This window comes from Lolium perenne, chromosome 3 (assembly GCF_019359855.2).
Source record: "Lolium perenne isolate Kyuss_39 chromosome 3, Kyuss_2.0, whole genome shotgun sequence".
In the NCBI taxonomy this organism is placed as follows: Eukaryota; Viridiplantae; Streptophyta; class Magnoliopsida; order Poales; family Poaceae; genus Lolium; species Lolium perenne.
This window is the reverse complement of record NC_067246.2, coordinates 239,168,746-239,240,834: the sequence shown is the minus strand read 5'-3', so window position 1 is coordinate 239,240,834 and position 72,089 is coordinate 239,168,746. Positions and strand designations below refer to the sequence as shown.

The window sequence follows — 72,089 nt, the reverse complement described above, 5'->3', positions numbered from 1 at the left end:
GGCGCGAGCTGCGTCGGCGTCTCCCCCGGCACCGTCCCCGTTCATGTCTACCCCGGCACCGTCCCCGTTCATGTCTCCCGCGGCACCGTCCCCGTTCATGTCTGCCCCGGCACCGTCGACGTTCATGCCCCCCCGGCGACCGTGGATCCTGTTGCAGCGACGGAGCTGCCGCCGGGCGCCGATGAGGAAATCGTCGAGGTTGCGCCGCCCGTGACCTCCTTCATTTGATCATGTGATCATGTGGCTTGGAAGCCCTTTTTTTGCGCCGGAAACGGCGATCTGGTGGCCGTGTGTTGGCCCAAACTTCTTATTGCAAAACCTATTCGTATTTGGTGGCCGTGTGTTGGCCCAAACTTCATATTCGTAGACTTATTCGAATTTATATGGTTATGTTTGGGATTTCAAATTCAAATTATCTATCGGGGCCGCCTGTTTGGGGGCGCCGGTGTGGGAGCAGCTCCCCCAAATGGCGGATGTTGTGCCGGCGCCCCCCAAACGGAGGTGCCTGCACCCTTGCCGGCGCCTATTTGGGGCGCGCCGGTGGAGATGCTCTTATACCCCTAAAACCCATAAACAAACACACATGAGAGAGAGAGAGACATAGTCAAAACTTCCTATATAAGTTTTCTCACCACTCCCTCATCTTTTGACTTCCAATTATTTCAAGAAGTAGACTTGACAAGCCACTACTAGATATGTCATTTTAACCGAGGGCCAAATCACCGTCGGCTATTAAAGTTTTGTTATCACCAGAATTTGACCGAATCAGAGGTGGGCCGCGATCAAGATGGACTTGAAGAATATACATGGAAGAAATACGTGAATCGGCCTGTTATGCAAAGTTTGGGCTAGTTTGCCCGTGTATCTGTAATTTAGTAGGATACGTGTCGGTTAGAGCTTGACTCGTGCACGGTTGGGATTATTCCCACGTTAGAAAGTCTACGGACTATAAATATGTATCTAGGGTTTATGAAATAAACAACAATCACGTTCACCACAAATCAATCTAGGCGCATCGCCAACTCCCTTGTCTCGAGGGTTCCTTCCGGGTAAGCATCATGCTGCTATCTTGCGATCTAGGCAGTACAAGTTTATTCGCTGTTCATGTGTTGCTCGTACTGAAGCCTTTTTGATGGCGAGCAACGTAGTTATCTTAGATGTGTTAGGGTTAGCATTGTTCTTCGTATCATATGCTGTCGTAGTGCAACCCTTAGACATCTAGCCGCCCTTACACCTATCTTAGGTGTAGGGGCGGCACCCCGCTTGATTATTATCTAGTAGATCCGATCCGTTATGGTTGCTCCTTGTTCTTCAAGGATTAGTTTAATATCTGCATAGTTAGGCCTTACAAAGGGTTGGAGGATCCAGCGACGCGTAGGGTGTAGTTTGCTAGCCCTAGACAGGATGTTCCGGGGATCAACCTCGTGTTGGTTTTTAGGCCTTGTCTAGGATCGGCTTACGATCACCGTGCGTGACCGCGAGGCCCAATCACGAGTAGGATGATCCGATTATGCGGTGAAAACCCCAAATCGTCGTAGATCGTTTTAGCTTTATCTTGATCAAGCAGGACCACCATATATTCGTACACCTCGTGCGAATCATGGGTGGATCGGCTCCTTGAGCCGATTCACAGGACAACCTGAGAGCCGATCGAGGCTCGTATTTAATGTTTACGTGTATGCCATGCAGGAAACTAAGCGAGGCATCTCCATCACCTTCCTGACCAGGTATAGGTCAGGTGGCACGCCCTTGCACCAGCATCGGACGTGCGTGCCGGAGTCTTTGCGGGCCGTCGCTCGGAGGGACCAGGGCCAGCCGTAGCCCTAAGTTGCTCCCGGCTCTCCTGTGTTGCCCGTCGCTGCTCGCCGGTGGGTTTCTGACCGCAACACATTCTGGCACGTCCGGTGGGACCATCTTCGACATCAACCACATCGCCATCTACATCTGAGATGGCGGACGGCACTCCAGTCACATACGAGGATCTGACCGAGGAGCTCAAGAAGAAGTATGACGAGGTCAAAGCGATCCTCGAAGCCGACCTCATCGGCTCCTTTCACAGAACCTGCTCACATGGCATCAGGTGGAAAGGGTTCTCGCCTGAAGGTGTGCTCGATGGAATAGACCTGTCCGCTCCGTCAGAAGAACGCACCAGGTCCCTGCGTCAGGAGATTAACTACATGGTGGCTCACTCGCTGCACCGCCACTCTGAGAACCTGGTGAACACTTTGGAGCGTGTTGCTCTTCGGGTGATCCAGGAGATCATGAGGCACCAGTACTCTCCGTCAGGACCAGCTCTCGGGACATACCAAGGAGAGATGCCACTCCAGTCCCGTCCACCGCTGCCATTCGCGTTGGCAGCACCAGAAGTGCCGAATTCACCGGCATTCGTCGTCTACAAGATCGGTGGTGACCCTAGTGACTACCAGTTCTTGCACGAGGCGCCTAAGGAGATCCCTCACGGGTACACGTGCACATACGTGCCGATCATGCGTAATCGGGCGCTCACAAACCAGGCCGCAACAGCAGGGACTTCTGGAAAAGCAGGAGGAACTTCAGCGACAGATTTTGAGAAGCAGACGTGGCTAGCTAAGTACGCCACTCCAACAAACCTCCAGAGCTCAGCTCCTGCAGTTGGCTCAGAGATGGAAAAGCAAGCATGGCTGGCTAAGTATGCCACTCCGGCGAATCTTCAGAGTTCGACTCCTGCAGCCAGCACCGCGGATCAAATCAGTACCATACTGAGAGACCAGTTCGGCATGGTGCCGAAAAGGAGGACAATCGGCTATTCCAAGCCGTACCCCAACGAGTACGAGTTGATCCCGCTACCACCCAAATATCGGCTCCCTGATTTCTCCAAGTTCAATGGATCAGATGGTTCCAGCTCCATCGAGCATGTGAGCCGATACTTGGCACAGCTGGGCACGATCTCAGCAGCAGATGAGCTACGTGTGAGGTTCTTCGCACAGTCCCTCACAGGATCGGCTTTCGGGTGGTACACTTCGTTGCCACCAGACTCGATCCGGACTTGGAAGCAGTTGGAGGAACAGTTCCACATGCAGTATCACTCAGAGGCTTCCGAGTCTGGCATTGCCGATCTAGCACAAGTACGTCAGAAGCGCGGAGAAACAGTGTCAGAATACATCCAACGCTTCAGGACCATGAGGAACCGATGTTATTCGGCCCGTTTGACCGAAAATGAAGCAGTCGAGTTGGCGGTGGTGGGTCTCGCATCACCGATCAAGGATATGGCTTCCCAAGCAGACTACCCTTCACTGGCACACATGGTTCAGAAACTGTCATTATATGAACAGCGCCACCCAGACTTGTACCAGGACAAATTCAAGCGTGCGGTAGTCCTGGTTGAAACAGAGGAAGATGAAGGATCTGCGGGAGATCAAGAGGTAGCAGTGGCTGAATGGACTCGGGGGACAACCCCCATATCCTGCAAATGGGTTAAGCCACCAGGTCCGCCCAGAGGGTTTGATTTCGACGTAACTAAAACTGAGCAAATTTTTGACCTCTTACTGAAGGAGAAGCAGTTGAAGTTACCCGAAGGCCTCAAAATCCCCACGGTACAGGAGCTGAACGGAAAGCCATACTGCAAATGGCATAACTCGTACTCCCATACCACCAACGACTGCAGGGTGTGGCGTCAGCAGATCCAAATGGCGATAGAACAAAGCCGTCTAATTTTCAACCAGTACGCCATGAAAGTCGGCACTCACCCCTTCCCCGCCGTTAACATGGTGGAGTGCACTTACCCTGGAGGGTGCCAGCCAGGATTCTCGTTCAACATCAACATGGTAGGACCTGGACACCACTCTGGTAAGGATGGAGACGAGGGCAGCTGCTCTCATAGCAAGGACACAGAGGAAGCCGCTCCACGCGATCGGCTCCGTCACGATGGCAAGCGCTACATCACAGAGGGAGAAGTAAGGAACGTAAGATATCAGCGACATCTCTCTGATCACCTCCTCAACAAGTATGTGAGTCAGTATGACCAACGCCGACGACCCAATGATGATGATGAAAGAGATCGTCTGGCTAGGGACGCCAGGAGACATCATCGGCATGATCGCGATGAGGAGGAGTACGAGCGCCGTGCCAAGGAAAAGTCAAGGGAGCAAGACGACGAGGATAGGCACTGGGACTGTCCCTTCTTCAGACACTGCTGGGATTCAGGAATGAGCCGATTGCCTACAATCGGCAATTGCCCAGAATGTAAACAGAAGAAGAAGGAGGCAGCTAACGTGTCCGTGTTCCAACGCTTAGGGCCTCTCCCGCCTCGGAACAAGCACGCTGAGTCCCCTCGAGTGGAAGATCTCGAGGATTTGGAAGACGATGAAGAAGAAGAAGACAGGTACCACCGTCCAAGGTGGTGCCCTGATGGACTCAGCCGTTCCCAAAAGCGTAGGGTTCAGCGACTGCGTGGCTTGGAGGAAGCCGAAAGACTATACCTGCACACGCTAAGGAAGGCGCGGCCTGATCTGGCCGCGAAAATTCAACGAACCCTAGATGAAGAGGGTCGACCACAAAAAATGGAGTGGCGCCCCAAGCAAAGGAAAGCCGATGATGAAACATCGGCTGGCACAAATATGGTGTTCATCCTTCCGACGGAGTTTAGTGCTCCAGGATTAGACGAAGCACCTGTGGCACAACTCGACTGCGGCCCACGGCCAGTTATCTTTGAGAAGCCACGAGAAAGAAGCTGCAGACATCTGAAGGCCCTGTACTTGCGAGGTTATATCGATGGGAGGCCTGTCAACAAGATGCTGGTGGACACCGGAGCGGCAGTCAACATTATGCCATACTCCATGCTATGTCGGTTGGGACGCTCTAGCTCGGATCTGATCAAGACCAACGTGACATTGAGCGATTTCAACGGCCAAGCGTCTGACGCACAAGGTGTTCTAAACGTGGATCTGACCGTAGGAAGGAAAACCATCCCTACGACGTTCTTTGTTGTCGATAGCAAGAGCACTTATGCTGTCCTGCTGGGAAGAGATTGGATCCAAGCCAACTGTTGCATTCCCTCCACGATGCACCAACGCGTAATACAGTGGGATGGAGATGAGGTAGAGGTTGTCCAGGCAGATGACTCAGCCGAGATTTCAACGGCTGGCATGAACGCTTGGGAAACAGCAGGCCAGAAGCCACTCTCAGGCATCAATTTGGACGACTGCGAGCGCATCGACGTGACAAAGGATGGGGTTAGGCTGGTCTTATCCACCGGCCTGACCGTGTAGCAAGAACAAACCTATGGACAAACGTGGCGAGGCCGATCCTTGGGATCGGCCCCAGAGATCTATGGAGGGACATTGCGAAACCTTCATTGAGCGATTCGATCAACATGGAGGCCGATTCCAGCAATCGGCCAAAATTATCCTCACCATACGTTCTGCCTGTGTTCAACGTCGATTTGATGGGCAGCGGTTTTGCGTCGGCTGATGAGAGTCAACATTAGTCCTAACGGAGCCGACGTGCAAATACAGTGTTTTGGCTAACTACAGAGCCGATATCTGCAGTTACCTGACAGATTCGGCTCGGGGGGCACCTAATCAGATGAACATGTGCGATACATGTGCAGTGAAATGCTGGGGGCCGATAGAAAATCGGCCAGTAAATTTTTTTTTATCATACAGCCGATGCACGGACATCGACTTTGGAGCTAAGAAACAAAGCCGATGCACAGTCATCGACTCTAGTACAAGTTGCACAAGATCTACCAGCTGCGTGTTCAAGACGCGGATTTTCGCCAAGACGGTCTTCAGTTCAGCTTCAAGGCCTTCTGCTTCCATGAGGGGGTGAACAATGAGAGCTTCCTCAGCCGCAAGGAGCCGATTTTGGTGCCCGAACCTTCTCTTCGAGGACTTCCAACCCTTTGCCCCAGTTCAGCAGTACTGTCAGAAGTCAGTTTTGGCGTGCAAGGCACCTTTTGCTCATTAAGCCGTTAGTGTTTTGTCTACAACATCGGCTTGCAGCGGAAGAAAAGGCGATCGATGGGGGCAAGTTTGGCTGACTCAGAATTACCTGAGTTCAAAGCTCTTGGTCTGATCTGTGCATCCTCACCGCTATTCTCGCCTTGACCGAGGCTCGGGGGCAGCTGGCTTGGTAGATGCTCTGTTTTTAGAAGCCGATTGGAGTGTCGTCGGCTGACCCTGCATCATAACCTTTTCCGAAAGCGGTGAGTTGTTGCGGTAGAAGACTACTAGAGCTACTGAAAGGGAAGCTGTCATCATCTACAGGGTCAGAACCGTGTTTGTTGCTGCGAAAAGGTAGAGCAAGGCGCTATGTTCAGGTAGCAAGGGGCAGTTAAGGATCACCTTCAGGCTGGAAACCGTAGCGTGGGCATTGGATGGTGCTGCCCATGGATTCATTGCAGTTGCGAACCTGCGCGATTGACATTTGAGGTTCGTATGGCCGTGGGTTGGATCTGTTCAAGTGGCGCTTTGGGGAATTGGGTTTTGCCCTTGCGGACAGGCCACAGATTACCATTTGGATAAACAATAGAGTTGGCTCTGTTCGCGTTTTCATGGCAAGAACCGGTGCGCTGCCATCGGCTCGTAATTTGTTGACTTATTCTAGCAATCAGTAAATTTGGTGAAAGGACAGAATCAGCTGAGAAGTTCTTCTTCATAATAAGAGGGGTGTTTTACAAAAGAAGAGCCGATTGCTCAAGAAAGGGAAAACAAAAGAGGAGCCGATTGCTCAGGGGCTACTAGTCCTACTTTACTAGTCCTCGCTGGCCTCGTCGTCGGCATCGCTGCCGTTGGCGCTGCTTCCGGAGAGTTCTTCGTCGCTGCTACCCCAGCCCTCGGCCGGAGCCTCTTCTTCCTCGTCATCATCATCATCCTCGCTGTCCGCCCAGGCGCGGAAGCGCTTTGCCGGCGGATACCCAGCGGAGGAGGAGGAATCATCCTCCTCCTTCTCCTCTTCTTCCTCGTCATCATCATCGTCCTCGCTGTCCGCCCAAGCGCGGAATCGCTTTGCCGGCGGGTGTCCAGCGGAGGAGGAGGAATCATCCTCCTCCTTTTCCTCTTCTTCCTCTACTTCTTCTTCTTCCTCCTCCCCGTCGGAGGAAGTGGGTTTCGCCCAGGGGTGGAGGTCGTCTTCGCTTTCGCTCTTCAGCTCCCCTTCGATGAGGAACTTGAGGTCGTCTTCCCCATCGGTCAGAGGTAAGTCACCATCTGACCCGATGGGTGCTTCGGGTGGGCCGAAGTTCCACTCCTGCTCGCTCGAGGAGGAAGACTGGAGGGAGAGGCCCGAGGAGATGGAGGAAGAGGACGACATTGCTGCAAGGGAAGAGGGTTTTCTTGGTGCCGATGGCCAGAACAGAGCAAGGGGATGAAGTGGCGGACGATTCAGAGCGGTTAAATAAAGGGGATATGGTGGAGATTCAATGCCACAGCAGTTTCCGAGGAGATGGTGCCCAACAGGAATAAATTTGCCAGATCACGCGAGAAGTGGAGAAGGCAAGTCATCATGATGAAGAATACTGCGGCGGTTCTGCTCTGCCACGACATGACCCGATGAAGAAAAGCACAGTGATTTTGGAATTATAAATTCCAAAACCAGGGGGGCATGTGTTATCACCAGAATTTGACCGAATCAGAGGTGGGCCGCGATCAAGATGGACTTGAAGAATATACATGGAAGAAATACGTGAATCGGCCTGTTATGCAAAGTTTGGGCTAGTTTGCCCGTGTATCTGTAATTTAGTAGGATACGTGTCGGTTAGAGCTTGACTCGTGCACGGTTGGGATTATTCCCACGTTAGAAAGTCTACGGACTATAAATATGTATCTAGGGTTTATGAAATAAACAACAATCACGTTCACCACAAATCAATCTAGGCGCATCGCCAACTCCCTTGTCTCGAGGGTTCCTTCCGGGTAAGCATCATGCTGCCTAGATCGCATCTTGCGATCTAGGCAGTACAAGTTTATTCGATGTTCATGCGTTGCTCGTACTGAAGCCTTTTTGATGGCGAGCAACGTAGTTATCTTAGATGTGTTAGGGTTAGCATTGTTCTTCGTATCATATGCTGTCGTAGTGCAACCCTTAGACATCTAGCCGCCCTTACACCTATCTTAGGTGTAGGGGCGGCACCCCGCTTGATTATTATTTAGTAGATCCGATCCGTTATGGTTGCTCCTTGTTCTTCAAGGATTAGTTTAATATCTGCATAGTTAGGCCTTACAAAGGGTTGGAGGATCCAGCGACGCGTAGGGTGTAGTTTGCTAGCCCTAGACAGGATGTTCCGGGGATCAACCTCGTGTTGGTTTTTAGGCCTTGTCTAGGATCGGCTTACGATCACCGTGCGTGACCGCGAGGCCCAATCACGAGTAGGATGACCCGATTATGCGGTGAAAACCCCAAATCGTCGTAGATCGTTTTAGCTTTATCTTGATCAAGCAGGACCACCATATATTCGTACACCTCGTGCGAATCATGGGTGGATCGGCTCCTTGAGCCGATTCACAGGACAACCTGAGAGCCGATCGAGGCTCGTATTTAATGTTTACGTGTATGTCATGCAGGAAACTAAGCGAGGCATCTCCATCACCTTCCTGGCCAGGTATAGGTCAGGTGGCACGCCCTTGCACCATGATACGTCCAATTTGCATCACTATTTTATATCATAATTTGCTGTTATTCATTGATATATTTCATATTGGGACACATTACTTATGTTATTTCATCTATTTTGCATGTTTCATCGTTGTTGGAGGATCGAACACCGGAGCCGTGGATTCGCTGGAAAAAGCACCGTCAGAACGCAATATTTCGGAAGATCAACTCTGGAAGGAAATTATACCAAAAATCCTATTTTTCAAGATGACGAAGGAAGCCAGAAGGAGGAGCCAGGAGCAGCCAGGGTGGGCCCACACCCTAGGGCGGCGCGGCCCAGGCCCTGGCCGCGCCGGCCTGTGGTGTGGAGGGCCCACGACCCTTTTCGCCTCCTTTTCTTCGCCAAACCCTTCGTCCCGAAGACCTAAGCCACAGAGGGTACCTCGCAAAGAGTTACAGCCGCCTCTGCGGGGCGGAGAACACCAGAGAGAAAAGAGCTCTCCGGCGGGCAGGAATCCGCCGGGGAAATTCCCTCCGGGAGGGGGAAATCGACGCCATCGTCACCGTCATCAAGACTATTTTCTGGCGCCGTTGCCGGGGAGTGAAGCGCTATTGGTAAGTGGAATTGGTAAGGAAAACCTTTACTGTTGTGCTGATTTTATTTCTGCCTGCTGCTATAAGTCATTATGGAGAGATCTTCTCTTCAATTTCTATTTGGGAAATCTACTACTACTGCAACGGTAGTGGATGAGGCGCCAGGTGAGGAAGTGATACCATATAAAATACCTATGAAAATTATTGAACGTGTTATGGATAACCGCTATGAAGGGGATGGAACTGTCCGTCCTGGTGATCATTTACTATTTTTGCATGAATTATGCGGGTTATTCAAATGTGCAGGTATTGCTATGGATGAAGTGAAGAAGAAACTATTCTCTTTGTCGCTGTCCGGTAAGGCGGCGCATTGGTATAAATTACTGGATAATGGGGATTCTCTTGAATGGAATGATATTGTGCCCCGGTTTTATTCTAAGTTCTATCCTCCAAGTGAAATTCATAAGGATCGGAATCGCATATATAATTTTTGGCCTCATGATGGAGAGAGTATTGCCCAAGCTTGGGGGAGATTGAAGTCTTTAATGCTCAAATGCCCCATTCATGAGCTTCCTGGTAATGTTATTATTGATAATTTCTATGCAAGACTTTCTTTTGAAGACAAGACCTTGCTGGATACTTCTTGTTCTGGATCATTCACGAGTAATAAGGAAGAGTTTAAAAGGGACCTTCTTGATCGAATCCAAGAAAATACTGAAGGATGGGAGAACGACAAGGATAGAGAATCAGGTATAATTTATGATTATAAATGCATTGAAGCTTTTATGGATACTGATAAATTTCGTAATATGAGTGCTACATATGGTCTTGATTCTCAAGTTGCTGTAAATCTTTTTAAAGCTTTTGCCTCTCATTATGAATTGCCAAAGAAGAACTTTGATAAGTATCATGAACCGTATAAAGATAAAATTGATTCATCTATTAATAAATGCGTTGTAGTTGAAACTGCTGATCATGTTATTCCTGAGGTTTATATTGAAAAAACTCCTTTCCCTGCTAAAATGAAGGAGTACTCTGTTATAAATAGTGTGGTTCATAAAAGTGAAAAGAAACCTGTAGAACCTGAAGAACAAATAAAAGTTGAACTCTTTGTTGCAATAGTTAAAGATCTTGTGACTGAAAATGTGGAGGATGGTCATATTATTTTCTGTGAAGATGCTTCTAATATTGTTTCACATCCTAATAAACCCAAACAAGCTAGTGTTCCTATGCTATCTGTTAGAATTGGTGATCATTGCTATTATGGATTATGTGATATTGGTGCAAGTGTTAGTGCTATTCCGTATGAGCTTTACACGGAGATTATGCACGAAATTGATTCTTGTGAACTTGAAGATATTGATGTGGTTATTCAGCTGGCTAATAGAGAAACTATTTCTCCAATTGGTATTGTTCGAGATGTGGAAGTTTTATGCGGTAAGATTAAATATCCTGCTGACTTTTTGGTACTTGGTTCTGCTGCTAGTGATTATTGTCCTATTATATTTGGTAGACCTTTTCTAAATACTTGTGGTGCTATTATAGATTGCAAGAAAGAGAAAATTTTGACTAAATTTGCTGGTGAATCTTATGAGTTTAACTTCTCTAAATTTACTAAAACTCCTTATAAAGCTGATTTGCCTAGTAATGATATTAAAATGGAGCAATGTGCATCTATTGTTCTTGTTCCTAATAATCCTTTGCAGCAACATTTGGAGGATAGCGAGAGCGAAATTTTTAGGAAAGAAAGAGATGAGCTTGAGGAAATTTTTCTTCGCCAACCTATTCTCAAGCATGATTTACCGGTGGAAGATTTGGGTACAACACCGCCACCAAAGGAAGATCCTGTTTTTGATTTAAAGCCTTTACCTGATAATCTTAAATATGCTCATATTGATGATAAGAAAATATATCCTGTTATTATTAGTTCTAAGCTTTCAGAGATTGAGGAAGAAAGGTTATTGGAAATATTGAAGAAGCATCGAGGCGCTATTGGCTACACTCTTGATGATTTGAAGGGGATTTCTCCGTCTATATGCCAACATGCTATTAATATGGAAGATGATGCAAAGCCTGTTGTTGAACCTCAGCGTCGTCTAATTCCAAAGATGAAGGAAGTGGTAAGGAATGAGGTATTACGACTTCTTGAAGCTGGTATTATATATCCTATTGCTGATAGCAGATGGGTTAGTCCTGTGCATTGCGTTCCCAAGAAAGGAGGTATGACTGTTGTGCCTAATGATAATGATGAGCTCATTCCTCAAAGAGTAGTTGTAGGGTATAGAATGTGCATTGATTTTCGAAAAGTTAATAAAGTTACTAAAAAAAGATCATTATCCTTTACCCTTTATTGATCAAATGCTAGAAAGATTATCTAAAAATACTCATTTTTGCTTTCTTGATGGTTATTCTGGGTTTTCACAAATTGCTGTTAAAGCTAAAGATCAAGAGAAAACCACTTTTACCTGTCCCTATGGAACTTATGCTTATAGACGCATGCCTTTTGGTTTATGTAATGCCCCTGCTACTTTTCAAAGATGCATGTCTGCTATTTTTCATGGTTTTTGTGAATGTATTGTAGAGGTATTCATGGATGATTTTTCCGTCTATGGGAATTCTTTTGATAGCTGCTTGCGAAACCTTGATAAAGTTTTGCAGAGATGTGAAGAAACTAACCTTGTTCTTAATTGGGAGAAGTGCCACTTTATGGTTAATGAAGGAATTGTATTGGGACATAAAATTTCTGAGAGAGGTATTGAAGTTGATAGAGCTAAAGTTGAAGCAATTGAGAAGATGCCTTATCCGAGGGATGTTAAAGGTATTCGTAGTGTTCTTGGTCATGCTGGGTTTTATAGGAGATTTATTAAAGATTTCTCTAAGATTTCAAAGCCTCTTACTAATCTTCTTCAAAAAGATGTACCATTTGTTTTTGATGATGATTGTAAGGAAGCGTTTGAAACTCTTAAGAAAGCCTTAACAACTGCTCCTATAGTTGAACCCCCTGATTGGAATTTACCCTTTGAAATTATGTGTGATGCTAGTGATTTTGCTGTAGGTATTGTCCTTGGACAAATGAGTAGATAAAAAACTGAATGTTATTCATTATGCTAGTAAAACTCTTGATGCTGCTCAAAGAAATTATGCTACAACTGAAAAGGAATTATTAGCTGTAGTTTTTGCTTGTGATAAATTTAGATCTTATATTGTTGATTCAAAAGTTACTATTCATACTGATCATGTTTGCAATTAGATACCTAATGACGAAGAAAGATGCTAAGCCAAGGCTTATTAGATGGGTGCTTCTTTTGCAAGAATTTGATTTACATATTGTAGACAGGAAAGGTGCTGATAATCCTGTTGCCGATAATTTGTCTAGATTGGAAAATATTGCTTATGATCCTGTTCCTGTTAATGATAGTTTTCCAAATGAACAATTGGCTGTAATAAAGGTGAGCTCGCGAGACAGTCCTTGGTATGCTGATTATGCTAACTTTATTGTTTCCAAGTACTTGCCTCCAACCTTTTCAGTTCAGCAAAGGAGGAAATTCTTTTATGATTTGAGGCATTATTTCTGGGATGACCCACACTTATATAAAGAAGGAGTGGATGGTATTATGCGAAGATGTGTTCCCGAATATGAACAACAGGAGATATTGAGTAAATGTCATGGTAGTGCTTATGGAGGACATCACGCCGGAGAAAGAACCGCGCAAAAGGTTCTACAATCAGGTTTTTATTGGCCAACTCTCTTCAAGGATGCGAGAAAGTTTATTTTATCTTGTGATGAATGCCAAAGGGTTGGTAATATCTCCAGACGCAATGAAATGCCTATGAATTATACTCTTGTTATTGAACCGTTTGATTGTTGGGGATTTGACTTCATGGGACCTTTTCCGTCTTCGTAAGGTAACACTCATATACTTGTTGCTGTTGATTATGTTACTAAATGGGTGGAGGCTATACCTACAAAAAGTGCTGATGGTGAGACCTCATTAAGAATGCTCTTAGATATTATTTTTCCTAGATTTGGAGTACCTAGATATATTATGACTGATGGAGGTTCTCATTTTATTCATGGAGGTTTTAGAAAAACTCTTGCTAGGTATGGTATTAATCATAGAATTGCTTCTGCTTATCATCCTCAAACTAGTGGTCAAGTAGAGTTATCAAATAGAGAGATTAAATCTATTTTGGGAAAGACCGTTAATAAAACTAGAAAGAATTGGGCTAGTAAATTGAAGGATGCACTTTGGGCTTATAGAACTGCTTATAAAAATCCCATGGGAATGTCACCTTATAAAATGGTTTATGGGAAAGCTTGTCATTTACCTTTAGAACTAGAGCACAAAGCTTATTGGGCTGTTAGAGAATTAAATAAAGATCCTAAACTTGCCGGTGATAAGAGGTTGTTGCAATTGAGTTCTCTAGATGAATGGAGAAGTGAAGCATATGAAAATGCTAAACTCTTTAAAGAGAAAGTTAAAAAATGGCATGATAGGAGGATTATCAAAAGAGAATTTAATATTGGGGATAAAGTCCTATTGTATCGGTCTCGTCTCAGATTCTTTGCAGGGAAATTACTCTCGAAATGGGAAGGACCATATGTTGTCGAGGAGGTGTATCGTTCAGGAGCAATCAAAATTAGCTCTCTCCAGGGCAATGCTACGCAAGTGGTGAATGGACAAAGACTCAAGCATTATATCTCAGGTGATTCCTATAATGTTGACGTCGATATTATTCAAGTGGAGACACCGGAAGATTTCATCAAAGGGCAAATTGACAGTCCGCCAGAACTCGACTTTGAATAGGTAACAGTACTGGTAATGAAAAGTACGCAATTTACCTTCCGAACTATATTTTTGCTGTTTTTGGAAAATATGAGAAATTACGAGTTCGAAACGGAGTGGAAAGGACGCACGAGGGTGCCACCATAGGCGGCGCGGCCTGACTCAGGCCCGCGCCGGCCTATGGTTTGGCCACCCCGTCGCTCCTTTCCGACTCTGGTTCGATCTGGTATTTTCCTTATTTCGCGAAAATATTTGCTATATAATCTCCCGGACCCCTGGAGGTCCGTATATCGTGTTTTCGACGTGTTTTGTTTCGAGCTGTTTCTGCCAGGATCTGTTTTCGGTTTAGAAGCACCATGGTTTCCAAGAACATGGGCAAGGAGTTTCCGGACGAAGATGATCGAGATCTTGGGTGGAAAGAGGAAGTCAAGGACGTCAAGGAAGAAGATGAAGAAGAGGTGGAGGAAGACTCGCGCGCAAGCCCGCGTGCTACCATCGCAAGCATCAAGGTGATGGACAACCCTTTTAGTGCAAACAAGGGCGCAAGAATTCGCACTGGAGGAGCGGTTCCACGTCATTACCTAGCTCCGAGAACATCTCCATCAGGCACTCATCACCCCTTCCACAATCTAATTTTCAATAATCAAATTGAAGGGACTCCCAAGGCAGCATTGCCTAGCCAGTGGGATATAGATCGCTCTAACACTGCAGGAGAGAAGGAGCCTGAAGCTGAAGAGTGGGGAAATAACTCCAAGAGCTGGGACTCGCCATCAGACAGACTCTTTAACCGCGTCGAGCACAACTCAGAGATGATTCGCAATCTCATACACAGGATTGACGAGCTTCAGGAGCTTATTGAGAAGCTTGTCAGGAATTCATCACCACCATCGCCGAAGGAGTAATTCATCATCGGTATTGGCATCCCCTTGGTTTGTTCCAAGCTTGGGGGAGTGCCGCGGTATCACATTATCACTACCTTTTACTTTTATTGTCAAGTAGTGTCATATCATGAGTAGGGAAGTTATCATATAAGATGGGTTGCGTTTGGAAGTATCTCTCCTTTAGTTGGTTATCTATGTATCCCTTGGTGTGAGTTATCGTTATGGAATATTAATGAGAAGTCTTATCATTTACATATTGCACATCTTATTTTAGTTTGCAATCTCTATTATATGATTCACCTTGTTGTTAGTATTGGTATCACTTTGGGAGCATTGAATAAATCTATTTGGTTTTGGCAAACTTAGCATTGGTCAATAGCAACAACACTTTGAGGTTTAAATAGAAAAGAGAAATACATGTAGATTTTTCATTGTCTTTCTTGTTAGCTCATAGCTTATTATTCTGAAGTTAAAATTGTTTGTACTTACAAGGAAGATGCATGATTGTTTCTATCACATGTATATTTGTTTGTTTCCCTCGACTCTTATGCTTGCTAATTAACCTTGCTAGCCAAAGACCTGTACTGAGAGGGAATACTTCTCGTGCATCCAAACCTTAACCCAAACCTATGCCATTTGTGTCCACCATACCTACCTACTACATGGTATTTTCTGCCATTCCAAGTAAATACTTCATGTGCTACCTTTAAACAATTCAAAACTTAGTATCTCTTATTTGTGTCAATGTTTCATAGCTCATGAGGAAGTATGTGGTGTTTTATCTTTCAATCTTGTTGGGCAACTTTCACCAATGGACTAGTGGCTACATCCGCTTATCCAATAATTTTGCAAAAAGAGCTGGCAATGGGATTCCCAGTCCCAAATTAATTAAACTAAATAGACACTCCTCCATGGTATGTGATTGATGGACGGCACCCGAAGGATTCGGTCAGCCATGGCTTGTGTAAGCGAAGGTTGGGGGGAGTGTCATCATCATAATAAAACTAAAATAAAAAGGCACTCCTTCATGGTATGAGATTGTTGGCAGGCACCCGAGGATTCGGTTAGCCATGGTTTGTGAAAGAAAGGTTGGGAGGAGTGCCACACAAAATGAAAATAATATGGGAGCCGCTCTTAGGAGGTTGTCTGGCAAGGGGGTTAGAGTACCCGCTACCAGTCGTTGACAACAACAAACACTTCTCAAAATGTTACTTTTACTCTCTTTATATGATTTCAAAACTGAAAAAGCTCTAGCACATGATTTAATCCCTGCTTCCCTCTACGAAGGGCCTGTCTTTTACTTTATGTTGAGTCAGTAAACCTATTTCCATCCATCTCAAGCAAGCATTTGAGTAGTTGTGATCAAACCATTATATTGTGATTTGCTACATCATGTCTTTTATTCTTCTTTGTTTAGTACAAGTTTTATCTGAATGAATATAGCTTTGCAAGTTATCAATGATCATGAGAAAACCATTATGATTGAGTATGCAAGTTGTGCCTTATAAACTTTAACATGGGAGCGCTGCTCAATGAGATATAATCTGTTAATTGTTCTCTGACCAAGAACGAAGTTTGCCATCACCAATTATGATTTCTTATGCACCTTTACTTGTGATTACCTCATACTTGTTTCAATATGAGTTATAAGAGATTGTTTACTATAATGTCCTGTGTGAATGAATATGATGCTTCTTGTCCGTATTTTATTCATCGACTCTTCACTCCATAAACATGTGGTCATGTCTATCGAGCTCAGTTTCGCTTGGGGACAAGCGAAGTCTAAGCTTGGGGGGAGTTGATACGTCCAATTTGCATCACTATTTTATATCATAATTTGCTGTTATTCATTGATATATTTCATATTGGGACACATTACTTATGTTATTTCATCTATTTTGCATGTTTCATCATTGTTGGAGGATCGAACACCGGAGCCAGGATTCTGCTGGAAAAAGCACCGTGAGAAAGCAATATTTCGGAAGATCAACTCTGGAAGGAAATTATACCAAAAATCCTATTTTTCAAGATGACGAAGGAAGCCAGAAGGAGGAGCCAGGAGCAGCCAGGGTGGGCCCACACCCTAGGGCGGCGCGGCCCAGGCCCTGGCCGCGCCGGCCTGTGGTGTGGAGGGCCCACGACCCTTTTCGCCTCCTTTTCTTCGCCAAACCCTTCGTCCCGAAGACCTAAGCCACAGAGGGTACCTCGCAAAGAGTTACAGCCGCCTCTGCGGGGCGGAGAACACCAGAGAGAAAAGAGCTCTCCGGCGGGCAGGAATCCGCCGGGGAAATTCCCTCCGGGAGGGGGAAATCGACGCCATCGTCACCGTCATCACACCAGCATCGGACGTGCGTGCCGGAGTCTTTGCGGGCCGTCGCTCGGAGGGACCAGGGCCAGCCGCAGCCCTAAGTTGCTCCCGGCTCTCCTGTGTTGCCCGTCGCTGCTCGCCGGTGGGTTTCTGACCGCAACAAGTTTACCATCGGATACTCATATAACTGACGGTTCACCGTCGGCTATCTCCCGTCGGTTATGCTCGGTCGGCCATTACAATAGTAGCCGACGGTACGGTCGGATAACATATTTACCTATGGTAAAAAGCCGACGGTGAAGCCCGTCGATTAGGTTCTCCTACGACGGTCATTACATCCCGTCGATTTTTCTTATAGTCGACGGTATATTTGACCCGTCATTCATAGTTATAACCGAGAATAGAACCAAACCATCGATTAGTATTATTACCGATGGTATATACATCCCTTCGGTGTTCTTATAACTGAGAGCTAGGCCAGCCTACACCGTTGGTTTATGAATTTAATGACAGTCATAAGTCAACATCTTCATATGGTATACCATTGGACTTTCACATATTTTCTTACACCGAAGGGTGTTGTACAAGAGAGAAATGTCATCCAGGCAAGAATATTTAAAAAAATATTAGCATTTCAAAAACATCTCATAATTACACAACCACACATGAATGAGGAACATATATTATACTAGGAAGCATTGGCACGGCGACACGCCGTGCCCGTAGGGTTATCATGAGGAGATTAAGAAAAATAGTAACATTTAGAAGAGGCGATAGATAATGTAATTTTTTTTGTGTCAAAATAGTTGCGAAAGAAGATAGTGTTATTCTCGTAAGGTGTTTGTGAGAACAAAATGTATTAATATCATTTTCGAATAGAAGATACGATAAATAGTGGAGTATTTTATTTCCCGCAGTTACCATAGTAGAACCATGAAGGTAATATAGAAGAAGGCAACTACAGATGCAGAGTTACCATCGGCAAATTATTGTTAAATATTGTTGCCCGTGCATATTTAAAAATTACCGATGAAGATTGCTCCTTGTGCAACTTTGAAAATTAATGGTAAGAAAATACCACCGCTGAAGAATTACATGTCGTCAAAAAACCGGTGTTAAATAATTACTGTAGGGAAAATTATTATTTGGGACTGATGATGCGCGTCGAATAACCCAACACGCCGCTGAAAGATTAATGTCGAATAATCACAACTAAGGTGAACGACAAAATACCTTCGAAGTTACAATGGTGAAACTACAATGGGAAAATGTATCAAAGAATAGAAAAAGGAAAAAAAATTGTTGTCAGAGAATTACTCACTATAGAGGAGGTACCTTGGGGTAACAACCGGTGGAACATGACAACCAGCCGGGAAGTTACTGATGGCGTGTAACTCACACGTTCGTTGGGAACCCCAAGAGGAAGGTATGATGCGCACAGCAGCAAGTTTTCCCTCAGAAAGAAACCAAGGTTTATCGAACCAGGAGGAGCCAAGAAGCACGTTGAAGGTTGATGGCGGCGGGATGTAGTGCGGCGCAACACCAGGGATTCCGACGCCAACGTGGAACCTGCACAACACAACCAAAGTACTTTGCCCCAACGAAACAGTGAGGTTGTCAATCTCACCGGCTTGCTGTAACAAAGGATTAACCGTATTGTGTGGAAGATGATTGTTTGCAGAAAACAGTAGAACAAGTATTGCAGTAGATTGTATTTCAGTAAAGAGAATTGGACCGGGGTCCACAGTTCACTAGAGGTGTCTCTCCCATAAGATAAACAGCATGTTGGGTGAACAAATTACAGTTGGGCAATTGACAAATAAAGAGGGCATGACCATGCACATACATATCATGATGAGTATAGTGAGATTTAATTGGGCATTACGACAAAGTACATAGACCGCCATCCAACTGCATCTATGCCTAAAAAGTCCACCTTCAGGTTATCATCCGAACCCCCTCCAGTATTAAGTTGCAAAGCAACAGACAATTGCATTAAGTATGGTGCGTAATGTAATCAACAACTACATCCTTAGACATAGCATCAATGTTTTATCCCTAGTGGCAACAGCACAACACAACCTTAGAACTTTCTGTCACTGTCCCAGGTGTCAATGCAGGCATGAACCCACTATCGAGCATAAATACTCCCTCTTGGAGTTACAAGCATCTACTTGGCCAGAGCATCTACTAGTAACGGAGAGCATGCAAGATCATAAACAACACATAGATATAACTTTGATAATCAACATAACAAGTATTCTCTATTCATCGGATCCCAACAAACGCAACATATAGGATTACAGATAGATGATCTTGATCATGTTAGGCAGCTCACAAGATCCGACAATAAAGCACAATGGGGAGAAGACAACCATCTAGCTACTGCTATGGACCCATAGTCCAGGGGTAGACTACTCACACATCACTCCGGAGGCGACCATGGCGGCGTAGAGTCCTCCGGGAGATGAATCCCCTCTCCGGCAGGGTGCCGGAGGCGATCTCCTGGATCCCCCGAGATGGGATCGGCGGCGGCGGCGTCTCTGGAAGGTTTTCCGTATCGTGGCTCTCGGTACTGGGGGTTTCGTCACGGAGGCTATTTGTAGGCGGAAGGGCAGGTCAAGAGGCGGCACGAGGGCCCCACACCACAGGGCCGCGCGGCCAAGGGGGGGCCGCGCCGCCCTAGGGTGTGGCCCCCTCGTGGCCCCTCTTCGTCTCTCCTTCGGACTTTTGGAAGCTTCGTGGCAAAATAGGACCCTGGGCGTTGATTTCGTCCAATTCCGAGAATATTTCGTTACTAGGATTTCTGAAACCAAAAACAGCAGAAAACAAGAATCGCACTTCGGCATCTTGTTAATAGGTTAGTTCCAGAAAATGCACGAATATGACATAAAGTGTGCATAAAACATGTAGATAACATCAATAATGTGGCATGGAACATAAGAAATTATCGATACATTGGAGACGTATCAGCATCCCCAAGCTTAGTTCTGCTCGTCCCGAGCAGGTAAAACGATAACACAGATAATTTCTGGAGTGACATGCCATCATAATCTTGATCATACTATTTGTAAAGCATATGTAGTGAATGCAGCGATCAAAACAATGTATATGACATGAGTAAACAAGTGAATCATATAGCAAAGACTTTTCATGAATAGCACTTCAAGACAAGCATCAATAAGTCTTGCATAAGAGTTAACTCATAAAGCAATAATTCAAAGTAAGGTCATTGAAGCAACACAAAAGAAGATTAAGTTTCAGCGGTTGCTTTCAACTTGTAACATGTATATCTCATGGATATTGTCAACATAGAGTAATATAACAAGTGCAATAAGCAAGTATGTAGGAATCAATGCACAGTTCACGCAAGTGTTTGCTTCTTGAGGTGGAGAGAAATAGGTGAACTGACTCAACATTGAAAGTAAAAGAATGGTCCTCATAGAGGAAAAACATCGATTGCTATATTTGTGCTAGAGCTTTGATTTTGAAAACATGAAACAATTTTGTCAACGGTAGTAATAAAGCATATGTATCATGTAAATTATATCTTACAAGTTGCAAGCCTTATGCATAGTATACTAATAGTGCCCGCACCTTGTCCTAATTAGCTTGGACTACCGGATCATCACAATGCACATGTTTTAACCAAGTTTCACAAAGGGGTACCTCTATGCCGCCTGTACAAAGGTCTAAGGAGAAAAGCTCGCATTGGATTTCTCGCTATTGATTATTCTCAACTTAGACATCCATACCGGGACAACATAGACAACAGATAATGGACTCCTCTTTTATGCATAAGCATGTAACAACAATTAATAATTTTCTCATTTGAGATTGAGGATATATGTCCAAAACTGAAACTTCCACCATGGATCATGGCTTTAGTTAGCGGCCCAATGTTCTTCTCTAACAATATGCATGCTTAACCATAAGGTGGTAGATCTCTCTTACTTCAGACAAGACGAACATGCATAGCAACTCACATGAAATTCAACAAAGAATAGTTGATGGCATCCCCAGAAACATGGTTATCGCACAACAAGCAACTCAATAAGAGATAAAGTGCATAAGTACATATTCAATACCACAATAGTTTTTAAGCTATTTGTCCCATGAGCTATATATTGCAAAGGTGAATGATGGAATTTTAAAGGTAGCACTCAAGCAATTTACTTTGGAATGGCGGAAAATACCATGTAGTAGGTAGGTATGGTGGACACAAATGGCATAGTGGTTGGCTCAAGTATTTTGGATGCATGAGAAATATTCCCTCTCGATACAAGGTTTAGGCTAGCAAGGCTTATTTGAAACAAACACAAGGATGAACCGGTGCAGCAAAACTCACATAAAAGACATATTGAAAACATTATAAGACTCTACACCGTCTTCCTTGTTGTTCAAACTCAATACTAGAAATTATCTAGACCTTAGAGAAACCAAATATGCAAACCAAATTATAGCATGCTCTATGTATTTCTTCATTAATGGGTGCAAAGCATATGATGCAAGAGCTTAATCATGAGCACAACAATTGCCAAGTATCACATTACCCAAGACATTTATAGCAATTACTACATGTATCATTTTCCAATTCCAACCATATAACAATTTAACGAAGGAGAAACTTCGCCATGAATACTATGAGTAGAAACTAAGGACATACTTGTCCATATGCTACAGCGGAGCGTGCCTCTCTCCCATAAAGTGAATGCTAGGATCCATTTTATTCAAACAAAAAAAACAAAAACAAACCGACGCTCCAAGCAAAGCACATAAGATGTGATGGAATAAAAATATAGTTTCAGGGGAGGAACCTGATAATGTTGTCGATGAAGAAGGGGATGCCTTGGGCATCCCCAAGCTTAGACGCTTGAGTCTTCTTGATATATGCAGGGGTGAACCACCGGAGCATCCCCAAGCTTAGAGCTTTCACTCTCCTTGATCATGTTGCATCATACTCCTCTCTTGATCCTTGAAAACTTCCTCCACACCAAACTCGAAACAACTCATTAGAGGGTTAGTGCACAATAAAAATTAACATATTCAGAGGTGACACAATCATTCTTAACACTTCTGGACATTGCATAATGCTACTGGACATTAATGGATCAAAGAAATTCATCCAACATAGCAAAAGAGGCAATGCGAAATAAAAGACAGAATCTGTCAAAATAGAACAGTTCGTATTGACGAATTTTAAAATGGCACCAGACTTGCTCAAATGAAAATGCCCAAATTGAATGAAAGTTGCGTACATATCTGAGGATCACTCACGTAAATTGGCATAATTTTCTGAGTTATCTACAGGGGGATTTTGCCCAGATTCGTGACTGCAAAGAAATCTGTTTCTGCGCAGTAATCCAAGTCTAGTATGAACTTTTCTATCAGCGACTTTACTTGGCACAACAAAACACAAAACTAAGATAAGGAGAGGTTGCTACAGTAGTAAAAAACTTCCAAGACACAAAATAAAAACAAAGTACTGTAGGTAAAAACATGGGTTGTCTCCCATAAGCGCTTTTCTTTAACGCCTTTCAGCTAGGCGCAGAAAGTGTGTATCAAGTATTATCGAAGGGTGGTGCATTCTCATTGGGGTGCAGAGTTTTCTCAACTATGCACACTATCTTTTCTATGTGGGTTTCAGAGGCTCCCTTTTCATTAGTCTTGGGCTTGCTACTCTCATCAAACAAATCTTCAGGAACAATCCAATCAAAATTCTTTTCTAGTGCCTCACACATTCCCAAGAGCTTGCAAGGTATTGATGTTTTAATATCCCCCTCATAATTAACTTCATTAGTGTACTTTTGTCTATCCTTTTCCATCTTCTCAAGGGTACTGGCAAAGTTGGTATAAGAGCCTAGCATATTATATTTAGTGAAGACTTTTCTAGCTTCTCTCGCTATTCCCCCAAATTCTTTAAGAAGGGTTTCTAATACAAAATCTTTCTTTTCTCCTTCTTCCATATCACTGAGTGTAAGAAACATATGTTGAATCACAGGATTAAGATTAACAAATCTAGCTTCTAACGCGTGTACTAAAGAAGCAACAGCAATTTCATAAGTGGGGGCAAGTTCTACCAAGTGTCTATCTTCAAAATCTTCGACCGTGCTAATATGAGTGAATTTTTTTTCTATATTGTCTTTCCCAAGGATAGACCCTCGGCCTACCGGTACATCTTTAAGAACAAACTTAGGAGGAAACATGATGAAATAAGTAAAGTAAATGCAAGTAACTAATTTTTTGTGTGTTTTTGATATAGCAAACAAGATAGCAAATAAAGTAAAACTAGCAACTAATTTTTTTTTGTATTTTGATTTAGTGCAGAAAACAAAGTAGTAAATAAAACTAAGCAAGACAAAAACAAAGTAAATAGATTGAGAAGTGGAGACTCCCCTTGCAGCGTGTCTTGATCTCCCCGGCAACGGCGCCAGAAAAAGAGCTTGATGGCGTGTAACTCACACGTTCGTTGGGAACCCCAAGAGGAAGGTATGATGCGCACATCAGCAAGTTTTCCCTCAGAAAGAAACCAAGGTTTATCGAACCAGGAGGAGCCAAGAAGCACGTTGAAGGTTGATGGCGGCGGGATGTAGTGCGGCGCAACACCAGGGATTCCGGCGCCAACGTGGAACCTGCACAACACAACCAAAGTACTTTGCCCCAACGAAACAGTGAGGTTGTCAATCTCACCGGCTTGCTGTAACAAAGGATTAACCGTATTGTGTGGAAGATGATTGTTTGCAGAAAACAGTAGAACAAGTATTGCAGTAGATTGTATTCCAGTAAAGAGAATTGGACCGGGGTCCACAGTTCACTAGAGGTGTCTCTCCCATAAGATAAACAGCATGTTGGGTGAACAAATTACAGTTGGGCAATTGACAAATAAAGAGGGCATGACCATGCACATACATATCATGATGAGTATAGTGAGATTTAATTGGGCATTACGACAAAGTACATAGACCGCCATCCAACTGCATCTATGCCTAAAAAGTCCACCTTCAGGTTATCATCCGAACCCCCTCCAGTATTAAGTTGCAAAGCAACAGACAATTGCATTAAGTATGGTGCGTAATGTAATCAACAACTACATCCTTAGACATAGCATCAATGTTTGATCCCTCGTGGCAACAACACCACACAACCTTACAACTTCCTCTCACTGGCCCAGGTGTCAATGCAGGCATGAACCCACTATCGAGCATAAATACTCCCTCTTGGAGTTACAAGCATCTACCTGGCCAGAGCATCTACTAGTAACGGAGAGCATGCAAGATCATAAACAACACATAGATATAACTTTGATAATCAACATAACAAGTATTCTCTATTCATCGGATCCCAACAAACGAAACATATAGGATTACAGATAGATGATCTTGATCATGTTAGGCAGCTCACAAGATCCGACAATGAAGCACAATGGGGAGAAGACAACCATCTAGCTACTGCTATGGACCCATAGTCCAGGGGTAGACTACTCACACATCACTCCGGAGGCGACCATGGCGGCGTAGAGTCCTCCGGGAGATGAATCCCCTCTCCGGCAGGGTGCCGGAGGCGATCTCCTGGATCCCCCGAGATGGGATCGGCGGCGGCGACGTCTCTGGAAGGTTTTCCGTATCTTGGCTCTCGGTACTGGGGGTTTCGTCACGGAGGCTATTTGTAGGCGGAAGGGCAGGTCAAGAGGCGGCACGAGGGCCCCACACCACAGGGCCGCGCGGCCAAGGGGGGCCGCGCCGCCCTAGGGTGTGGCCCCCTCGTGGCCCCTCTTCATCTCTCCTTCGGACTTCTGGAAGCTTCGTGGCAAAATAGGACCCTGGGCGTTGATTTCGTCCAATTCCGAGAATATTTCGTTACTAGGATTTCTGAAACCAAAAACAGCAGAAAACAGCAACTGGCACTTCGGCATCTTGTTAATAGGTTAGTTCCAGAAAATGCACGAATATGACATAAAGTGTGCATAAAACATGTAGATAACATCAATAATGTGGCATGGAACATAAAAAATTATCGATACGTTGGAGACGTATCAGTTACCTCGAAAATTTACTATCAAAGAGCAAAATGAGAGAAACGAAAAAAAATGGTCGAAGAAGTATTGTTGGAGAATTTCTCATCATCGAGGAGGTAACGTGGGGTAACAACGGGTAGAAATTTATACACGGAAAGTTACCTTTGGAAGTTATCGCTAGAGAATAAAAGGAGAGAAATGTAAAAAAACATATATTATTTTTCAGCAAAAGCTGACGGGCGGCAGTTGATTGGTAGAAAATGATGGCTCTCTAGGGCCCATACGGTGGAGCATTGTAAGCAATATATATTCACATAATGGTTGCACGATATATTTTTTCTGATGTGTATTTTCTAATGCATGTAGTAAGATGTGAAATTTATAGGTTAACAAAAAGTTATGCATCGTTGAAGATTGAGAGTATGGAATCCACCTAGGAAAACTATAGTTGGAAAATTGTGTTAGAGAATTACTATCTAAAGGTAAGTTTATGTTGATAGCCGACGATAAATTACGGCCATAAAGTGACGTAGGTTCGAAGAATTAACGTTGGGTAACTACCGCTTGAAATTTACGGCTAGAAAGCTGTGTCGGAAATGACCATCGAGTAATTAAAAGAGCTGAAAAATATCACCGTAGAAGTAGGTAACTACCTGTGGTGACCCGGCATACCACTGCATGGTGTAGTATGCAAGTCTGATATAACACCAATGAAACACAGTTCCACGGGTGTTATATCGCTCAGAGTGGTACAACAGAAACATATGCGGGTCCAAGGCATGTCTATAGAATTACAACATTGACTCTTTACAAAAGATCCACACAGCCTCCTACTTTACAATGAGGTAAAACTGCGAATAAACTCCAGAAGAACGACTCGTAGTCTAGTCTTATCACGAACTCTATTTGTAGAGTATTTCACTAACTACAGAGGCTAAGAATAGACTCTAGCTAAATAGGAGCTAGGTTTAGGAAGCTAGTTCCCTTCTATGGCTAAACTAGGTTTTCTCCTTGTTGGATGTGGTATTTGACTCCTCTGACAGGTTCCTGTATCTTGAAGTAGTTGTTGACTCCTCGTTCTTCGAGTTGCACTGTAGATCCTCCTTCGATGCCTCCATATCTAAGCAGGGGATTTAAGAGTGGGATGAGTACGAGCGTACTCAACAAGTTCATTATAGGAAAGAGGTGTTTAATGCACTAGCTACGATATTAGACCAGAAAGTCTAATACCAATGCAAGTTTTCATAACCATTTCTTCAAAAGGTTGCTTTTATTCAGAAGAACTATGTCCGTCAGCCTTCACCGGTTTACTAGAACTTCATGGAGCTCCTTTCCGGCCGCGTTCGCAGTTCCATATCCCGGAACAGGGAGTGACAGGTCACGGTTCTTTACACTCTGCAGAGGTGTGTTGCTTTACCCATAAGAGATCTTAACCTTGGTGCCAACCGGGCAATTTCCCCGTCCACACTTCCTATGGTGTGAGGCCCGGTATAAGGTCTAGCCAATCATGTTCCTCCGCTACCTCGAACACCCACCCTTTGTTGCATGCCCCGACCCTGGGTCCTCGCCGGTCCCATTATTCCCACTCACGGGTGGACCCCGACCACGACGACAGTTTGGGATCGAACCAAACTCCTTCGCCGGTAGCTGCAACCCATCATAGACCGCAATACCGTGGGGACTTTAGGCTTCCCCAGCCCACCGCTTGCACTTCGAGCGACAAGTGTCTACGGACTATGCCGTGGGTACTTAAGGCTTCCCCAGCCCACCGCTTGCCCTGACAGATACAAGTGTCTACGGTAAAGCGCATCCGTTGATGAACGAGAGGTGGAAACACTTTTGACTACTCCGTCCCACTCCGGATCTTATGGTTAACACGGGTATTACGGCACAAGAATCACTGGCGACATTTGTTGTTTAATCCTAGATGGATATAAGCCCGTGCAATGGAACCTCCACCATATCAACACAATCCATGGTTCCATTGCCCACCACATAGTCATATTCATAGTTATGAAAGTAGTGGTTTTGATTTTTGTGCAATAGTGATAATCATAATACTTTGCAAGTAATTTGATAAAAATACTCAAATGATATGAGCAAGTGATGAACTTGCCTTTCTTGACTGCAAGATTATGCAGACAAGGTCTTCGATACGCAATAACTCCAAATTCTGAAATAGCATCATCGTCCGGTAAGGACGATGTTTAAAAGATTGGCAAGGATGCAATAATGCATAAGAATGAGATGCAATCGTTCTAAGCGTGATCTAACCCCGATGATTTATGCTCAGTGAGTTGTATTGATTGGTTCAGGGTGCGTTGCACTTTTAGAATGATTCACAAACAAGGTTCTTATTCAGGTGTGGTTACATAGTATCATAAACAGGTGCTGCAATATATCATCACAATAATAATAATAGCACACAACTATAACTTTTGGTATAATCCTAACATTTAATGAATATTGGTTGGTTTTAGCCCTATATGGCATGGTTAATGATTAATTATCATATACTTCAAAAGAATAACTTTTGAAGAACATGTTCTTTGATAAAGAACAAGTATGATAATTAGGGTTGTGGAGTTCTATGGTTTTCTATGGTTTTAATTGGTTTCTGGTGTAAGTAGTAGATGGATCACAACCTAGTTGGATTCAACAACACCTAGGGCTTGTAAGGTTGAGCTAAGCCTAGGCATCTTGAGCAATTTATTATAAATAGTGGCTATCAAGGTTGGTATATCTTGCTGGTGATAACTGGTTGTTGGCTATGGGTCCTATTAGGCAGGATTGATGATGATTCCTTATTTTCTTCAAAAGAATAACTTTTGAAGAACATACTTCTTAAATAATAAGAAGTATTACAATTAAGGTTGTGGTTATCTTGTATTAGCCATTGGATCTCTAAGTAGAGAATGGTTGGTTCCTAAATAGGATGATTCATAAGTATCTCACACTAGTAGGGTTTAGTGTGTATGGGATATGATGTCAATATTAGCATGGTTGCTAATGGAGTTCATCACAATGGTGTGATGCTATATAGGTATGAGTAAGGTTGATACTGCTGATCATAGGAATTTAGGGTTTAGACTTAGGTGTTCCTATTTGATCATCTAGGTTTGAGGGGATGAACACATGGAATGCTAAAATCTTAGTGATAGGCTCCTATATTTTATGTGGACCTGGATGTGCACTTAGTGGCTAATTATGGACCTAGATATGAATACAATGTCTCTTGATCACATGTCTTAACCTAGGGTTTAGGTTTAGAAGCAAATTAAGGTTCACATGGGATAGTGGTTCTAGGGTTCCTGAATGGATTAGGGTTTTAGGAATCACATGAAATGATAGGGTTGTAATATCATTCCATGTGGAATTTAGGGTTTGTTATTTATCATTTGGTTCTATGGTTAATAACTTCATTTTATATTTGAAGTTATTAATAACTTGGAAATAAAAATAATATGGAATTTGGCATTTTATTATTTTTAAATAATTAATAATTAAGGTAATTATTATTTAGGGTTTTAAATCCTCCTAATAAGGATTTAATAAATTAATAGTAAAGGAAAATTAATTTTAATGTTTTCCTTATTTAGTTACTGGTTTTTTATTTATTTTCTGAAGTTTTCCTAATTATTGAATTTTAATTGAATTAAGAATTAAAATTAAAGGCTTAAATAATGATTTAAAAATAATTCAATTTTTATTAAAAATAAATATTTCATATTATATTTTTATTGGATAGAGTTTACTTTTCTAAGAATTTTGATATCTCATTTATATTTTTCTGAATTAAAATGGATTTTACAATTTAATTCAAAGTTAGAGATCTTTTCTGGATTTAAATTTAAAAACTAAAAGCTAAAGTTACCCGGATAATCTACCCCCAGAGGCTGACTGGTGGGCCTTAGACCACGTCAGCTGCCAGATGGAACGCTGACCAGGTCAAATTGACCGGGGGTCCCACGAGACACGTCTTTCCACCGGCGGTTAAACGCCGGCGAGTCTGTTCGCGGCGGCGCCGCCGATTTCTGGCGCCCCAGGACACGCGGCTAGGCTCTATCGGACCCCCGCGACACGCTGAGTACCGTGGTGATGTTGGTTTTCCCGAATGGCCACCGGAGCTTCGCCGGAGAACACGCCCGCGGCGGAGCAACTCCGGCCAGATTGCAAGAACTGGCTACAGGCGGCGATAGGATGCAATAATAGGCTCAAGCGAAGCGCAAGCTCACCAGGAACATGTAGGACTTGACGGCATGGCCGGAGACGACCTGGTTCGCCGGAATTGGTTGATGCCGACGCCGGAGAAGACGATGTCATCGGCGTCGATTTCGGGCACCCCCACTCGATTCCTCCCGTGGGCGTAGCTTGTCGAGGACGGCGGTCATGGTGGTGGGCTCGGTTTGGCTCGGGGAGACGTCCTTCGTCGGCGGTGAGGTGGAGTGGTTCGGCCAGGGTTTCGGCAGGGCAAGTAAATGGAGCAGAGGAAGAAGAAAGGAAGACTAGGGTTCGTCCAGGGGTCTTTATACTACACGGCGGAGCACGCCACGCCACACCATCGAGCAAGGGCAGGCCGCCAGCGAGAGGGAGAAAAGGAGCACGCCTCCTCGCTGTCGTCCATGCGTGGAGAAGGAGATGAGGACGAAGCCCCCTCCTTCGTTTATATTTTTACGAACCGGTGCAGTGGGCTAGTAGGTGGGCTGCTGGTGGGTTGTGCTTGGGCCGTGTTGGTGGTCTTCATGCCGGGCCGATTGTTGGGGCTGCTTTGCGCTCTGGTGAGGTCCAGGTAAGGCTCTTTTCCTTTTCTGTTTATTTATTATCTGTTTTCTATTTTCTATTTGAATCTGATTTGAATTCAAATTTAAATTTGCAAGTTTCTTGTTATGTCAATTCAATTAAAAGATGGAGTGATGCATTACACCACATTCTTATTTGAAGCAAGTATTTTATATTTGATTACATTTCATGCTTGTTGGCTTTTTCAAACTAACAAATAGACATGAGTTTATATTCTCTTTTTAATTTTCTTTTTCCTGGTGAATCAAATATTTTGGATTATTATAGTTGATACTTTCAACTCAAAGTATTTTAAAGGTTGTACTAAGACTTGGTTTCAATTTAGGTAATTGATCACTTGCACATGTTTTTTATATGAGCACCAATGTATTATGGTTTTATAGTATCTATGGTAAACCCCTTGTTAAGTTTAATACTTTTCATTATCTTTGAAAGTATTTATGTAGGTATTATTTCAATCATGGTTGATCTTGGTTACAAGGGATAATTGGTTGATTTGTACACACATGGTTTTAATTATGAAATGTAGCATAAGGTTTTTCTTATGTTCAAGAATTGAAGCATAAGATTTGATTAATGTGCAATACTAGGGTTCTGATGCTATTTACCTACTGGCATATGGTTTGGAATCTCAATTATAGCCCTGTTTTATATGGTGATCACCAAGGTGATGCATGAACTAGGTTTAGGGTATAGTACTAGATTATAGAGATGAAATAACACCATATTGCATGCTAGGGTTGAATCTCCCCTAACCATGATAAGGTGATGGCTTACTTAACATTTTATGAGCTCCTCTAGTTACTAAGATATTGAGAATTGGTTCCATCTTCTAGCAACTAACTTGTTATTATCCACAATTTATTATTAAAGTAACTACATTGGTAATAATTCTTTTTATAGTTAACTTTGGTCAAATGGATTGATGGTTTCTCACCATATAAAGTATGGAGTTTGACTTTAAAGGTTTTCATGTGGTTCTTAAGTGAAGAATAGGTGGAATGTAAATGTGGTAGAATTATATCTGTGAGCATCAAGAGGTTCACAAGTTAAGGTTGGGATCTAAGCCTAGATTTGCTTATTATTGATCTCCTTATAATTTCATGTGGCTAATGATATCTGCTTATCCTATTAGGGTTTAACTTACCCTCACATAACTCAAGAGCATGATCATGGATTAGGCATGATCAACTTGTTCTTAATATCTTAACCTCAAGTTCTTTAGGGTTTATGATCATTACACAATTTATAATGATCAAGGTTGGACTTCCTAAGGTATCTCTCCTTGAATGGGTTTCTCACACCCAAGATCAAGTGTTGTCTTGATCAATTAAATATATACTTTCTTTTATAGTTTCTTGAATGGGCATGGTTATGGTTGTCTCAATTATCTTGAGTATAACACCATAGGTTGAGCTTTCTCATTTAAGAATGGTTATTCTAGGGTTTATGGTGTACTCCTAATATCTCCTTAGGTATCTATGCTAAGGTTTCATTTGTCTAGCTTAATTGGGTTAGTCTCTTCCTCACCTTATCAATTCAGGGTTATGGTATTATTCCATGTGACATTAGATTATCTCACCACTCCAAGGGAAATGGTTTTCAACCTAATACTTTAACTCAATGATTGTCCTTGAGTCTTAAATAGGTAGAGCTAAGAGTGGTATGAATGGTCTCACTCATTTGGGAAGGACTTGAATGATACTCTAGGGTTCCTCTTGAAGATGATGATTTGAATACTTGGATGTATATCCAAGGTTTAGCTCAAGGTTGGTTATTGCTTCTCTAATAAATAATATAGAGCTCTCACCTCTCTGATTTTGATGTATAATAATTTGAACTAAAGAAGAATTATATTCCTTAGTTGGATCTCCTTGTCTTGTTTTCAAGATTAAAGTAGTATGAATACCATGAGTTTCATGGTAGGATCAAGGATTAGATTCAAACATGGAAAAGATAAGTGAAGAATGGTTTCCCAATTATTGTTACTTGATTTCCAATTAATTGTAGATTCATATGTTATGGCAGGGAACTCCATATTTTGATCTTTTATAAGATCAAGCAATTGATCTTTGAGTAAAGTATTGTTGTGTTGATTATTAGTTCCATTTGATCTAACCCCTTAGATCAAATCATCTCTACCCAAAACAAGGTTTTAGCAAAGTCACATTGAGGTTTATAGCGCTTGACTTGATGAGCTACTTCAATTCCACCAAGGTCAAGTGAAACTTCGATTCGTGATTTGTTTTACTTTAAAGCGCGAAAATTCCCCAGATTTTCTATGCATGAATGCAATGCACACATCTGTTTCCTCTAATTTTGTAACCCCATTACCTGGGATATTACAGTCTCTACCCCTTAAACTAAACTTCGTCCTCGAAGTTTGATATCCCTCACGTTTCGGAGTGTGGATCTGACTTGTGCAGACTACATCTTTTCTCAAACTCCTTGGTGATCTCACTGGATATAATTGAATATATCCCTTGTCCAGATTCTTCCTGGAATCCATTAGTGTTTGACATCAAACAACTATTACTTCCTTTACTTCCATGATTTCCTCCAATATTATAAGCTTGTTTCCTTTCTCATTGAATATTCAATGATTGGGACTTCTTCTTGTACTGACAGTCTTAATTGAGTACTAATTGGATAACATTCTCCTATTTGATAAAATAGGTCTTTGTTTTTCCCTTACTACCAAAACTGCAATAATGGTACTTGGTAAGGTACTAAACATGGAATGGTCGTGATGGTTTATTTTCCTAAGAATGGATTAGACTAATTTAGTCCATCCAATCATGGTTTATAATTGATACCTATAACTATTTTGGGTTATTTAGGTTCCATGAAAGGAACCATTCTATTAGTCTTTAGGTTTGGTATAATCAATATCCTTCGGTCTTTGGCCTTCTCAAGCTGTATTTGGTCTCCGATATTTCCTTTATCCAACTTCCTTAGCCTTAATTTACTTGGGCTATCATACTTCTGAGTAAATATTTCTCACTTTCTCAAGTTATAGTCCAATTCTTACTTCCTCGAGGTATAAACCTCGGCTTCTGGTCTGACATCCTTCTGAAAGTAGTGTTCAACAATCTTATGAAAATAAGATTGAACTTCCTCTCAGTTCAGACCTTCTTATTCTATCTTGCTCAAAATATTGAGTTATTGTACATCTAACTCAATCTTTACTCCACCCCTTAGAGTTTTCTTATGGTATTCAACTCCTTTTCTTCCAACCCTTGGATTGATGGTTGGAATATTGGTCTAAGTATAGCTTATGGTTTGTATTCATCTAAGGTCTTGTGAAGAATCCTTGTGGTGTGTCCACTCAATTGTGGACATCCAATGTGAATCCTTTGACTAGATGTTTATATATCTAGCTATTTGACTGACAAGATTTTTATTTGTTCACAAACTTTTGTAACAACTAATTAAATCGTGGACTATTTGTAATACCAACTGATACCAGCTGTGGTTGTTATACCAACTGTGGCTATTTGATATCTAAAAATGGATTCTATTATAGGTTCTGATCAACTGGACGAGACATCTTCTACTTTATCTCGCAGTATTTATACTATACCAATTGTGGTCTTCTGATATCAACTATGGTCTTCTTATATCTGCTATAGTTTTATATATCATCCTCCTTCATTCAGGGTTTATTTTGCAAGAAAAACCACTAGCTGACACTATGAATATAGTATCCTAAGTGATTTCCCATGCATTCCCTTTTCCATAATGACTATGGTTCTACTTCTACTACTCCACAGTCATCATATTTCTCACCTTCATGCTTCTTATGTACTAAAGTACTCCTCTATTGAGGCAAGCATGAGTTTTGGTTGATACTTTTTTCGGAGTTTTGTGGTTTCTTCCCACAACTTTACTTCCTTTTTATGATGAACCTTCATCTTGTCTTTAAGATCTTCAGAGTTCGTCACTTCCTCACACGTTTACCATCACCCTCTAGATCTATAACACCAAGTAAGGACCTGATATTGCAACATGCATTTGCATATCAAAGTCAAACTTCATGTATGGATCTAGTCAAACAATGAAAATCCAATAAAATCCAAGAAGATTCAGCTTTGTGTTTATAATACACACCATCATAAGCCTGAATATAATAGTTGAGTATGACATCTCTAAACATCAGGCTGAGATGTGTAGTATAAAACACCACATAAGATAGGTTTATATCGTGATACTTAGCACGAATATATGGGATTCTACTATTTGTCTCAACATTTACCTTAATTGCACATTTGCAATGAGATAAACTTGAAACAAAGTGGTCTAGGATAGTTAAGGTTAACCTAATTTTCTTTGGAAGTACTAATTTAGCTTCCCATGTTGTTGAGGAATACCTCACATGATATCTTTAGGCTCCCACATCGTTACTCTAAACACATAACTATTGGAATATAACTATAATACTTCCATGTGTTCTATCATAAGACTATGGTCAAGATGTGCTTGGCACACTTCCCATGGTTTCGGAACATAGTACTTGCACTATTGTCTGGCTTCTTATTGTTCTCTTCCTAAATGTTTATGATGTTCTATCACATAATGATTCTCAAGTGAATCATATGTGATTACTATTTCTACCATGTAAGTAGATATATTTTATTCCTATCTTTCTTCCTTACTTCCCATGATTGACTCATCATGATCTATACTACCTTAAATAACTTATAGTTATCACTTACTATCAATTATTTCACATGACTAGATAATTTTACTTACTCATTACTTAACTTGGTCTACATCTTCTATTAAGATATCTTAATGATTATCATCACTTGATATTACTTCTAGTGCAGGTCTGAGTAATTCTTGTTTAACTATAACCTGTGTTGGTACACATCTTCCAATAGGATATTTTCCTTATGGTTGTATCCTCTCTTTGGACTACCATGTATTGTATACCAACTGTGATCTACTCATCTATTGTTTTAAGGACTTATTGATATACTACATGTTTGAGATAGCTGACTAACTTTACTTTGGAAAGATTGGTAAGAAATGTTGACTCAAGTGTGTCAGGATTATTCTCAAGTGAATATCCATCTCAAGTCATTAGAAGATTTGGTTTAACTAAGACAACTTCCTATAGACACTACCAATCCTATAGGTCTCCTTTAAAGGGTTTTAATCCTAAGGTCAAAGCATTTGCTCTGATACCAACTGTGGTGACCCGGCATACCACTGCATGGTGTAGTATGCAAGTCTGATATAACACCAATGAAACACAGTTCCACGGGTATTATATCGCTCAGAGTGGTACAACAGAAACATATGCGGGTCCAAGGCATGTCTATAGAATTACAACATTGACTCTTTACAAAAGATCCACATAGCCTCCTACTTTACAATGAGGTAAAACTGCGAATAAACTCCAGAAGAACGACTCGTAGTCTAGTCTTATCACGAACTCTATTTGTAGAGTATTTCACTAACTACAGAGGCTAAGAATAGACTCTAGCTAAATAGGAGCTAGGTTTAGGAAGCTAGTTCCCTTCTATGGCTAAACTAGGTTTTCTCCTTGTTGGATGTGGTATTTGACTCCTCTGACAGGTTCCTGTATCTTGAAGTAGTTGTTGACTCCTCGTTCTTCGAGTTGCACTGTAGATCCTCCTTCGATGCCTCCATATCTAAGCAGGGGATTTAAGAGTGGGATGAGTACGAGCGTACTCAACAAGTTCATTATAGGAAAGAGGTGTTTAATGCACTAGCTACGATATTAGACCAGAAAGTCTAATACCAATGCAAGTTTTCATAACCATTTCTTCAAAAGGTTGCTTTTATTCAGAAGAACTATGTCCATCAGCCTTCACCGGTTTACTAGAACTTCATGGAGCTCCTTTCCGGCCGCGTTCGCAGTTCCATATCCCGGAACAGGGAGTGACAGGTCACGGTTCTTTACACTCTGCAGAGGTGTGTTGCTTTACCCATAAGAGATCTTAACCTTGGTGCCAACCGGGCAATTTCCCCGTCCACACTTCCTATGGTGTGAGGCCCGGTATAAGGTCTAGCCAATCATGTTCCTCCGCTACCTCGAACACCCACCCTTTGTTGCATGCCCCGACCCTGGGTCCTCGCCGGTCCCATTATTCCCACTCACGGGTGGACCCCGACCACGACGACAGTTTGGGATCGAACCAAACTCCTTCGCCGGTAGCTGCAACCCATCATAGACCGCAATACCGTGGGGACTTTAGGCTTCCCCAGCCCACCGCTTGCACTTCGAGCGACAAGTGTCTACGGACTATGCCGTGGGGACTTAAGGCTTCCCCAGCCCACCGCTTGCCCTGACAGATACAAGTGTCTACGGTAAAGCGCATCCGTTGATGAACGAGAGGTGGAAACACTTTTGACTACTCCGTCCCACTCCGGATCTTATGGTTAACACGGGTATTACGGCACAAGAATCACTGGCGACATTTGTTGTTTAATCCTAGATGGATATAAGCCCGTGCAATGGAACCTCCACCATATCAACACAATCCATGGTTCCATTGCCCACCACATAGTCATATTCATAGTTATGAAAGTAGTGGTTTTGATTTTTGTGCAATAGTGATAATCATAATACTTTGCAAGTAATTTGATAAAAATACTCAAATGACATGAGCAAGTGATGAACTTGCCTTTCTTGACTGCAAGATTATGCAGACAAGGTCTTCGATACGCAATAACTCCAAATTCTGAAATAGCATCATCGTCCGGTAAGGACGATGTTTAAAAGATTGGCAAGGATGCAATAATGCATAAGAATGAGATGCAATCATTCTAAGCGTGATCTAACCCCGATGATTTATGCTCAGTGAGTTGTATTGATTGGTTCAGGGTGCGTTGCACTTTTAGAATGATTCACAAACAAGGTTCTTATTCAGGTGTGGTTACATAGTATCATAAACAGGTGCTGCAATATATCATCACAATAATAATAATAGCACACAACTATAACTTTTGGTATAATCCTAACATTTAATGAATATTGGTTGGTTTTAGCCCTATATGGCATGGTTAATGATTAATTATCATATACTTCAAAAGAATAACTTTTGAAGAACATGTTCTTTGATAAAGAACAAGTATGATAATTAGGGTTGTGGAGTTCTATGGTTTTCTATGGTTTTAATTGGTTTCTGGTGTAAGTAGTAGATGGATCACAACCTAGTTGGATTCAACAACACCTAGGGCTTGTAAGGTTGAGCTAAGCCTAGGCATCTTGAGCAATTTATTATAAATAGTGGCTATCAAGGTTGGTATATCTTGCTGGTGATAACTGGTTGTTGGCTATGGGTCCTATTAGGCAGGATTGATGATGATTCCTTATTTTCTTCAAAAGAATAACTTTTGAAGAACATACTTCTTAAATAATAAGAAGTATTACAATTAAGGTTGTGGTTATCTTGTATTAGCCATTGGATCTCTAAGTAGAGAATGGTTGGTTCCTAAATAGGATGATTCATAAGTATCTCACACTAGTAGGGTTTAGTGTGTATGGGATATGATGTCAATATTAGCATGGTTGCTAATGGAGTTCATCACAATGGTGTGATGCTATATAGGTATGAGTAAGGTTGATACTGCTGATCATAGGAATTTAGGGTTTAGACTTAGGTGTTCCTATTTGATCATCTAGGTTTGAGGGGATGAACACATGGAATGCTAAAATCTTAGTGATAGGCTCCTATATTTTATGTGGACCTGGATGTGCACTTAGTGGCTAATTATGGACCTAGATATGAATACAATGTCTCTTGATCACATGTCTTAACCTAGGGTTTAGGTTTAGAAGCAAATTAAGGTTCACATGAGATAGTGGTTCTAGGGTTCCTGAATGGATTAGGGTTTTAGGAATCACATGAAATGATAGGGTTGTAATATCATTCCATGTGGAATTTAGGGTTTGTTATTTATCATTTGGTTCTATGGTTAATAACTTCATTTTATATTTGAAGTTATTAATAACTTGGAAATAAAAATAATATGGAATTTGGCATTTTATTATTTTTAAATAATTAATAATTAAGGTAATTATTATTTAGGGTTTTAAATCCTCCTAATAAGGATTTAATAAATTAATAGTAAAGGAAAATTAATTTTATGTTTTCCTTATTTAGTTACTGGTTTTTTATTTATTTTCTGAAGTTTTCCTAATTATTGAATTTTAATTGAATTAAGAATTAAAATTAAAGGCTTAAATAATGATTTAAAAATAATTCAATTTTTATTAAAAATAAATATTTCATATTATATTTTTATTGGATAGAGTTTACTTTTCTAAGAATTTTGATATCTCATTTATATTTTTCTGAATTAAAATGGATTTTACAATTTAATTCAAAGTTAGAGATCTTTTCTGGATTTAAATTTAAAAACTAAAAGCTAAAGTTACCCGGATAATCTACCCCCAGAGGCTGACTGGTGGGCCTTAGACCACGTCAGCTGCCAGATGGAACGCTGACCAGGTCAAATTGACCGGGGGTCCCACGAGACACGTCTTTCCACCGGCGGTTAAACGCCGCGAGTCTGTCGCGGCGGCGCCGCCGATTTCTCGGCGCCCAGGACACGCGGCTAGGCTCTATCGGACCCCCGCGACACGCTGAGTACCGTGGTGATGTTGGTTTTCCCGAATGGCCACCGGAGCTTCGCCGGAGAACACGCCCGCGGCGGAGCAACTCCGGCCAGATTGCAAGAACTGGCTACAGGCGGCGATAGGATGCAATAATAGGCTCAAGCGAAGCGCAAGCTCACCAGGAACATGTAGGACTTGATGGCATGGCCGGAGACGACCTGGTTCGCCGGAATTGGTTGATGCCGACGCCGGAGAAGACGATGTCATCGGCGTCGATTTCGGGCACCCCCACTCGATTCCTCCCGTGGGCGTAGCTTGTCGAGGACGGCGGTCATGGTGGTGGGCTCGGTTTGGCTCGGGGAGACGTCCTTCGTCGGCGGTGAGGTGGAGTGGTTCGGCCAGGGTTTCGGCAGGGCAAGTAAATGGAGCAGAGGAAGAAGAAAGGAAGACTAGGGTTCGTCCAGGGGTCTTTATACTACACGGCGGAGCACGCCACGCCACACCATCGAGCAAGGGCAGGCCGCCAGCGAGAGGGAGAAAAGGAGCACACCTCCTCGCTGTCGTCCATGCATGGAGAAGGAGATGAGGACGAAGCCCCCTCCTTCATTTATATTTTTCTGAACCGGTACAGTGGGCTAGTAGGTGGGCTGCTGGTGGGTTGTGCTTGGGCCGTGTTGGTGGTCTTCATGCTGGGCCAGTTGTTGGGCTGCTGCGCTCTGGTGAGGTCCAGGTAAGGCTCTTTTCCTTTTCTGTTTATTTATTATCTGTTTTCTATTTTCTATTTGAATCTGATTTGAATTCAAATTTAAATTTGCAAGTTTCTTGTTATGTCAATTCAATTAAAAGATGGAGTGATGCATTACACCACATTCTTATTTGAAGCAAGTATTTTATATTTGATTACATTTCATGCTTGTTGGCTTTTTCAAACTAACAAATAGACATGAGTTTATATTCTCTTTTTAATTTTCTTTTTCCTGGTGAATCAAATATTTTGGATTATTATAGTTGATACTTTCAACTCAAAGTATTTTAAAGGTTGTACTAAGACTTGGTTTCAATTTAGGTAATTGATCACTTGCACATGTTTTTTATATGAGCACCAATGTATTATGGTTTTATAGTATCTATGGTAAACCCCTTGTTAAGTTTAATACTTTTCATTATCTTTGAAAGTATTTATGTAGGTATTATTTCAATCATGGTTGATCTTGGTTACAAGGGATAATTGGTTGATTTGTACACACATGGTTTTAATTATGAAATGTAGCATAAGGTTTTTCTTATGTTCAAGAATTGAAGCATAAGATTTGATTAATGTGCAATACTAGGGTTACGATGCTATTTACCTACTGGCATATGGTTTGGAATCTCAATTATAGCCCTGTTTTATATGGTGATCACCAAGGTGATGCATGAACTAGGTTTAGGGTATAGTACTAGATTATAGAGATGAAATAACACCATATTGCATGCTAGGGTTGAATCTCCCCTAACCATGATAAGGTGATGGCTTACTTAACATTTTATGAGCTCCTCTAGTTACTAAGATATTGAGAATTGGTTCCATCTTCTAGCAACTAACTTCTGTTATTATCCACAATTTATTATTAAAGTAACTACATTGGTAATAATTCTTTTTATAGTTAACTTTGGTCAAATGGATTGATGGTTTCTCACCATATAAAGTATGGAGTTTGACTTTAAAGGTTTTCATGTGGTTCTTAAGTGAAGAATAGGTGGAATGTAAATGTGGTAGAATTATATCTGTGAGCATCAAGAGGTTCACAAGTTAAGGTTGGGATCTAAGCCTAGATTTGCTTATTATTGATCTCCTTATAATTTCATGTGGCTAATGATATCTGCTTATCCTATTAGGGTTTAACTTACCCTCACATAACTCAAGAGCATGATCATGGATTAGGCATGATCAACTTGTTCTTAATATCTTAACCTCAAGTTCTTTAGGGTTTATGATCATTACACAATTTATAATGATCAAGGTTGGACTTCCTAAGGTATCTCTCCTTGAATGGGTTTCTCACACCCAAGATCAAGTGTTGTCTTGATCAATTAAATATATACTTTCTTTTATAGTTTCTTGAATGGGCATGGTTATGGTTGTCTCAATTATCTTGAGTATAACACCATAGGTTGAGCTTTCTCATTTAAGAATGGTTATTCTAGGGTTTATGGTGTACTCCTAATATCTCCTTAGGTATCTATGCTAAGGTTTCATTTGTCTAGCTTAATTGGGTTAGTCTCTTCCTCACCTTATCAATTCAGGGTTATGGTATTATTCCATGTGACATTAGATTATCTCACCACTCCAAGGGAAATGGTTTTCAACCTAATACTTTAATTCAATGATTGTCCTTGAGTCTTAAATAGGTAGAGCTAAGAGTGGTATGAATGGTCTCACTCATTTGGGAAGGACTTGAATGATACTCTAGGGTTCCTCTTGAAGATGATGATTTGAATACTTGGATGTATATCCAAGGTTTAGCTCAAGGTTGGTTATTGCTTCTCTAATAAATAATATAGAGCTCTCACCTCTCTGATTTTGATGTATAATAATTTGAACTAAAGAAGAATTATATTCCTTAGTTGGATCTCCTTGTCTTGTTTTCAAGATTAAAGTAGTATGAATACCATGAGTTTCATGGTAGGATCAAGGATTAGATTCAAACATGGAAAAGATAAGTGAAGAATGGTTTCCCAATTATTGTTACTTGATTTCCAATTAATTGTAGATTCATATGTTATGGCAGGGAACTCCATATTTTGATCTTTTATAAGATCAAGCAATTGATCTTTGAGTAAAGTATTGTTGTGTTGATTATTAGTTCCATTTGATCTAACCCCTTAGATCAAATCATCTCTACCCAAAACAAGGTTTTAGCAAAGTCACATTGAGGTTTATAGCGCTTGACTTGATGAGCTACTTCAATTCCACCAAGGTCAAGTGAAACTTCAGTTACTGTGACTGTTTTACTTTAAAGCGCGAAAATTCCCCAGATTTTCTATGCATGAATGCAATGCACACATCTGTTTCCTCTAATTTTGTAACCCCATTACCTGGGATATTACACTACCATCGGAAAGCTACAGCCAAAAAAATGTATCGAATCGAGTTGCGTCAAAGATTATGGCGAAAACTACCGCTTGAAATTTACGGCTAGAAAGTTGTGTCGGAAATGGCCATTGAGTAATTAAAAGAGCTGGAAAAATATCACCGTAGAAGTAGGTAACTACCATCGGAAAGCTACGGCAAAAAATATGTATCGAATCGAGTTGTGTCAAAAATTATGGCGGAAAAGTTATGCCGGAAAATAACAGTCAACTATTTTTTTTAAAGGAGCTAAAAATATACGGTCTACAAATTGTGAGCATAAATATGTGTCAATAAATTACCGAAGGGACGTAAAAAAGATATGTATATAACTTTGTTTGAGATGTAGACATAGTTAGCTACAGCCGGTAAATCAAATGAGAAAAAAAATACATTATAGCATCTGCCACATGGTGGAGAGTGATTGGAAGGAACTGAACATCTACAGTGAATCACTCTCATGCAAGCAAATGGATTCAGCTTTAATATATAGTATAATTCAACGTAACCTCACAAAGTATATGTTCATATATCTAGGAACTTTGGAATACAAAAAGAACAACAACTAATGGTCCAAATATTTTTCAGCACATCTGTTTGTTGACTGACTTAAAAGTCGTTAGACCTTCAGTAATCTTCACCATCATCACCACATTAATCACCAATTCCATCGCCATCTTGATCATAATGTTCATCGCCATCTTGATCATAGCGCTCATCGCCATAGGTCATCTTACCTTAATGCTAAATGCCACTGCCAAAGAACAAGCCAAAATATTATCTCTTGTCAGTTGTGCATTTGCCAAAGGGACAATAAAAGTAAAACATGATTAGGCGTGAACTGTTTGGCAGACTAAATTTTCATACTATGCAGTCAAAGTTTAGCAAATTAATATGTCTTCGAGTCTAATACTGCAGCACTAACATGAAAAAAATCAGGGAGGTATGTAGATTATTTAATCTGCATCAATTTCTGGATTATTACTTTCTTAGATCTTGACTTATGGCAAGATTCGTTAATCAAGGAATATATGCATGTCGCAATAGTTCTAAAAGTTCGGCACTGTAGAAACATCACACACGATGATTGCCATGTACTCACGGCAGCAAACAAGAGATCTAAAATTACATGCTTCGTGCTATAAGGAACTAATAATATGCGTTCTGCAGTATGTTGCAGTGAAACCAATGCATTGTAGATTGTCCAAATCAAACGGCTCTTTTTTGGTGTTTGTTGATGCACATGGGATTGCAATTATATTTAGATGGCTGAATCGCTCCTACGAAAAAGAAACGTTTACTGTTTGTTAATTATAGAACAGGCTTCTGGATACTGCCAATGAATACTTGCATAATCTATCAACAACTCGTGAATAGTAACTTGTACAGGTTTCTGGATACTACCGATGACCACATGGATACTACCAATGACCACATGCATACTAATACGTAGTAACCAGAACGACTTAAAAATCAGATGCCTTTTCCGGTTAGAACATCACCGAGCGGAAACAAACAAAAATGCAGAGAAGAGCAGAGAAGCCACTGACCTAAATAAGTTTGTCCATGCACATGTCGCACATTACCGGGCGCCGTGCCTCCTTCATCAACCTGTAGGCAGAATACCAGTTAGATCCGTGACCTATTCAATCAGTAGTTCATAACTGGTTCCAGTAAACAGATTTACGGCCTACATACTGTGAGTGCGACTGTGCGAGAACATACCAACTCGTGGCCAACGAGGTAGACCTTATCTTTTTGAACATGGAAGCCTCGAAATAGAGCAATATGGCATGGCAGCACCGAATACCGTCTGGTCCTTTCTCCTCCGATCTTGAGTCAGCGACCATTATCCAGAACAACTCACCAAGATCAGACCGCGCCAGATCTCACCAAGATCAGACCGCGCCAGATCTCACCAAGGTCACGGCAGCCAACTGCAGGAGCACGAAATAGATCAAAGCATGTAAAGTGGAGAGGGAAGACGAGAGCTCGGCAGGGGAAGTTAGGCCAAATGCACCACCGAGGGAAGGAGCCAAATCCATGGCGGCGGTAGTGTTTCCGATAATCTCGGAGTTTGTGGTCGGACGTGGGTGGAGGAGAGACGAAGAGTCCGAGGGCGGGGGAGCCGGCGCTGATTTTTGGGCGTGGTGGCTGTTGCACAAAGAGATGGATATATGGAGATAATTTGAGTACCCGCGCGCCAGAAACTGGGTCACGCCTCCGCGCGCGGCAAAGAGAAATTTGAACGAGGAGCGAAAACTTTCGGCGAGTAGAATTACAAAAATATGTTCACAAAATAAATTACAAAAAGTTGCTGCTCATATTTTCAGTATATATATACTACTTCCTTCGTCCCACAAAAAATGTCGAAGGTTTGTTCAAATTTGGATGTATCTGTAGGAGCTCTTCATCATTCTGAATTTATGCACATATCCGAAAATAGGAGTATTACTTTATGTTACAAACTTGGACGAAAATTTCGAATGTCAAATTAACTTGTATCTAAATCTCAGTTGTTTATCATATTTTATAATTCAGAATTTTGAGGCAATTAAGATTTCTTTGCAATTTAATTTAGAAGAGTCCCTTATTTATTTCTTAAAAAAATAGACAAAAACTTATTGCTTAACATGTGGCAATGTAAATTCTCAATACAAATCTAAAATAAACGAATAGTCATTTACCAGGTGCTCAAACTAGGCAAAGCACATTTTTTACCCGTTGTGGTGCTATTTTCTTAAAAAGATCATTAAAGTTATTCTTATGTTTCTCACGTGTAGTACTTTTGTACAATTCCTCATTACTACTTACTAACAAACAACCTCCTCTACGAGTCGTCTTTACTTTCTATATGGATCCCTGAACATATATCATCCTCCACCGGTTAGGAATTAGTTCACTTCAATTTCTCAATATGGGAAGCATGATTCAACCATTGAAGTTGACATTGTCATCTCTCATGCTTAGTTAAGTCGACCATTGAAACATATTACCGAGGGTTAAACTGTCGGTTATTACCTATCCCCGTCAACTATTTGTGCTTATAACCGATGGTTACAATTTGACCATCGGCCATGTCCGTGAATAGCCGATGGTATGCGTTTACTGTCAATTATAAACCATAATACCCGACCGTGAAATTTGAACCGTTGGCTATTAGTCTGCACCGTCGGGTATGAAGTTGAATAACCGAGAGTTAGTTTCTTCCCATCGGACAATACACTAAACCATCGGTTATTAGTGTCCATACCCGAGAGGTTACCAATAACCGTCGGTCTTTAATGCTACCGTCGGCTATTAGCATATTATCCGACGGGCCTTCGGCTATTAGAATGTACCGTCGGGAATAAAGGGATTTCTAGTAGTGAGCATGTCCTATTTCTTTGTCCTGGGGCATAGATCTTGACAATTTTTCCTTGTTGATATCCTATTAATTCCTTAATTAGCTCAAGGCTATGCTTGGCTCTTTCTTGACCATGACTCGCGAGAAGTGCAGCGTTGCAAGTAGGTTGAAAATGGTATTGTTTCGAAAGGGATGTAAAACAAAAATAAGCCGGAGGAACACATGCCAAAATATCACCGAAAACAGAAGGACATGCATGATAGAAAGATATATTTTTTCATCACGTGGTACACGTGATAAGCTACTCTAAAAAAACAAAAGAAAGTTATATTTTGCCGAGATGCAACAAAGTTACAATACCTTGATCCTTACAAAAATTTAGGTTTTACCGACAACAACACAAAGTATGGTCATAGCTTCGCACAATAGTATGCATTAATCTATCAGGGGTGTGATTGCCGAAGAACCCGAAATCCATCCTTCAACAAAAGAGAAGACCAATCAAAGAGTAAATCTTGGAGTATGCAAGGATGGAAATCAGATTGGTAAAAGTAGACTTAATGACTTCATGATCATCATCGAGTTTGGTGTGATTGTGCTACTCTTGCTTTTCTATTTGTGTGTATAATCATTTTCATGTAGCATGCAATGACAACAATAATATAACCAAGTTGATAACCTCACCACATGAGGTGAAAGGTAACCACATCGAGCCTCATGGAGCCAAGCACCAAAGCTTACATCACTCTAACCAAGCACAAATGCAACCAACCAAACAATGGCAATGATTTTATATTCTCACGCATGGGCAATGTTTTTTCTTGAATGATCATGCATGAGCAATGCAGACAACCAAACATGTACTGCATATGACCTACTAGGGTCCCACAAGTCATGGGGCCAAAGTGCATGCAAAACATAAGGGTAATCAAATGGCTAAGATGTTTCTATAATCTCAATTTATCAGCGATGCTTTTGTAAAACATACAAAAAACAATTTGAACAAAGAAGGGTCCCAAAGGATCCGGGAAATACATCCCCAGAGCGGTGGGTTTACAATTACAAATAGAAAATACAACATGGTCTTCCCTTTTGACAAAAAAAAGGACCTAAAAAAGGAAGGTAAAATGCAAATCTAGCCCTTCTCTATGGCTGTTGTGCCGAGATCTCAAGGCATAACCACCCACCTTGGCATCATGGACTATGCCACTTGGAGCGAGTCATGTGTTGGTGTCTCGCCGAAGGCGAAGATCTTCCTGTGAGACACGTTGGCCAAGATGAAGAAAAAACTTGGACGCACATGGCACCAGAGCGCAGAGTAGCCTCCCCATTGGCCAAAGATAACGCTATCTTGTAAACATCGTCGTTGAAGAACTCTGCAACACATCACAATTTCACGTCCTTCCCAAGGAACTCTAGATCTCGACGGATCACCCTCTCTTCCCCACCATCACAAAGAAATCCGGTGAAATCACCAACATAAGGAGCTCCACCGCGCTTATATTGAATACAACCTCAACAGATCGCCCCCAACATCAAGCCTCTACCTTAGAAGCTCGTCCGAGAGAGTAGTCGACAACCGCCCAACATCGCGCAAAGACATCAGAGTAATAAGATTCCATGGCATCATGCCAAGCACCACAAAGGTAACCCAAGTACAAACCCTAGGCCTAGCCCTACACCAAATATGGACAGAGGAGACATGGCCGCCTCTCCCTTCCCGACTCTAGTCGATGGAGCCGACGAAAGGAAAGGGGACAAGAGCAAGGAGAGAGAAACAACTCTCAAGGGAGTAGTATTAAAAAAAAACTCTCAAGGGAGTAGAGTAGAACGAGAGAATACACTGCAATTTTCCTCTTTGTAGATTTTTTTTTAAAAAAACTGAAGAATACAGTTCCTAGAAAGACCTAAGAGCATGTCTAACAGGCCCCGTATTTTTTCGCCCCGTATAACACGAGTAAAGGGCCCTGTATCCAGTTTTCGCCGGCCAAAAACTCGGACGAGCTAGCAGAGCCAGTATCCCCACCCCGTAAAACAGAATATTCTGTTTTACGGGGTGGGGATACGGGCTCTGCTAGCTCGTCCGAGTTTCCGGCCCCTCAAAACAGGGTTTTAGACAGCAATTTGCACAACAATTTCACATCAAACATAGCACATCCAAAATATGTGATGCATAATTCATAGTTTTAACATCACAACACGATCATAGGCAATGTTCAAGCCACGGAATTCCCAAATGTGATCAACCATCAACGGATCCATCACCACCGGCGCCACCGCTCGCCGGAGACTCACCTTGATCACGAGCTTGACGCGCAGCCTTCTGCCTCGCAATGATGTCCGCCTTGGTCTCCTTCCACCACGCCAGCTGATCCTCGTCCATGCCGTCGGTGCGCATCATCATGATTTCCCTCTCCTCGGCCAAGAGCTCCTTCATGGCCTTGGCTTCTTTGGCTGCGATCATCTTCATGTCAAGCTCCTTCCTTGCTTGCACCTTGGCAAGCTTCACCACACTCTTCTTGTCGGTGATGATGAGCTTGGTCTCCAACGTCTTCATCGTCATTGCCTCCTTGGACTTCATGAGTTGATCCAACTTCTCCCGGAAGCTAGCTGCTTCAAGTTCTACCTTCACCCTCTCCTTGGCCTTCTTGTTGCCCTCGGGCTTGCCGGTGTTTCTCCCACTCATGTCCTCCGATTCATCATCCATGGTGAGAAGTGCCTCCTTCTTGCACTTTGGCTTGTTGTCCCTCAACTTCCACTTAGGAAGATGTTGAAGGATGGCAAAGCAATGTTGAAATTGAAAGTCCTTGTTCTTAGAGCCGGCCATGTCCTTGTACCGTTGTTTAGCATACTTGGGCTGCACAACAATAGTATGAGGAGATGTTTCCACATCATCAACACATAATATGGATAGCTCGTGATGTTTCACATCATCAACACAAGGAAAACTTACGTAGTCCTCCGGCACGCATCCACTAGGAGGGTTGTCGGCCACTTGATCCATGGCAGCACTCCAACGAGAACAAGCCGGCTTGATGATGTTCCATCGGCCTTCAAGGGAGCGGTAGGATCTGTCCGCCATGCTCTTCGTGCGAGGCTTCAGCTGGTGGTACAGATCCTCAATGCGCTGCCAATAGCGCTTGCCGCCTTGGTCCACTCCGGTGCACGCATCCATCCCCACCTTGCTCCAAGCACGGACCAAGATGGTGTCTTCGATCTCGCTGTAGTTCGCCGTGCGTGGCTTCGGCGTCGACGAAGAACCGGCGGCAGCCGGATCAACCTCAACCACCTCCTCCTCGTCACCCTCATCCTCCTCCTCCTCATCAATCTCTTCGACGTTGCACTCGCCATCGAATGCATCGATACCGGCGTCCAAATTCACCACGGAATCGTTGAGCATGTCCATGTAGGATGTTGTGGACTCAACATCGAACACCTTGTCTACGTCAATGGTGGATGGCGGCGGCGCGGGCGGCGCATCGGACGGAACGGAGGGAGGAGAGGGCGTGGCCTTGGAGGGCGGTGGAGGCGCGAGGCCGATGCGGTTGATGGCCTTCGTCCGCACCTTGGCCGGCGCGACGCCCCTCGGCCCGGCCGCCTTGGTCTTCAGCCTGGACCCCTTCTTGGCAGCGGCGGGCTTCGGCCGCGAAGGCTGCGGCCGCCGCCGCAGTGCTTCGAAGAATACCTTCGGGATCCTCTTCCTCTTCGACGGGATGGTGGCGGAGATCATGGCCGACACCACCCCGGCGTTCGGCGCAGCTCCGACGGCGACATCGACCACCGCGGCCGGAGGAGATGCATCGCCGGCGGCAGGCGGCTCTTGCGGACGATCCATGGCAGCGGGATCCGGCCGGGAAGGGCGCGGGGGAGGAGATCGGTCGGCGGCGGCGGCGGTTGGCTTCAGCGAAATGCTTCGCACGCAGTGGAGTGGGCGATGCTGGTTTCACCCACTATCCCCGCTCCCACCCTGCACAAGTAGGGGGCGACGACCCGCCCCGTAGTCCAAAACAGCAAAAAACGATGCGGGGGCCGTTTTTACGGGGCGTGCTAGACGGCCGGGTAGACGCGAAACCCTCAAATCGGCGGTTATTATACGGGTTTGCCCCTTTTACGGGGTCTGTTAGACCTGCTCTAAGGAAAGAATTGAACACCTCGATGTTGTCGGAGAAAAAGAAGTATTAAACAGCTCTGTGTTGTGAATGAGACACGGAGAGCGAACGGACGGTGATTCCAGGGCTCAGAGCGGCCCCACATTGGCATCGCCAGGTTTCAGCCGAACATCCCACCGGGATCGACCAAGGTCCCGGGAGCTTTCCAATCCAACAGGCGCTGCCTCCCTCCCTCCTCCTCCAGTCAATTCCTCCTCCACCACCCCCGCCTCCGGCCGAGCTCGTCCCCTCCGCTCCGCGCCAATCCTCGCCGGAACCCTAGCCCCGGGCCTCCCACCCGCCCGCCCCGACATGCGCCGCCCGGCGCCCCGAGCCGCGCGCTGATCCTCAGCGAAGCTCCCCGTCCGCCGGCATGGGGGGCCGCTACGGTCTCCTCCGCGACGACGACGCCCCCGGGGGCTGCCTGCCGCTGCCGATAATCGCAGCCGAGACCGCGCTCGCTGCCATCGACGCTGCCATTGCTGCCGCCGCCTTCGTGCAGGTGCGTCGATTCAATCTCGTCTCCCGTGTCCTTCTATCTATGCTCGCGGATTGGATTTGTGATTGGTTAACGGGGCAACCGGTGCGCATTTGGCCGTTCGGTGGCACCTGAGGCGGGGAATGGGGTGGCACGAGCTTCTGCGTATGGCTATTTTGCTCGCTCGCTCGGGTAGGCAATGTGATGGGCCAGCTGCTTGTTTTACTAGGTGTTGTTACTACATGCGTCGGATCCGCAAGCATCGTGTGTAGCTTACCACCCAGCGGCGACGAGGTTGTTGGGGGTCCAGATATGTCGCACGAGACAACCATTGACGGAATTTGATAAAATCAATACAAATGAAATTCAGGCCCTGTTCGGAAGAGCTCCACTCCACCCTTTTCCACCTTTTCAGCTCTAGATCTTACCTATGCCTATTACCACCACTATTTGTGAAACTCTGGAGCTATATGAAACTGCTTGGTTAACATGTTAGCTCCAGATTCATTTCAAGGGTTGATATTCTTTTTACGAGTATTTCGATGGTTGATTTATGTACGCTTGAATGATCCTATTACACCCTCTTAAAAACTCAATAGCTGCATGGTACAACCTACAACGTTATTTTTTTCTCTGGGTGCGTTACTGCTTTAAGGTCAGGGTGAGCCATTTGCTTCTTTTTTTTCCCCAATGGTTGGCCAAACAGTCACATGAATAGGAAATAACTTGTACAACATGCATTGCAGCTTGTGGCTTGCGCCGATGACAAGTGTTCATAAACCAGGTTCACCACTGAATTCGACAATCACAATTGCAGTTGCGTGAATGAAATGCATGCCATAGGCATGTCACAGAAGAGCCTAATATGGGTTGCAAGCTCGTTACGGAAAGTATGCACAGACTTCTCATTCAAATGCTGATGTCAAAGCATCTGAGATTTTTTCGTATTATTTGTACCTGGATGGGGTTGTTAGGACATAACTTTGGTCTCATTGGCACCTTTGGAAATGTTGATGTCCAGTTTAGTCCCCGCGTATGTAGTTGTGTAGTGACAAGGTAGCTGCAATAATCATTTTCTTGCTTGTCCATCAGATAATTACACATCTATAGCAAAATTTGCAACTTCGTCTTCAGCACACCAAATTCTCATTCAGCCACATTACACACAAATAAGTGCAACTCTATTGAACTTTTCCTTTGGAGTAAATTGGCTTCACAGCGCTATGAAACTCAGGAACATATCTCTCACCCTGGATGGTCTACTTGTAATAGTGGCCTTAAACACGAGGTAACTTAATTCAATGTAAGTGACCATCGAAGAGACAAAATCCTCCATAAGGCAGAGTGGATTACCCTTTGGAGGATGCAGGAACACATCTCGATCTACATAACACTTGTGTCATGCATGGTACCTGGCTGATCAATTGGTGCATATGTGAAATGCACGTTCTGTGATGCAATGCCTGACCTTCCAATGTATCTCACTTGTTGATCACCAGGAACGAATGCCCGAATATGAGTACCATCTAGTCACCAATGCAATCCTCGAGGTGTGGATAGACCCTTCAATCACCTCTTATCCACTGATGGACACCATGAAATTTTGGATCCTTAGGTTTTAAATAATCAGTCACCCTCTTGACCACACAATGAAGAACCACGTCAAACATTGTGCTAATAGTCTCACGAAAGTGTTTGAACAGATTTTACGTTCTTCTAATCGATTCACACCAACCATGGGTCGACAGAAAAATTGAAGCGGCGTCAGGCCATACCTTCTAACCAACAAGCCGTGTAGATCAAATAACAGATGGTTGTTGTCTTGTCATCCAGGTAATGTCTCCTGGAGTGGACAGTGTCTCTCTTACTAATATCAATAGGGCAATAGGCTATAGTGTACAAATAAGGTGTAGAATTTTGGATGGAATAGAGTAGAATATGGGATGGAGTTACATGTAGAACATAGACTGGCAGCATTTTCCTGTGCATTTTCCCCGAATTCCATTATTTATATCTTATATTTTAAATTCCGTTACCAAGAATCACTGTGCTTATAATTTTGCAGTTGGCAAGAATTCACAGGCACAACCAGCAACATGGATGGACACGGCAAAAGGTATGCAAAACAATTTGATTGGTGTTCATGCTGTCCAACCGCCTAACGTTGTCATACAAGGACTTTTGATTGCTCTAAATGTGTTGATGGTTAATTGGTTAGCATGAATAAGTACTTACTAGGCCCATCTATTTAAAATTTTCTGTATGATAAAAAATTCCTTCTGCAACATGTGGGGTCTCTGTCTAGTTGCTTTAGATTATCAAATGACTACCTCCGTTCCATATTAACTGTCGCAGATTTGTCTAGATGCACATGTATGCAGACACGTTTTAGTGTGTAGATACATGCGAATCTAGACAAATCTGCGACAGTTAATATTGGAAGTGTGTAGATATATGCGATTTATTTTGGAAGCAACAGTGACAAGGTTTCTTGCATGTGATAAGTCGAGTCGCAACAATAATTAGGCTATTGGGTTTTCATACCAGAGCTCAGTATGGTGATACAATGAACTGGTGTTTTGACTTTAATTTCAATTTTAGCTATGATCTCAGCTGCCAAATCTTTAACAGCATATTACATCTCTTGCAGATATTTCATTTAATGATTGGCCTATGCAACACAGGTGAGACAAGTATTAATACAATATTTTTTTTAGCCATTTTGTACCTTAGTTCCGATATTATTTCCCTTTGTTGTTGTACATTGGAAATTCCCGCAAAACGTAGTTTGTAGTTAATGAATTTCTCAAGTGTTCAATATGGTTGCTACCATTCAATTTGTAATTCATGCTAACTTGACTTGCTACTATTCAAGCTTTGATTATGTGCCTGATTGCTTTATGGTACCAGTGACAATAAACCTAGAGAGTTTTCTAGTATACCAATTTTCTTCTGGTAGGTTTGATGCATGCACAATAATTTGACTGAGGATAGCTGTACTGATTATTGCCTAATTAATAATAATTTTCTTTATTGTTGTTGTAACTTCGTAGGCAGAAAGAAACATTATTCTGGTCATGCTGTTGCTTCTTGATTAACAAGCATGTTGTGTCGCAACTCACAAGTGGCTTTTCATATTAGTGCATAATTAATTCTAAATCTACTTGTAACTTAAAAATATAAAGGAGCATGCTATTTTAGTTATTCTAGTACTTTACTGTCAACCAGTATGTCCTTTTGTAGGCAACCAGTACGTCCTTCGTAAGTGCGTTTGCCATAGTTCTTGCAAAATGCTTTTCATTTTTGACATATTTTCAGAATAAAAGTGCATGTGGTTGTTTTAGTAATTAAACAACATAACCAGTACAGTATCTTTTTTTTTTGTATCCATCGACGGTGTTCCTTGCATTTTTCATGACTTGCATCTTTAGTACTGACTTCCATTCTTTCAATCACTTGGCAGTATTCCTTGCGTATTTCATATCTACCATCATCGCTACTTGTCAGAGATGGGTTTGTTGGGTACATGGATGTGGATTTGTTCTTATGGGTATGCTGTCCTGGATGTTTAGCTTTTCTATTGTCCTTCTATTTTTATCCACTTGAGCTGTCTTATCTTATCTTGTTTTATAATCATTTAAGAGTTAAAATTATAATTGTTTTGCAGCTAGTCCACAGATATTGCTTCTCGCTTCTTTTCTACTATTGCTGTCATTCTGGTGAGTCAGAGTAATTTCTTTTGGTACCTAGTTAGGCGGATTATGGAGGCTGGAGCTGTGGTAGTTGTTAAAAACTTAAAATAATGAATCATAAGGGTTCCCTTTGGACTTTCCCTTTATTTTGTACTATGCTTGGTATATCTCGTTGAAAGAAAGGTCAACTGGAGCACATAGCACCCAGGAAAAATGCATAGGTGAGACAAACGCGGGTTGAGAAAACAGGATTATCATAATCCACAACGATGCCAAATGCAGCTTAAGTAATCAGACTTTGCGCTTTCACACAACAAGGCTGTTCCATAACAAAGGAGAGACATTGAGTTGCCTCTTACACCCCATTGGAGGACAAGTGGACTTTTAGATGATCCCTCCCCATAGATACCTCCCAGTATGGGAACTTTGTCACAAGGTGACATTGGGCCTGCTCGTTGTTGATGTAGAAGGCATTCTTATTCTCACTTCATCTAGTCCTAAAAAAGACTCGTCTTACTCTTACTTCGCATGGGTATACTCTCGTCCTTTTGTACAGGCCAAAGGCATATAAACGCCACTTCTTATTCAACTAAATTGTATACCATATCTCATCAATAGAAAATATTCACTCCCCCATAAGAACCACCTCACCTTGAGGCCTCCCACGCTGTACCTGCATAACCTCCTTTTTTTTTTCTTCTGACAAACTCGCTCACTCTTAAATTAGCAGCACATTAAGCAATTACTCTAATGGAATCCTCTCTAGTGCCAATGGTAACCAACTGTCAGGATGATATCTATCCATGCTTGTATCTATCTATATGCGACATGGGTACAATAGCAGTTTTATAGTATTTTGATTCTTCTAGAAATTGTGCTCTTTTGCTTGCATGATAACACACATCGTTTATAGTTTTCTTACTCTCCCTGATAGTTAATTTTTCTGATGATGTGATGAAGTCTTGGTGTTTCACTTCCATGTTTCTGTTTTCTTGTTCACAAATGCAAATGCTTTTTTTATATATATATTTCTAAAAAGTAATGGTTTTACAGGGTTGACCTGTGCCATCAGACAAATGATGAAGATGAAGATGATGTAAGGAGTCACCATGAAGCTTTACTAGACAAAACAAAAACAAAACCTGGCACTCGTCCGACTGATATTCGTCGGAAGTGTTTCTCAGGGATACAGCTTGGAAGCCGGCAAAAATTTGTGATATTGGTAAGCTTGTTTCCATCATTAAAATCACTGGCTAATTTGCCATGAGTTTCTTTTCTTATCTCTGGCTCACACAGATCACAATATTGCCGGTATATGTACCTTTTATACATTAGACACAGTGCTTGGAGGTTTTTTCCTCATCATATTTGCATAGTGCTTCTACCATGATATAATATCTGTTATGCAGCACCTTTTACTGGCCTATTATTTTTTCTTGCAGGTGCTTGTCCTGTCATTTGCTGTTATGCTCACCTTTGCCATCCTCATATGGCTTGGCAGGGGAGAAAATCCGATTGATTCATCAGTACTGAAAAAGGTATGAGGAACAGCAACTTACTGTGTCCTGCTTTGGTTCTTTAATGCTGCATTTTGCTCTTACCTAACATACATTCTTAAAAAACAAATTTCAAGGTTTATATCCCTAATGTGTTGCAATACTGCACAAAAAGCTAAAATATGGAAGAGCCGTGTAAATGTTGTATAAAGTGAGAGTTTGGTCTCCACCCATAGAATAACTCCCATAACCAGTGGTGAAAGAAATGAATGATAAGCTTGTCAAAATCACCCAGAAAGTCCCACTTAGAAAAGGAAAACAAAAAGGTCGCTGTTAGCAATCAATTCCCTTTCCTCTAGCATGCCCAACACATAACCTTCCTTGAGCTATTCTTCAGTCTATAAGATAGGTTCTACCACTCGAGATCATGTCTTGTGGATGGGTTGGTTAGGCTGGCGCGCTGTTCCCCTTTTAGCCTCGTGTTTGGTTGTCTGCATGAGCTAGCGAGGCAGCCTGCCAGGGACAGGCCTGATGGCTGTTTTGGCCTGCGTTTGGTTGCTTGCATGCATGCACAGTTTTGGGCTGCGATGCATGTTCGTGGTGTTTGTTTGCTTGCATCTGCCCTGATTTGGTCACTTCCTGTTGGAGGGGTGAAGTTACGCGACACTTCATTCCACAAGACCACAACGCACTACACCACATCATACTACAACATAAGCACATAACCATGAAGCAACTTTAGAACTTAACCGCAAAGCAACTAAAGCACACTAACTAGTACCACCATTAAAGCAACAATACTACATTAGCAAGTTTACCACAAAACTAACATGTTTATCACCACCAAAACCTCCGTTACATAAGCAAGGCCCTAGGTTGCTTCTACCGCATACAAAGGGTGGGGTGGGGGGTTGATCTCCACACTTGATCACCTTATCAGCCATTTAGCAATAAAAGATGGTTAGGACTGAAGGATCAACCAGCTTGAACACCAGGAAGTATCTTACTTTGAACTCATGAGCAATGCCCAAAGCATGACCACCCAGCATCCGTTACTGGTCTTCATGTCCACTGAGTGGATCACTTAACCATGGCAAGAAGGAAGTTCGGAACGCAAGCACCTTCGATAAATGTTACGGGTCACCCCTCCAGACCTCCTCATGCAGGCATACCTAAACGGCCTCGTGGTGGCATCCAAACAGTTAAAATTTGCATGACGCCAGCCTGGTTGGCCTTTATATAGGGTTTCGGAGTACTGCCATTGGTGCCGAGGATGAGAAGGGTTGAGCCGCAGCCGTAGAGGAAGAATTCGATCTTGTTCCCAGCCGCCGCCCAAAATGAATGCATCCCGCACTAAGTCATAAAATTCTATAAAAAATGGAGAAAGTTTCAAAAACAAAGAAAAAAGTGATTGAATTCTAGTAGATAAAGTATTCTATCAGATTCGAACCGAGGACTTACGTTCCTTAGGGGAAGAAGACGTTGCCGCACGGTGGTGTTCGTCGATGGAAACAAACCACCAGGTGGATAGTGGGGTGAGAGGAGAGTGAGAAGGTGAGAGGGAAGGAGTGGGCGGTGACGGTTCATGGTGCGTTTACGCGAAGGGATGTGCCGTCTCGCTTGGTTCTCCACTCGTGCAACTTGCGCTGCCACTTGCGCTTGAACGGGACCTGGCCCCATGAAAACTGCCGATTTAGGTGTTCCTGTTGGGCCTGGCTCATGCAGGCGTACCTAAACAGCCTCGTGGTGGCATCCAAACAGCTAAAATTTGCATGACGCCAGCCTGCTTGGCCTTTCTGCAGGCAACCAAACATGCCCTATATGTATTTTTGAATACGACATGTACCTGTATGTTGCATATCATCTCTCACATGCCTCTTTACATTCATATCAAGAATCTAGCTAGTCTTGCTTCTGATCAATTCAAGCCATAGCTACATTTTGGTTTTATATCCTGCTCTGTGTGCAGTGCATTTGGTGCACCTATTTTGTGCAGTATTATTCTTGTTTTCGACAGAGAAAAGCTACTCCCGATCCATAATAAATATCGGTGATTCAAGACAAAGTTGTACTAAATCACCGACACTTATTAGGGATCGGAGGGAGTAGCATATGTATCCCAAGTAAATATGAAAATGCTATGTATCAACACTGGAAAGTCAAATGTCTAGTGTGCTACCCAAACTGCATCCACTCTATGTTGGGGTGTGCACAAATTGCAATGTTACATCTTTGGACCAAATTCATTTTGACACCAGGATGCAATTTTGTTAACATGCGGACGCATGGTGTTGGTATTAATGTTGAATATGTGTATAGGGCTCCTTCAAATACCCGGAGGGTAGAACATATATAACCTGGTACTGTTGTATAAGGCACCTCGGGGTAGCCAAAATAGACTAGACGAACCTGGTAAGCTAGACACAACATCATGAAGGAGACGGTCTGGGCGGCCATGGCACGAGAAAACACAATGACATTGCGTTTCTTTTCATTGCATAGAAGAAGCGTACAAACCTCCTAAGAGGGTTAGTGCAGGACCATAGCAGGGGTGATCGAACCTGCTATGTCACGATGGCCGAGACATGTTTGATGGCCTCTGTGGTAGATTGGACTATTGTAGAAAGTAGACAGGGAGACATGTTTTATTTCCCTTGTCAAACCAATGTGTGCAAGAATAATGGGATAATTCACGGACCAAACATGAGATATTGTTAGAGATGGTCCTAGTTTTCTCGTCTTTTCCTTTGAGTTTCAGAACCTTAATCAATTTGTATTTTGTCTCAAGTCTCATGATATAAATAGGAGTCTCTATTACAGCTTGTCCGTTGTGCCAGTTTTTGAAAAGTATTTGCTTGCATGTCTTTTGTTTATCACACTTTATTCATATCTTGCCACTACCTTGATAAAATTGGGATTTCACCTATTCCAGCAATAGTTTTATAACCCCATGTTCTTATTTAGTTATGATGATTGCTTTATAGACGTTAGCCAAACATTTTATTTTGCAGGTTTATTTGGATGTATTTTCAGTAGTTGTTCTAGTACTTGGCGGTGCTTTGGCATGTTATGGTAAGCATATAATATCATCTAGATGTACAGCATGTCACAATTTTGTCATAGATGCCAATTAAGGATATTTTCAACCTAAGATTACCCTTTCTTTAATTTTCCTGTATGTATCCCAGTAGATTATCTTATAGTAGAAGCCAGTTTCTGTTTTTTCCCTTGTTCATCTTGCTAAATTTTGGGCATTCATTTGTTACTAGTAGTAGATGATGCCATGTCATTATGACTTACTGTGTGTGAAGCTTCGGTGTTTCAACATGTTTTTGGTTTGCCTTTGCCATCTTAGTTTGATAATTTTGATCTTGTTAAGGTGCATTGTTATTCTCGAAGATGAGCAAAGTACGTTCTGAAACTGTGTCAACCGAGAAATGGAAGGTATATTTCTCTCGAGATCACTCTACATGTGGCATGCATTAACAGAACTGGATTAGGAAGATATATAGAAAATTTAAACAAGCTTCTCCCTGATTGTTTCTCTGCAGGTTGCCAGTTTAGCTGCTGTCTCCCTGATTTGTTTCTCATCTTCTGCTATACTAGCACTTGTAACTAATGTTCCTGTAAGTTCAGTTACACAGTAAGAATTTTCATAATACATGAGCTGGCAATTAAATTGTTAACTGATTTGCAAACTGCTTTACTTCTCGCTGCAGGTGCTTTTGTATTGGTACTCAACAGATGCGGACATCATCAACAATGCTGTTATACTATTTTTATATTATTTAATAGGTAAGCTGCGTTTTTTTTTTTTTTTTTGCCTAGAATAACACTGATTCAAATCGTGCCATTTTATTAGGATGTTTTTTTTGTTCACTTTGCCATTACCTATCAGATATATTTGCATACGCCTGATAGTGGGCATGCTCACGCCTTGAAGCTTGCAGGGAATTTAGGAGTTAAAACTGGAAGTTAGTAAAAGGAGGAAATTATGGTACTGTGGTAGGTGTGGCTTAAGCATGCACACAACATATAGTCCCTCCGACCATCAGCGCGTTCCAGCTTGAAGCTGGTCTTGATTTGATTATTGTAGCCTTGATATTAGATTGAAGTACTCAATCTCTGGACTAATATATATATAAAAATCAAACATGTGCACTAATGTGAATATAAAAATCAAACATGTGCACCAATGTGAATACCTTTTGGAGACATAATTACTCATCCAGTGTATTTATCTCTAACAATGGAAATAGGCACAGTAGAACTCTGCATGCACATCTGACCAATCAAACCTAGTGCTAGGAAAGAACCGAACATGGTGTCTGCTGAGTTTTAGGGGAACTACTCTGCTAATGTAATTTGTTTTGTAGGCTCTTCGGTGCCATCAGGATTTGTTTTATGGGTCATGAGAGATATGCCACAACGGCCGATAGTAGAAAGGCCTACCCAATCAAGAGTGGTTACTTTGTTCAGGGACAGACCGCCCAATACACAGGATCCACAGTGGAGAACTGCTGTTACATCCTCTAACAAGGTACTCGAATGTTACATTCCCCAGGTCAAATTATTTGGAGGTAACTTGTGAGTGTACCGATGATACTACAAGAGCTGGATTTGTAAAACATTTTCTGATTTGTAGGCCCTCAAGTCAAGCCCAATTTAACCAGAAGACAAATGATCGATATAGAAACTTTTTGGTCTGCTTAATGTGCTGGGACTTTTACCAACACATCAGTGACACGTTGGCATCTAGTAGCTTTCTGACGATTGGCCAGCACAGGACGGATCTGTAATTCCTACTAGAAGGTAGCTTTAATGATGGAAAGAATGGAATTACCTGCGGATGTAGCAAGGTTCTCACCCATGTATTGTGCATTATGTATTTATCCATTAGAACATAGTTTGTTTAAGGTTTGAAGAAGCAAGAAATGTAAATAGCCATAGAAATGACCTTTTTCGTTGTTTGGCAGCCAAACTGTCATCTCCTTTCAGATTTTCTATTTAATGATATGTTTGTTGGTTCCTTTAGTAGGTGAGCTTTGTCCTTAATTTGGAGCGTCAATAGATTTCTGCAATTTTGCTATGGTGTGTGATTAGTGTAGAAATGTAAAAGGTCAGTGCTAAAATCATTGTGTTCATTTGATTGGTGCAGTGCTAGATGATGGATCCCTGGGCTGAGTCTAGAGACGTCAGTTGTTTTGGATGCAAATATGCAATATTGCTGCAGTGCTAAATGATGGATTAGAAGTTTGATGAGAGAGGGAAGATAAATACAGCTTCTGAAGGCCACTATGGAAGAGCTCGGCTAAAAGGGAGGATGGAAAGTAGCTGCCAGGTCATGTCATTCGGCTCCGGGTGCAATAGGTGCGGACCTATTTTAGCCATTTTTGGTCTGACATGAAGCCTTTATGGACCGATTTAGCCACCGAATTTGCCATCCCTTACTGCAGTAGACAACACATGGAGAGTTTATATCGGCAGCAGAATTATGGGCCCAGTGATGTCTGATTAGCATTCCAGACTTCCATTGTTTGAAAATGAAGATAACACCCTGCGTTCTCCAATGTATTGGTGTATAGCCCCGGAAAATGGCATTTTGAGCAAGGTTTTCTGCTCTATTTGCATAGGTGCATAAAATTCGGGTGGACAGATCGGTCCTAAAGATTTGGTTGCCATTTGTTAGTTACCCCTAACAGCTTGACACTTGTTCGTCACCACGCTGCCACTGTGTCGTTGAAGATCATGCATGATCGGTTCATTGTTCATCGTGTCAATAGGGGTATCACTAGCGTGCATGGAATAAGTGCTTAAACAAACTTAGTTCAAGGTGATTAGCCTAGAAATTGCTTGTTGCCTTTGTTTCTTTTGAATATCCTCAACTTCACAAAAAAATTAAAGGAAGGAAGAAAAATTTGTATGCATCTCGATGATGAACACGAACTTCAAATTTGGTTGAAATGATGCTAAAACATCAAAATCTAAATTTAATGATCTTATAAAAGAGAAAAGAAACCTACACAACAATATTTCAAATGTGGTCAATTTCTGTGGAACCAACTGTACGCGCCGTAGCAACAAAATTGAACACCTAATCCGTGACCTAGGAGTGTCTAACCACTTCACGGTAGACCAAGATCATTCACCTTTTTGACAGAGCTTCTTCCCAAATAGGCAATTCAAAAGGAAATACCTAGGTTCCTTGATCCCTGCAGGCTGCATGTCTGCTTTGGCTAAAGTGAGTTATATGAAGAAAAAAATGGTTCGCGGAAAACCTTGGACCCAAAATAATCTAGTCCCTCCGATCCATAATAAGTATCGGGATTAGAGTATATCAAATTAAATATTAGTGCACACATTGGAAAGGTTTTTTTACATGAAAAGACAGGTTTACTTGAGTTTAGGTGTCTAGACTATTTTTTCTACTCCTATATGAGCAGATGGCCAAATGGTAAAATATATACACAAAGCATACCCAAAATATAAAACAACTTTGGCAGTATTATAAAGCTCCACGAGAATCGTTCTTACCAATCTATGTATGCAACCACTAACCACCACAAAATTAACTTCCCTGTCTAATAATAGCACGAAGCCGCATGCATGGCGACGACCACAAAATTAACCTCTCGCAGCACTCTCCCTCTACCACTTGTCCGCTCCACATTCCCACGGACGGCTTGGCAAAAATACCATCACTAGCTCCCTCGTCGCGCCATGCTGCTTACCCATATAACCGCCAGCAAATCCTCATTCCTGATCTCACCACCTCTCCCCTGTCTCCCCCGCGGCACGACAGCAGCACGCCATGGGCATGGGCACCGCTCCCACTGACCCGCCCCGCTCCATCAACCTGTCGGCCTGCGTGCCCACCTCCCCCTCGTGGCCGCCGGCCGGCCGGCAGCGCGGCACCGCCGCCGTCGTCGTCCGGCGGCTGCAGCTCGCGGCGCGCGACGCCATCCCGGGCGTCGGCTGGTGCGGCCACCGCGCCTGGCGGAAGCTGCTCAGGCGGCTGGCGCAGGAGACCAGGTGCGTCTGCAGCCCCTCCTCGTCGGGGGCCGCCTCCAGGTCCCGGCCCATCACGTTCGGCTACGACGCCGCCAGCTACGCCAAGAACTTCGACGACGGACGCCGCCCCGCGCCCTACGGCGCCGTCGTCGTCGCCAGCGCCGGCGATAAGTCGGCCGGCAGCTGATCCCACCACCCCCCTTTTTTGATCTCGTGGTTGCTTAATTAGTGCCCGCCGATGCGCGCCCGTTTTGTGGTGTATTTTGCTTCCTTTTTTCGTTTCCAGCAGACACATCATCGGCCAACGATGATACTATCCGATCGGCGCTGTAATGCCGCACCAATGCCCAAGGCCCCCCTACGTATTTTTGTAATTTGTACATAGATTGGAGATATAACATGAGCGGAGTTCGGCGAAATGCTGGCTCTGCATTTTTGGTTTATACATGTGTGGCTTCTTTTTACAGCAATAGTAGGTTTGGATCTGTCATTTGCATGGATAACACAATCTAGGACACAGTAAAATAGTAGTGCTAGATCTATAATATCCAGATCGTGATGGAAATGGATCACATGCACAAGGAACAGCATGTTTTTCGACTAGAGGTTCGGTCAATATAATCTATGTTCCCTTGAACATTGCTCATTCTGATAGATAAGGAATCGAGTGCCAGCATTGGTGCAGAAAGGAGATAAGAAGAAGACAAGTAAAAGGGAGGCTGCAGATCAGCTGGCCAGGGAAAAGAATCATGAATCGGAGCAAAATAGAGAGCATAAAGAGTACCCGCTAAAAAAAAGCATAAAGCGGACGGGCATCATGAGTCATGTCTTGTAGTACTACACAAAATCCATCCGATTCGGTTATTCTTGGTTTCTGCGAATCAAATACCAAGAAAGACTTTTGGCTCTCTAGGTTCACTTGAGTGACTCAAGTTGCTTCATGTAAGAGCAATTTCAATAGTATAGCCAACTGCTGGCTATAACAAGATGATATATTATTTGTAGTCATCTTATAGCTAACATGTATAATAGTTGGCTATAAGAATGAAGCACTTTACTAACATATGGTCCACGTTTCACTCTCACAAAGTGCCTAGGAGCACGTGCAAGAGCTGACTATTGCGTAGTAGCCCACCTCCCTTCTCTCTCCTCTTCTCTCTCCTCCAACTCATCTAAAATATACTATTTAATGTCTTATAGTCAGCTGATTGGACTCTATTGTACTTGCTCTAAGAGCAATGTCATTTGGCACATAGGGCAGTACTGATACTAGCTAAAATAAATTTTAGCAGACCCCCTAATCTAAACCTCGATATCTATGATCCAGTCCTGATATGCGATTCAGTGCCGCGCGAGCTACGGCAAAATCGGATAAATGTACCTCCGCAACTCGCGCTGATAACAATAAATTAGGGTTTATGGAATATATCTCGAACAAATGTTTTACGTACAACATAATTAAAAATAAATAATAGTCTCACAACCAAACATGTTTTGATGATCGTTTTGTCGGTAGTTCTAACTGCCTTTCCTTTCGGCATCGTCTCTTCAAACGCGTCCACTGCAAACCCCCCCCCCCCCCCCCCCCCCCCGACCTCACTCTGTTGGACATCAATACCATCCTCGTAAGCGTCGAGAGGTTCCGTATCTCGTTCTTCTCCAACATGTTCACATACGAGGTAGGAGATGTATGCAACTCGTAGCTGCACACGATTAAATTACTGAACAAATAAGAAATGCAGCCAATTCAGCACAATTCGGATCCGGCTATATCCATATTTCAGAGAGGAATACCTACCACCCTGACAAAAAAAAACCGAGCCGGCCCTTTTTTCCAGGATGTGATCGGTCAGTTTGTTTACGCCAAACCAAAAATTGACGGTTATTTTTTAGGCCACATAGATATCAGGATCTGCTAGGGATGCTCTAAACACATGGTTCCACGTTGGGGTGCAATAGAAGGCTTCCTTCCCTCTGCGGCTCTGCCACAAATTAAGGTAGAAACTTCCTTCCTTGAATCCTTGTGAGGCCTTGCTCGAATTCGTTCTAGATCCGCAAAGAGGGTACACCGCAGGACGCCTGCAGAGTTGCCGAGCCTTCCGTTTGATCGATCCTGCAAGGAGCGTGGATCAGTGAATGCTGGACTGCTGGAGGAGAAACGTATGCGTAATAAATCGTAATCGAACGGCTATGCGTGAAATGGGCTCTCATGGGCATGTACGAACGTGAGCTATGTGGTCCGAACGCCAGCGGCTCACTCAATTAATGTCACCACTCGATCATAGATCGCAGGGAGCATACATGTGCCGCGACTGAATGCTTGTCATGTTCGTCTGTCAGTGTGACGTATCCTATGTGAGCGTGCGAGATCGTCATGATCACGTTTTATGTCCCGTTAGCCATTGATGTCTAGAAAGGAACGTATGTAACATGGTCCAGATTTTCATATACTCCGTATACTCCTTGTAGCACACCAATTATGCCTCCTTTAATACACAAGGTTTTCATAGAAAAAATAGTATGTAAAAATTCATGTTTCTATAAAAAAAAAATTGAAACGGGAAAAAAGTTTTGCCCCAATCTATTAAATAAGGAGAAGTTTTACAAGGCCGCTATGCCTGAGCGTTAAAGAATTACAAGTTACTCTCCCGGCATCAATTCACCCAAAGGCTTAGCACCCGCCAAAACCCAAAGGAGGGCCTCATATTTTATCCTATCGAAGATTACAAGGGAAGGAGCTTGCTTGTTACAAAAGACTCTAGCATTGCCTTTGCTCCAAATTTACCACGAGACAAGCAAGGTGAGCGAAGCCATACCTTTCCGGCTTGTCGAAGACCCTCCCGACATCATGTCCACCATTCCAAAATTTTGATTCCCGTCGAATTGTTGGTTGAAGGTCGGCCAAACCCAACCACTCCTCGACTCGATCCCATATGCGTTTGGAGAAGCGACAATGGACGAAGAGATGGCCAATATTTTTGGTACATTGCTTGCATAAGGGCAAAGGCCGTAACTTGGGCACCCACGCTTTTGAAGATGATCCGCCGTCCAAATCCTAATTTGCATGCGAAGAACTTGACTTTAGGAGTTGGGGGGGGGGGGGGGGCAATGGACCCAAGAAATTGCACCTCATAAGAGGATTTAGTCGAGTACTCTTCGTTGGGTGTAAGCCACCAAACAACTATACAAATTTGTACTGTTGCGTGCTCGTTTGATTTGTTAATGAAACTTTTCCTTTACAACCAGGTTCCGGGCAAAAGAAAAACATTTTTTTTATAGAGGATGCTTTATTACTTTTGGGAAGCAATTACATCCAGCCTCTGCATAACCAGGATGCACACAGCCGTTTATGATAGTGTAAGGGTATTTTACCCTTATCCATTATTTTGGTATCTATGACACCGTGCTAGAGTATTTGGACTAATACATGCCTACAAGATGACTTTCAGGTATTAGCCAAAGAGGTATGATGGTGTAGCAATGGAACAAAAGGCAACGGGAGACCCCCCCCCCCCCAATTCGACGAAAAATCAGCTAGTTTTTCAGAGCCTGGCCGGTCACAGATCCGGTCGGACCGGCCCTGGCACCGGACAGCCCGGTCACCAACCGGACCCAGAACCGGTGCCATCCGGGCAAGTTCCAGTAAAGAAGGCGAGCCCTCCAGTCTGCGTCCGGTCACCAGCCCGGTCTCGGACCGGCTGCTCCGGTCCATGGCCCGGTCTGACCGGGCACCAGACCGAGTGGCCCGGTCAGCAACCGGACTCTGCGCCTGTGACATCCGGGCGCCATCCAGTAAGCTCAGAAGCCTGCCCGGTCAAGATCCGGTCCCAGCTCCGGTTGGAAACCGGCCGGCCCGGTCTGTGGCCCGGTCTGACCGGGCTGTGGACCGGCCTGTCCGGCGCCAAATCCGGTTGACCGGGTTTCTCGAAGAATCTGCTGATGTGGCAAGTGACCAACGGCCGTATTTCGAAGAACACTATAAATAGGTCTTCTCCTACCTCTGAACAGTTAGGCACTACACTACAAGCTATTCTTGAGCTCTCTCTCTCTTACTCCATTGCTAGAAACACCAAAAGCCTCAGATCTCCCTCCTCCTCCACCCAAACTCAAATCCCTCCGGGGAATCATTAGAGGAGGACCCGATCTACCGTTCTACCAAGCCAAATCTCATTCCCCCTTGTATTCATTGAGAAGCTTGCTTCCTAGGGTTCCTTGGAAACCCTAGGTAGGCAAGAGGAGTCCGGAAGCATCCGGGCTGTGGATTTGCTCCGGGCAAGATTGTGAAGGTTTGGAGGCTACCTCAAAGTCTACCACAAGTGAGTGAGCTATTCCTTCGTGGGATAGGCTCCGGAGAATAGGGTGAGCCTTCGTGGCGCGGGAAATCCTTCGTGGGACCTCCACTCCTCCAAACGTGACGTACCTTGTTGCAAAGCAAGGGAACACGGGAATACATCCTCGTCTCCGCGTGCTATCGGTTATCTCTAACCGAACTCCTTACTTGTGATTTAATCGCTGTGAGAGCCTTCGTGCTCGAGTTAGTTGTATCCTCATATAGGTTGCTTCACCTAGTTTGCATTAGGCTCATCTTTATATTCCGCAAAGCCTAATATTGCAAAGAAAGAATTAAAATTTGTAGAAACCTATTCACCCCCCCCTCTAGGTTTACCATCTCTATACTTTCAATTGGTATCAGAGCCTGGACTCTTATTAAGGGCTTCACCGCCTTAAGAGTGAGATGGATAAACTCTTCGAGGGTCTAGATGACGACTCTAACCTTTCGGTTAAAGAGATGAAATCTAGATTCTTGGCATATGATGTCGAGAAGAAGAAAAGGGAGGATGAGCTACAAAACCAAATGACTGAAATGACTGCCATGCTTAAGAACCTAACTGCGGGTGGAACTTCTAGTGGGGCTTCGGCCTCTAAGGAAACCTACCATGATGTTAACCATGACTATCCCAGAAACACTTCACCCATGCCTCATATAAACCATAGTGGGACCGTTCCCCATTACGATGGAACTCACTTTCCACATTGGAAATCTGCTATGGAATCTCATATTCGCAGCTGCAGTGTGGAGCTATGGGAGCTCATTGTTCATGGACATCGGGAGCCACAAGATCCTACTCGGTTGACCTCCACCGAGTTCTACAACCGTCAACTCAATGCATCCGCACGTGACAAGATTAGAAGTGGCATCAACCGCAAGCTTCTTGATCAAGTCGATGGCATTGTCTCCGCTAAAGAGTTGTGGGATCGGATCGTAGTACTCCAAGAGGGAACCGATTTGATCCAATCAGCTCTCTATGAGACCGCAAAGCAAGAGGCCTACCAGTTCATGATTCGAGATGGAGAATCCGTATACGATGCCTATGCTAGGCTTGGTGCTCTGAAAGTAAGGGTCAAGGGACTTGGTGCTGAGAAGTACAATGACGGATTCGAGATGAACGAAGCCTTCATAAAATCCAAGGTCATTGCTATGATTGCCGTCAAACAAGAAGACACCAACCTTGGACTCAACTTGCAAATCATGACCAAGAGTGCCGATCTCAACTCCGATGATCTAGTCTCCTATGTGGCCGCCAATGAAAGCATGGCCCAAGCCGGAAAGAGGCTCAAGGCAATGAACCGTGTTGATGAAGCCTCACACAACCATGAAGCGTCACACAACCTTGCTCTCAAAGCTAGAGCCGACCATGAAAGCAACGAAGACTATGAAATTGAAGAAGATGAAGAGATGACTTCAACTAGTGACATTGCTACCGACTTTGCTTTCTTTGCCAAGAAGTACAAGGTCAAGTTCCCAATGCTCCTCAATGACAAGAAGAAGAAGAGAACTTGCTACAATTGTGATGAAGATAACCACTTTGCAAATGAGTGCCCTTATGAGAAAAGGGTAGACAAGCCAAAGTTCATCAAAGGGGTCAAGCCAAGATTGAAGCCGAACCCAATCAACGATCGGTACAAGAAGAACAAGGGAAGAGCTTTTGTTGGGGCCGAGTACTTGTCCGATGAAGAAGAGGAAGATGAGGAGAAGGAGGCCGGAGTGGCCGGTTTAGCTTACTCTAAGCCCGGGTCACTCTTCACATATGACTACTCCAAAGATTACTCCACGGAGAATGATGTTGGCTCTTCCTTCATGGCAAGAACAACTCAAGATGATGACTCCGATGACTCTCCCTCCTCTCCAATCATTGGCTCTTGTCTTATGGCAAGGGAAACCAAGGTAATGGAACCTCCACCTTCCCTATCTAGTGTTCTTGATGATGAAAACGAAGATCAAGAAGAATTAATTATGCTTAAGGAACTCTATGATGTTAGATGCACCCTTCGTGGTGAAGCTCTTGTCAAGTTTGATTTCTTGATGGACTCACTCAAAGAAAAGGATGAGTCCATTGAGGAATTAGAATATCAATTGAATGAGAAGGAACGGAGATTCAATCTCCTAAGACAAGAGCTAAACACCGAAAGGTGCATATCTCAAGGCCTTAAGCAACAAATTGAAACTTATGAACTTGATAAAGTTAAGGACCTAGAAACTATTGATAGGGCTCAATTATTGACCCAAGAGCTCAATGCCTCAAAGGAGGAACTTGAAGTTGCTCATGCTTCTCTCACTAGGGATCTTGATCACCTTGAAAGAGCTAACAAGCTTGTTAAGGATGAGCTCAAGAAACTTGGAGAGAATCATGATCTACTTCAAGAATCCTACAAAAGGGCTCTTGGATCAATGAAGGATCCCATTGATGTTGAAAAGCTTGCTTGTTCCTCCATTTCCTTTACTAGTGAGCATGCTAAACTTGTTGAGGAACATGTTCGTGTACAAGAGGAACTTTCTTTGCATGTAGAGACCAATGCATATCTTGAGTCCTTGGTGACCAAATATGGTCTTGACTATCATCCTAATGAATCTTCTTGTGAGCAAGCATCTATTCTTGAGGAAAATGTTAGGCTAACAAAGGAACTTGCAAAGTTCACCACCGCCAAGAACAAGATGGGATTGGATGACCTCTTGAGTAAGCAAAGGTCAAACAATCAAAAGTATGGACTTGGATATGTCCCCAAGTCCCACAAGAAGAACAACTACAAGAAGGAGAAACCCGCTCAAGATAAGAACAAGAAGGTCACTAACAATGGCAAAGCCTCAAAGGGCAAAGCCACTAGTGGTGACCGCACGGGGCCAAACGATCACTATGCATTATTTGTTGATTATTATGGTGATGTCTATGCTAACTATGTTGGCCCTCCTAATGGCTATGCTTATAGAGTGTACTCAATTTGGGTACCAAAAGATATTGTTGCCATTGCAAAGGAACCCATTAATCGATGGGTTCCTAAATCCTCTACTTGATTTTGTAGGGGTATTCCTCCGGTGGTCCAAAATGGGTGTTTGATAGTGGATGCACCAATCATATGACCGGAGGAAAAGGTGTGCTTGATCAATTCATTGAAGATATCAACAAGAAGTCAAGCATTACCTTTGGTGACAACTCAAAGGGAAAGGTACTTGGGTATGGCAAGGTAGCAATCTCTAAGGACTTGTGCCTTGAGACGGTTATGCTTGTTGAACACCTTGGCTATAACTTACTTTCTATATATCATCTTGCCGATGCCGGGTACAATTCATATTTCACTAAATATTATGTGCAAGTCTTTAGGAGTGACAATCTCAAATTGGTCCTTGTTGGATATGTGGAGAACAACCTTTATGTGGTTGACCTCTCGAAAGAGAGCCCCTCCTTCTCCACATGTCTAATGGCGGCCAAGCATGACGAAGGATGGTTGTGGCATCGCCGCCTTGGTCATGTTAACATGAGGAATCTTAAACAACTCCTAAAGGGTGAGCATATTGTGGGACTAACCGGTGTTTCTTTTGAGAAAGATCGTGTTTGTAGTGCATGTGTAGCCGGAAAGCAACTCAAGAAGAAGCATCCCATCAAGAGTATTGTTACCACATCTAGGCCTTTGGAGCTCCTTCATTTGGACCTCTTTGGGCCATCACACTATGATACTCTTGGTGGAAGCAAGTATGGACTTGTCATTGTTGATGATTACTCAAGATACTCTTGGGTCTTTCTCCTTAAGTCTAAGGACGAGACCCATAGAGAGTTCATCACCTTCGCCAAGAAAGCTCAACGTATGTATGAATCCGAGATCAAGGCAATTAGGACCAACAATGGCACCGAGTTCAAGAACTACACTATGCAAGAGTTTGTGGATGATGAGGGCATCAAGCATGAGTTTTCGGCGCCATACACCCCTCAACAAAACGGTGTTGTTGAAAGGAAGAACCGGACTATCATTGAGATGGCAAGAACCATGTTGAGTGAATTCAACTCACCCCACAACTTTTGGGGAGAAGCCATCTCTACGGCCGTCCACTACACCAACCGGCTCTTCCTCCGTCCCCTCCACAACAAAACCCCATACGAGCTCCTTACCGGTAACAAGCCTAATGTCATGTATATTCGTGTCTTTGGATGCAAATGCCTTGTTAAGAACAACAAAGGAAAGCTCGGTAAATTTGAAACTAGAACCATAGAGGGTATATTTGTTGGATATGCGGAGAACTCTCACGCCTATAGATACTACAACCGGTCCTCCGGGACTATTGAAGTATCTTGTGACGTGGTGTTCTTGGAGGATAATGGCTCCCAAGTGGAGCAAGTTGTTCCATGTGTTGCAGGTAATGATGATGATCCATCTAGTGCCATCAAGCATATGGGCATTGGACACATCCGGCCCATGGAAGTTCATAATGATGATCAAGATGATGGAGTAGATGTCTCAAGCACGCCACAAGTGGAGCCTAGCTCAACTCAAGCCGAACCATCAAGTGCAACTCAAGAACCATCCTCTACTCAAGATGAGTCTCAATCCGAAGAACAAGAAGAAGATCCTCATTCCATGGAGCAAGATCATGATGACGATCAAGAAACATCCTCAACTCATTATCAAGCTCAAGTGGTCCCTCATGATCAAGTACTAGCAAGAGATGAATTCATTGATCATGAAGGAACCGTTCGGAAGATCAAGGCCGCTACAAGGGCAAGTGACATGAAAGTGGATCAAGTCCTTGGTAGCATCTCAAGAGGAGTGGTAACTCGTAGACACCATGCATTACTTATCACTTATTGTCAACATCATGCTTTTGTGTCTAGTTTTGAACCACTTAAGGTACATGAAGCCTTGGTCGATCCGGATTGGGTAATTGCCATGCAAGAAGAATTGGAGTGTTTCACTCGTAATGAAGTATGGTCTCTAGTTGAGAGACCCAAGGATCATCGCATCAATGTCATTGGGACCAAATGGGTATTCAAGAACAAGCAAGATGAGAATGGCATTGTTATACGAAACAAAGCAAGGTTAGTGGCGCAAGGGTTTGCCCAAATAGAAGGTATGGATTTTGAGGATACCTTTGCGCCGGTAGCCCGTCTTGAAGCTATTCGTCTTTTGCTTGCATTTGCATCTTTCCACAATTTCAAATTATATCAAATGGATGTGAAAAGTGCATTTTTGAATGGTCCCCTAAAAGAAACCGCATATGTGGCTCAACCCCGGGTTTCGAAGACCCATGCCGACCCAACCACGTGTATTTACTCCATAAGGCACTCTACGGTCTCAAGCAAGCTCCACGTGCTTGGTATGAGTTCCTTAGGGATTTCTTACTACATGATGGGTTTTGCATGGGTACGGTCGATTCCACCCTTTTCACCAAGCGGGTTAAAGGGGGTGGCCTCTTTATATGTCAAATATATGTTGATGATATTATTTTTGGTGGAACTAACCCCAATCATAACAAAGCTTTTGAGCTATTGATGACTAGGAAATTTGAGATGTCCATGATGGGAGAGTTGAAGTTCTTTCTAGGCTTCCAAGTGAGGCAACTTGCAAAAGGCACCTTCATCTCTCAAGAAAAGTATGTGAAGGACATGCTCAAGAAATTCAACATGACCAATGCAAGTCCAATGAAGACACCCATGCCCGTAAAGGGGCAACTTGGTTCATGTGACGGTGAGAAGGATGTGGACATAAAGGTATACCGCTCCATGATAGGATCCTTGCTCTACCTTTGTGCCTCTAGGCCGGATATCATGCTAAGTGTAGGGATGTGTGCTCGTTTTCAATCCGCTCCCAAGGAGAGCCATTTAGTGGCGGTCAAACGGATACTAAGATACCTTGTTCTCACTCCTACTCTCGGGCTATGGTATCCAAAGGGGTCAACCTTTGAACTCATTGGCTATTCGGATTCCGATTG

At 42.9% G+C, this 72,089-nt stretch overlaps 2 protein-coding genes and 1 long non-coding RNA gene across 4 annotated transcripts; 2 read left to right on the top strand and 1 right to left on the bottom strand.

Annotated features, from left to right (window-relative positions):
* Positions 1 to 42,176: 42,176 nt before the first annotated feature.
* On the bottom strand, positions 42,177 to 43,797 carry LOC127338600 (uncharacterized). The gene is made up of 3 exons (XR_007874431.1): positions 43,386 to 43,797; positions 43,211 to 43,271; positions 42,177 to 42,414 (listed from the first exon to the last, which is right to left on the bottom strand). It is a non-coding gene; the product is annotated as an uncharacterized lncRNA (long non-coding RNA).
* Positions 43,798 to 49,239: 5,442 nt separating this feature from the next.
* LOC127343881 (tobamovirus multiplication protein 1) lies at positions 49,240 to 60,747 on the top strand. Of its 2 annotated transcripts, XR_007877566.2 has the most exons (14): positions 49,240 to 49,656; positions 51,698 to 51,748; positions 52,283 to 52,316; positions 53,096 to 53,182; positions 53,300 to 53,351; positions 54,378 to 54,546; positions 54,767 to 54,862; positions 57,832 to 57,892; positions 58,200 to 58,264; positions 58,372 to 58,446; positions 58,540 to 58,615; positions 59,197 to 59,360; positions 59,466 to 59,632; positions 59,979 to 60,747. XR_007877566.2 is itself a non-coding variant. In XM_051370076.2 (13 exons), exons 1-13 carry the CDS (start codon positions 49,528 to 49,530, stop codon positions 59,487 to 59,489), a joined length of 1,083 nt encoding a protein of 360 aa, XP_051226036.1. In that variant the 5' UTR covers positions 49,240 to 49,527; the 3' UTR covers positions 59,490 to 59,854. The 2 variants fall into 2 exon arrangements, 1 of the variants encoding a protein (XP_051226036.1); XM_051370076.2 differs by lacking the exon at positions 59,979 to 60,747 and having other exon boundaries at positions 59,466 to 59,854.
* A 721-nt stretch (positions 60,748 to 61,468) lies between these two features.
* Positions 61,469 to 62,274, top strand: LOC127338601 (uncharacterized). Its single transcript, XM_051364649.2, has one exon. The coding sequence runs from the start codon at positions 61,632 to 61,634 to the stop codon at positions 62,016 to 62,018; it is 387 nt and encodes a 128-aa protein (XP_051220609.1). The 5' UTR covers positions 61,469 to 61,631; the 3' UTR covers positions 62,019 to 62,274.
* The last annotated feature ends 9,815 nt before the right edge of the window (positions 62,275 to 72,089 follow it).

What these genes read in the sequence shown, in the direction of transcription:
- LOC127338601 (XM_051364649.2), top strand. Translation starts at nt 61,632, where the DNA reads ATGGGCATGGGCACCGCTCCCACTGACCCGCCCCGCTCCATCAACCTG.
- LOC127343881 (XM_051370076.2), top strand. Translation starts at nt 49,528, where the DNA reads ATGGGGGGCCGCTACGGTCTCCTCCGCGACGACGACGCCCCCGGGGGC. An exon ending in ATGTGGATTTGTTCTTATGG is followed by an intron (nt 53,183 to 53,299) that starts GTATGCTGTCCT and finishes ATTGTTTTGCAG; the next exon opens with CTAGTCCACAGATATTGCTT. An exon ending in CACTTGTAACTAATGTTCCT is followed by an intron (nt 58,447 to 58,539) that starts GTAAGTTCAGTT and finishes TTCTCGCTGCAG; the next exon opens with GTGCTTTTGTATTGGTACTC.